This window comes from Hippopotamus amphibius, chromosome 11 (assembly GCF_030028045.1).
Source record: "Hippopotamus amphibius kiboko isolate mHipAmp2 chromosome 11, mHipAmp2.hap2, whole genome shotgun sequence".
Taxonomy (NCBI): Eukaryota; Metazoa; Chordata; class Mammalia; order Artiodactyla; family Hippopotamidae; genus Hippopotamus; species Hippopotamus amphibius.
In genome coordinates, this window is record NC_080196.1 from 5,606,119 (window position 1) to 5,678,207 (window position 72,089).

General features: G+C 41.6%; 1 protein-coding gene across 4 annotated transcripts; it reads right to left on the reverse strand.

Moving 5' to 3' along the window:
• Positions 1 to 2,284: 2,284 nt before the first annotated feature.
• On the reverse strand, positions 2,285 to 27,522 carry EEF1E1 (eukaryotic translation elongation factor 1 epsilon 1). Of its 4 annotated transcripts, none has more exons than XM_057699952.1 (4): positions 27,412 to 27,522; positions 23,722 to 23,922; positions 17,435 to 17,530; positions 2,285 to 3,969 (listed from the first exon to the last, which is right to left on the reverse strand). In XM_057699952.1, exons 1-4 carry the CDS (start codon positions 27,496 to 27,498, stop codon positions 3,919 to 3,921), a joined length of 435 nt encoding a protein of 144 aa, XP_057555935.1. In that variant the 5' UTR covers positions 27,499 to 27,522; the 3' UTR covers positions 2,285 to 3,918. The 4 variants fall into 4 exon arrangements, with proteins under 4 accessions (XP_057555935.1, XP_057555937.1, XP_057555936.1 ...); XM_057699954.1 differs by lacking the exon at positions 2,285 to 3,969 and adding an exon at positions 6,941 to 7,526; XM_057699953.1 differs by lacking the exon at positions 2,285 to 3,969 and adding an exon at positions 9,272 to 10,991.
• Positions 27,523 to 72,089: the final 44,567 nt, after the last annotated feature.

The following is a 72,089-nucleotide window of genomic DNA, read 5'->3' on the forward strand; positions in this document are numbered from 1 at the left end:
CCTGACATTATTTCTGCCTCTTTCTTTTTAGGCACCCCCTTCCTGGAATGTTTTCCTTGCCCCTCTGCCTGTCCAATGAATTGAATCAACTGATCTTTGCCCCTGGTTCCTGGAAGATAACCTCTAAGTCCTTGGAATTTCCCAAGTGATGGGAGTGTCTTTGTTATTCCTCGTGGGGCTGAGGTTATGCTAAAGAGTTCACTCACGCGGGTCCCATGGGTCCTGGGATGGTTTCAGGATGGGGGCTGGCCATACATGAAAGACCAACATGTGTTTAAAGGGTTGGGGCATTGAGCCCCGTTATATCAGCTTGGCTTCTGGAGAGGACAGGGGACTGGGCACTGAGTTCAATCTCGTGGACAGTGATTCAATCCACCGTGGCTTTACAATGAAACCCCAGTAAAAACCTCTGGATGCTGAAGCTCAGGTGACCTTCCTGGTTGGTAGTCATGCTTTAATGTGCCAAGAGGGTGAGGCGAGCTGAGGACCCAGCAGCTTCACGTTGGGACCCTCCCCGATCGTGCCCTGTGCATCTGCTCATTTGGCTGGTCTTAATTTGTATCATTTACAATAAATTTGTAACCATCAGCACAGCACTTTCCTGAGTTCTGAGTCATTCTAGTGAATTATTGAACCTGAGAGGGTAAGGGGAGAACGGCTGATGTTTGTAGACAGCTGGACAGAAGCTCGGGGGGCCTGGGAACCCCCACAGCTTGTGGAGCCTTCTGGAAACTATGAAGTCTGGGCTAACTCTGGCAGTCAGCATCAGACCTGTGTTGCAATTGGACAAACACTTATGCGGCACTAAGACAGGCCAGCTAAGCGCTCTACACGTGCTGATTCACTTGGGCCTTAGGGCAGTTCTTTGAAGCTGGTAGTGTTATTATTCTCCACATTTTATGTGGAGCCCTAAACCAAAGTCAAAGTTAACTTATGGCCTAGCAACTCAATTCCAGAGTTAGCTCGACCCCCATAGCAACCCAATTTCGGAGTTAGCTCAACCTCCCCCACCCCAGCAACACTGGTATCCTAACTTACGCTATATTTCTTGACTCAGGCTAGATGACAACAGGACCCTGTATTAGGGAAGGTATTCAACATATAGCATCCTGACCTATCACTTAATGACACCTTTTGCCTTAGGCACACTCACCAGTCGATTAATGCCATTCTCCTAGCAGGACTTTTCTTTGTCTAGGAGTTATAAAAGTTGGCTGCGAGCCCGTGAAAAGGTCGGCTCTCCTTGGTCTGCCTGGAAGTCCTCCCGCTGATTTTCCAGCATCTTTCCCACCCTCTCTGTTCATTGTTTCCAATAAACCTACTTTTTCCTACACTGCTCTGTGTCTGGAAATTCTTTTCCAACCCGCGCTCGAGCCACGACATTTTACAGATGAAGAGGCTGAGGCACAGAGAGGCTAAATGCCCAACAGGTTTGGGGTAGAAACAACCTGGTCCCTGTGCACGTGTTAAGTGTAGGTGATGGATGAAGAGCAGGTAGGGGAGGATGATCTGGAGAGGAGGAAGAGGAAAGCCATACTACCTCTAACTGGCCTTTCATTTCCTCCCTCATACACGTTTAACAAGTATGGACGGAGCACTTTCCGTGTGCCAAGGGCAGTGCTAAAAGCTGGGACATAGCACTGACCCGGCCTTTTCCTCCCCTCACGCAGGGGACATGTACCAGAGAGGACAATATTAAATCCCTATGCAATGACTTTCCTGCCTATAGATACACTTTCCAGCTGTTTGAGCGCGTTGTTCTGCCCACTGCTGAGCTGCGTTGTTCTCTGGGATGGTCAGGTAGAGTACACCTCTGTTTCTTTCTCCTCTTTTACAGAAATCTTTAAACTGCAGCTCACACAGCAAAGAGGCAGTGAAAGAAGAGCCCATTGGCAGAGCCTTCCTGACCGACACCTTCGGCTGGGGTCGGGGCTGCTCTAAGTGTGTCCTTGCTCCTTGACCCGTGGAATCCCAGAGTTTTGAGGACAACAAGGACTCTATCACTCCCTGAAGCTTTTGTGTTATCTTTTGTCTCTAGATTTATGAGATGTTTCCTGTATTATTAAATAAAACTTTTTTTTTTTGGCACATGGGCTTAGTTGCTCCATGGCATGTGGGATCTTCCTGGAGCTGGGATCGAACCCGTGACCTCTGCATTGTCAGGCGGATTCTTAACCACTGCGCCACCTAGGAAGCCCTAAATAAAACTTTTATTGAGATGATTGTAGATTCTCATACACTTGTCCCCTTAAAAAAATGCACAATGTGAGAGTTATGAGTTAAGTTTTATTTGGGGCAAAATCAGGACTGCAGCCCGGGGGACAGCATCCCAGATAGCGCTGAGAAACTGTCCTGAAGAGGTAGTGGGGGAGGTCAGGATATATGTCCTCTTGGTGAAGGAGGGGTACATGCCATCAAACGCATATTTTTATAGGGGGTTTCTCCTAGTCACGAGGAGCAGACGTCACCATGAAGGGATTTAGTGCTTTCCTAGCTATCAGGAGATGCAAGGATTGGCTCACACAATCAGCTCCTGAAAACACATAACTATCTGAAGACCTGTTCTGCTCGTTTTTCCAAAGCACAGAGTGCCTCATTCCTGGTCTCCACCCTGAATTTCCTTCAGGGGATGCTGGAGCTCAGCCGCGGCAGCAGCTCGTGTGGTTTAATCCCTGTAGAGGTGGACGGCAAGTGCCCATGGCAAGTGCCCGTTTAGAGTTGACACAGTTGTAAGACCTGATACAGAGATTTGCTGGACACTTGGCCTAGTTTCCCTCCAGTGGTAACATTTTGCGAATGTGAATATCAGAATCAAGATATAGACTTTGATACAGTTCACCAATCTTATTCAGATTTCCCTAGTTTTACCTGTACTCACTGTGTGTGTGTGTGTGTGTGTGTGTTTAGTTCTATATAATTTTATCACATGTAGGTTTATGTATCTGTCAGCACAGTCAAGATATTGCACAGCTCCAAAGCATAAAGATCCCACAGGGAACCTTTTGTAACCACACCTACCTTCCTCCCTGCCCCCACCCCAACCACTGGCCACCTGTGACGTAGCCTCCATTTCTGAAATGTTGTCATTTCAAAAACACTCCATACGTGGAATAAACTAAGCACTTCTCCTTGTTGTAAGAACGGCTGTTCTCCCCTTCACAGCACTCTATGCTAGATCGTTGTTCAGACTCTTAGTATTGGACGCTTTTAAACCACAGAATGGAAGAGGGATTTTGCCAATTATTGGGCTTCTTGAGAGTTAAGACATCTAAAACATGGAAATAACGCTGATTTAGAAGAAGTAAACTTCTGACTTCAGGGTAAATTCTTTGCTAACTCCTCATTGAACCTTATAAAAATTAGAAAATAAAAACGTGTATTTAATGACATTGCCTCTTGAGAACAAGTTTAAAACTCATTTCTTAGTATAAGCCCATCAAGGATAAGCAGAGTTGGGGGAGGGGGCCCCTACATTTATTTTGCTTTTTATCAACTCCACTTCATGAGGTTTCCTCTGGAATATTTTCTGTTGGTGTCACTCTTCACCCTTTTTTGACTGATCTATTTTTGAAGTGGGTTAAAACATTAAGAATGGAAGAAACTGATGAAAACAAAGGCGGGGAAGAGATTAGACCATCTTTTGGGGTGACATACCGTGTGCTAACCATATGACATTTTGGACATGCCTCTGCCATGCTGAGCCCAGAGGCCGTGTGGTGTGAAATAACACGCGGAGTATCGGTATCAGCTGTCTTCTAGGCAGCAGCTTTACAGTCCTGGGCTGGTCCTTCCTGGACCGAATCCTGCTTGTTCCCCCAGAGCGGCTTCCAACGTAGCTCCATCACTTGAACATGCAGTGCTGTACCGCCAGAGCTGCTACGGAGGCAAACTCCTGGGGCAGAGCCAACCAGTCAGAACTCAGGATGCTCCATCACCACACTGGTCCCACCTCCAGAAAACTGGACTCAGCTGTGCCAAAAAATAAGAGCACGAGTTTTTGGATGAGTGCAGCTGCTGTGTCTGAAGGTCACCCAAGCTTCAGACAGATGTAGTACAGCAGTTCTCGTGGTGGGGTCACCACACCAGACCTCTTGAATCAGAAATTCCAATGGGGACCCAGCAATCTGTGTTTTGAGAAATCCCAGATGATGACCACTCACGCTCAAGTCTGAGACCCACTGCTTTCACGCAGTGTCCGTCACCCACACTCCAAACTTCTGACAAGGATCATCCACTCTAGAATTCTTTCATCCAAGTCACAGGGCTCAAGTCAAATGCCGAACAGTCAGGAACTGCAAAGCTGGTGAGGTCAACCAGAGGGTTAAACATCTCTAAGGGTCTTTAAGGTAAGGGTGTGTGTGTGTATGTGAGTTGCAGGAGGTCGGGAGAACTGGGGCAGTGGAGGAAGGATAGCCTGCCTTGCATGAACAGACTAGTTCATGGACTGCACCAAAGAAACTTTGGAATTTGTAATCAGATGGCTGGAAGTTTATGGTCTTGGTCAAAGCAGGCCTGGGGCCTTGTTGTTTAGAGCGATGCCTTGTCAGGTTAGTTGTGTGGCTACTGTATTTCAAGCTTAACTCAGACAGACAGGCCTGCCAGGCACAAAATTCTCAAGCAGATGATGTTCGGGGGGACAAAAATTACCCACGGCAAGACCGCGAGGACAGATGACCCTCAGCAGAGATGGCAAGCCGAGTCCGCGGGCTCCCTGATACAGCTGGCTAGCCCTAGGGACCCAGCCTCTCTGCAGTGGAAGAGACAGCACGGATGAGACATCGAATTAACTCGCTAGGCTGGAAGAGATGCGACGCTTTTATTCTCCCTATGAGGAATCCAAAGTTTAAAAGATGAAAATATTCCTAAAGGAATCACGGTAATGGAAGAAGAAACCCTTGAGACATAATAGCAAAAAGGCCAGCATCTCAAATTCTCCTGACTTCCGGTCTCCTTTCTTTTGGTCTCTCTCATAAGTGAAAGATGAGTTTTGCTAGATAAGGTAGCAGTTAGAATTAGTTTTATTCATCAGTGGCAGGGAGAATAAAGGCAGAGCCTGCAGGAATATGGGCTCCAGCAACAAGTAATCATTATTACAAAATCAAATTCCCCATCTCATCTCTGATGTGCCTGTATGTAACCCTAGAGCTGGGCTTCGGTGTTATAAATCCAGCATACAAGACATGGAGCAGCGGGATACAGAGCCCCTTGTGTATCGAAAAACTCTGGCCAGCGAGAGAGATATATGATGGCAACTTTCTGCCCATTGCTTTTGCAATAAAATTCACCCAGAGCTCCAGGAAGAGTTGGGAATGTAATTCAGCCTCAATAAATCAAGACTAAAATTAAGATGGCCAGATATATAGCAGCCTCCTCAGGTGTATGGAGAATTTGAAATTTAGTGCCCTGGTAATGGGTAGGAGCAGGTTATCTCATTACAGAGGGAAAGAAGAAATATTGCTCTCTGGGGTTAAGAAGCTAAATGCTCGAATCCACAAAGCCACCACCTCTCTGCCAAAGCTAGATTAATATTAAAGTTTGTGAAACATCTGACTTTTTTTTTTAAAGGAATGACGTCAAATGATAGAAAAAATATGCATAAAGGAAAAAGCTGTACTTCGCAATCATTCTAATTTGACTCCTTGTCAAAGAGTTGTGTATTTTATCTCTCGGTGTGATGTACGTGTACCTGATTGTAATAGAGTTCTATCTTTCCCGACAATACCTCTGCTTAAATTTTTATCAACAAGTCTTGAAGCTGTTCTGGAAGGACTTTTAGCCGGGCTCTCACACAATGCACCAGCAGCGGGTGATCTGCCCATTCGTTCCACTCCTACCTTTCTGCCTTGGTCCCTGCGGGAAACCAAATGTGCCCACTACAGACTGCGGTGACTACAGCTTCAGGTTTAACTGGGGTGAGCCAATGGGGGACCTATATGCTTAACAGGGAGTAAAAATGAGCATGCCCCCACATCTGTTACAAACCTCGGTGCAGTAATCTTACTGCTGAATCTGGATGGGGATGGCGTAGAGCTTAAGTTAGGTCACTTTTTCTACCATCTTGTGACAGCAGTTGCCTGATGAAGACTGACCACCACGGAACTGCACAAATCACTTCATGACAGCTTTTGGGTGTAACTGGGCCAAAAGACTAATGGCCTTTTTTAAAAATATTTATTTTTTTGGCTGTGCTGGATCTTAGTTGCGGCATGCAGGATCTAGTTCCCTGACTAGGGATCAAACCCACACCCCCTGCACCTGCATTGGGAGCGTGGAGTCTTACCCACGGCACCATCAGGGGAGTCTCACAAATGGACTTTTGATATTGCTTCCAGTTCTATTATATCTATTTGGTTTATTTATTTTTGGGGGGGCAGCACTGTGTGGCTTGCGGGATTTTAGTTCCCCAACCAGGGACTGAACCCAGGCCCTTGGCAGTGAACGTGCGGAGTCCTAACCACTGAACCCCGGGCAATTCCCCTCTATTTGGTTTAAAACCAGTATTTACTGTAATTAGTGGAAAATTCGTAGATCCTTGGCTGAAGAACGATCCTTCCCTATTTGGAAGTTTTGACCTGTTCTTGAAGGTTGCACGTGGCGTAGGGAGACAGGGCCAGTATCTAGTCTGGGCGGTCAACTCAAAGCCCAGTGCACAACATGGTGGCAGGTGATGTCCTCCAATGGGGCAAGTGCACAGTCCCGTTCACTCCAGCCGTGGTCTAACTGGGGGGGTCAGCATGCGGGTTCGTTTCTGCCTGCGCCCCACCTCCTAAATTAACGTGAGATAATGTGAAGACTGTCAAGTGTCTGGTACGGGGCCCAGAACACAGCAGACACTCAGTAAATGGTATCTGAGTCTCTTTATTTACTTTCAAAGAATGCTGAGGGGCTGGCAGCTTCCACAAGAACGCTTCGCATGCTGTTTCAGACCACTGCACTGGACGCTATGAGGGCAAGTGTGTAACGTGTTATCAGCAGGGCCCAGTCGACTGTCAACACATAGCAGGTGCTACAAGAAATATTGAAGGATTGTTATTATTTTTTTTAATTGAAGTATAGTTGATTTACCATGTTGTGTTAGATTTTGGTGTACAGCAAAGTGATTCAGTTATACGTATACATACATTCTTTCTCACTACAGGTTTTTACAAGACATTGAATGTAGAGGGATTACTGAATGATGAGTGCTGCAGGCTTCTGGGAATTACAGAAAGGAAAGGGTGGAAAGGGGCATCCCCTTTTCAGAAGGAAAAGCATACACTTTAGAGGAGCTTCGTTGGTCTTTTAGGGGAAAAAAAAAAGAAAAATAGCACGCTCCCTTTTTTCAACACCTTGAAAAGATGTGAGGACCAGAGATTTTTAAACTGGTGAGTAATACAATGGATTCATGTTTTACCAAAATCACAAAATGGGGACTTCCCTGGTGGTCCAGTGGGTAAGACTCCGCGTTCCCAATGCAGGGGGCCTGGGTTCGATCCCTGGTCAGGGAACTAGATCCTCCACATATCACAACTAAGACCTGGCGCCACCTAAATAAATAAATAAATATCAAAATCACAAGATGCTCTGACAAGTTATCTCATCTCATCATCTCATCTGCTCACGTTGAACAGATGCCTCAGAGATGGCAGGTGGGAAGAGGCTTATGAATTAGTTAAGAATTTGACTTTATGAAACTGTAGGTTATGATCCTACCATCTTCCACAGCAGTTTGTCCTTCCCTGACCACTCTCTGTGTGCCAGGCACTGGGATAGGTAATTTTTATACATTCTTCTTGCAAATTAAACATCAGTCGTCTTTACCTCTATTTCATGAGAGGAATTTCATGCTCAGTGACTTATCCAAGGTCTCGTAATTAACATGGTGAGGCTAATGTATTTGACGCCACTTCTTTAAAACAAACAAACAAACAAACTGCTTTAGGACTTCCCTGGCGGTCCATGGTTAAGACTCCTTGCTTCCAATGTAGGGGGCACGGGTTTGATCCCTGGTTGGGGAACTAAGATTCCACATGCCATGTGGTGCAGCCAAAAACAAAAACAAAAAAACCCTGCTTTATTGAGCTATAATTCACAAACACCAAGATTTACCCATTTAAAGTGTATGAGTCAGGCATTTTTAGTATATCCAGAATTGTGGAAACATCTCATGTATTCTTGAAGTTACGTACACATTTGTTTTATCCAATGCCTAGGGCAGCTTTTTCTAAGATTGGTAAAAATGAATTTCACAAGTTAAGCAGAACTTGCCAGGCACACTGGTAAAGTGGCTTACAGGTTGACTTTGAGTCAGACACTCGACTGAATCCCAGCCCCTTGATACTGGCTGTGACTGAGGCCAGTTCCTTAACCAATCTGTGCCTCAGTTTCATTAACTGCCAAAAGGGAATAAGAATTAAAGGAGTGAATTCACTGAAAGCACTTTAGTGGTGCCAAACATGTACTGAATGCTCAACGTTAACTCAGTGCTGTTGTGAAAAGTGCATTAGCAGATCCTCATAATTCAGTATTGCAGGATCCTAAAATAGCTTTTGAACCGTGAAATCCGCAGTTAGGGAAAAACATTATATGGTAATCTAATTCTTTGCCAACTGAGGACCCATGGAACACCAAAAATTTACTCACGAAAATTCCTTTACAACTGGATTATTTAGCATCCGGAAAGTATTTTCCCATTTCAACACTACTTACCCTGAGAGAGACAGCTAGCTGCCTACCTAGCTATATCCCTTTTTTCCTTCTTCCTCATTGACACAGCACTGGCAGGTGATGTGTGCGCGAAAGGACTACATTTCTGGCCTCTCTCTCCCAGCTGGGATGGCCAAAGACATGTAAACAGATTTTGCTGAATAGGGCTTCCCAAAAGGTCCTTCACGTGGACTGACTCAGTTGGGAGAGGAGTCTTTTTGCACCTTCCTCTTGGCCTCCTTCTCTAGGTCTAAATCATGGACTCAAAGTCTGGAGCCAACAGCTATCTTGGACCATGAGTTGAATTTGAGAAAGAAAACTACTTGTTCAGTATGAAGAAGCAGCTAGATGCCTAATACCAACTGTGGACTGTCTTCTTTCACATAAGAAAAAAACAACCCATTTTAATGTTACTTGGTTTTTCTGCTATACACCTGCACCTAATTGCAATTCACACACTTTTCTTGGTTAGCTCAAAATGGACTTAACACAACATTCTTTCAACAAACACACACCGAGTATCTGCTGTTATGTGCCAGTTGTTGTTTGGGCAGCTGCGAAAAGAGTCTCTGCTCTCAAGACATATAGTGGAAGAACAGGTGATCAAAAACAGCACAATGACATCAGTGCCAGAATGGGAGGCCGGGAAGAATGGGTTGGTCAGCGTGGACTTGACTTTCAGGACATGACAAAGTTGAACACTGAAGAGGTCATCAAGTGAGAAAGGGTGTTTCAGGAGGAGAAGTACCTGACGGAAGTGACCCAGGATGCCCAGCAGCCTTTCTAAAGGGAAATGCATTGTTTCAATTTAGGCACTGAGAACATCATCTAACCTTTGCCTACAAGAGCCAGGGTTTTCTCCTTCTGCCACCCCTGCATCCTCCTAGATTGTCCTGGCACTCAGAAGGTGATAACCTGTTGAAGCAATGACGTGCTCTGCAATGAACTGACTAGCAGATATAAGGATGCAGAGGGTTAAGACTCATGACGGGGACTTTCCTGCTGGTCCAGCAGTTAGGAGTCGGTGCTGTCGCTGCCGTGGGCCTGGGTTCGATCCCTGGTCAGGAAACTAGATCCAGGAGCCACAGGGTGTGGCCAAAAAAACAAGGCAAAACAAAACAAAACACTCACGAGGTGGAAGTGGGAAGAGGATACACTTGGTATATGCAGTATTCTCTGCCCCTTCCCTCACAGCTGACCTATACCGAAGGAAGAGAATGAAATGGTTGGGATGGGAGGGCTGGCCAGCCCACTTCTTAACTACCCTGTCTGTTCGGCTTACCTCCCAGGTCCAGGCAGAACAGAGAAGTGTTAAAGGAATTCACAGCAGTGGAACTGAAGGTGGAAGGCTTACAGCAGGCCCAGCTGGGGCAGTGGTTTGCAGGAACAGTCAGCCTGGGCCTGCCTCTATGGTGCACATACTACTTCCAAAATGAACTTGAGCCCTCTAGTCTCTGAACATGTAAATACAAATTCACAGTTTCTAATACAAGAGCTACTTTGTAAAAATTAAAGATGCTCCCAATTGCAATGACTTGTGAAATCCAATCCTGCCTTGATCTATGACAATATACTCAATACTCTTGGCCTGTTAAATCTCAACTCAGTAACATGAACAAAAATGGGAGGGGGGGTGTCTTATAAAGAGAAACCTTTACTGATAGAAATGGGCTGTTAGGTTTTTTCACATAAATTGTCTCCACGAATCCTCAACATTTAGAGTTATCTTTCCTTTTACGTTTTATTTTTATTTTTACAGATTAAGAGAATATGGTTAACTGATTTGCTTTAGGTCATACATTCAGCTAGTATGTGATCCAAGCAACACAGCCAAAGGGATGTACATTTCCCCAGTCTCTGCTCTTCGCACTTGAACGCTGAATTGTATTCTACTGAGACTCAGCGTCAGCACCAAAATTTACATAGCATTGAACAGCAAAGTGCTCAAAGACTCTACTTTTCCTATTATTTGTAAATAGAAGCTCTTTAGCTCTCAAGAACTGATTATTTATTTTCTCAGCCACTAAGAGCTATAAATTGTACAGGTTTGTTAATAAAGTGTGAGTCTTAGTTCTTTACACAGTGTCAACAGCAGCCTTTCTATGTTGGCTTTTAGTTTAGAAGAATGTAGTAGTTACCGAGTACAAAAATGAGTGAGATAGTGGGAATGTCCCGTTGCTTCTTAGCTACTGCATGTTCCAATAAAGCCCAAAGACAACAGAAGAACCATTAACTCGAGGGAATGCATCTTATTCCACTTCCCTCTAGGGCGGTGCAGTGGTTAGTTTCACCTCAATGAACACCAACTACAGGAAAGAAAGAAACAAAGACTTTTTCAACCATGTTTACTGGCCCACATAAATATTTGAAAACAAATCCATCTGTCTTCCCTTTTTGTCTCCTTGGCACAATTTACTTGGTTCTCAATAAACAAACTACTATACATATTCAGAAGGGGAAAAGGTATTTTAAAAGATGAAAGAGGTCAATAAATAGCCAAATATGTCAACCATTGGAAGGACTGTTGTTTTTTTTTTTAAGATTAAGCCACTGATTTGCAACTTTTATTAAAATAAATTTCATCTCTAAAAACAAGATAATTGATAACGATCTCAACTCGAGTTCTGACAGCACTTGAAGCTTTACATTAAAAAAAACCCTGCAATATTTCAACTAAAGAACAAATAAAACGTTGGGACACAAATTTATACTTTAAAAACTCTACCAACTTCAATGAATAAAGAATAGTTGCATGTCAATTCACGTCAGTCCTGGTCAAGAATACACTTTCCACTGAGAATATCTTAATCACTCTTTCGTACAGTGCAGACGGCTTCTAGTGGGAGTTAGTATACAGTCTGTTCTTGATGAAGACAACACTAGACAGATGCTGCCTGATGCCTGGGTAATGCTGAATGTGACAAAACCAGCGAGACACGTTAAGATATTTCTCCTTTTCTTGAACCGTCAGGTCAACCTAAGTAGAGATTAAAAACACACATACAACACAGACATTACATAAGTGCAACTCAATACCATTTGACTAGGAGATAGAAATCGGGGGGAAAAAACCCCACAGTTCTCAAAGCCAACATATTCAGATATGAGTGAACCATTTCAGCCACGTGGACAAGCTCTCCACTTGTTTAATGCGTCCATGTTCAGTTCAAAACCGACGTGCTTTTGAGCGAAATCTGAAGTTTTCAACAAATGAAAAATTTACATTAACCCAGGATCTGGAGGACCAGAGTTTGTTTTCTTATTTTATTGGAAAGAAAAAATAGGAGAAAGGAAGAGAATAGCCTCTGAGAGACTAAGACATGGTTCTTTCTCCAATATTTTTTGCAAACCTAAAATAAGAAAGGTATGTTGGCATCTAACGTACTTAACAAGGAATATAAGGTAAACTCAAATACATACATATATATATATATGTAGATGGCTGGTGTATATATACGTGTAGACAACTGCTTCTTTCTACTAAACGCTGGGGAAAAACTTTACTGAAGAAAACAATGACCCATGTAATGTTAAGTGATTATTGTTAATATAAGAAGGAAGGGCTATTTCCGGGGTACAACAGACCTTCTGGATTCTGTCTGCAGTACAGCTGAACCTGATCTTTAGAGGAGGTAGCAGTTCACAGAATTTACTGTCAAGCTACAAGGATGCCCAGAGATTTGGTTAGAGAAAGATGCAATCAAAACAGTGGGGGCGGGACTTCCCTGGTGGTCCAGTGGTTAGGACTCTGGGCATCCACTGCAGGAGACATGGGTTCGATCCCTGGTCAGGGAACTAAGATCTCACATGCCATGTGGTGTGGCCAGAAAACCAACCAACCAACCAACCAACCAACCAACCAACCAACCAACCAGTGGGGGCCTATTATCTCCCTGGGCTCGGATTCCAAAGCCGACTTGAAGCCTTTTCTCTGAACCAAATCTTGGAGAATCATGAAGAGGCGTCAGGTAAGGAGAAGCAGGTAAGACTAGTGTAGTTCCTTCTGTTGTTAATTCACTTGTTTAACATATTGCAAGTCTTCAAAAAACTGACCAGGAATATTCACAGACACAAAATGTCTCAGTCACCCTCACGTACCTCAAAGCCACTAGCAGCCTGCTTTCTGGGAGGCGCTTTTAGCGATTGGGCCCCCTGTGGCTGTTGAGAATTTAGTGTCTACTTGTGCCCACAGGCCAACACTCTGCTAAGTTACCAGGTCAACAGCACCGAAGGACAAATCACTCTGCTATCCAATAATTATTACAGAACAGAAAATATTATTAGCAATAAAATTAAAAGGTAGACGTAGTATTTTCTCAATAACTGTTTAATTGAACTTGTGTTCTCTTTTCACATTTACAATAATGCAGTGTAAACAGAGAAAGTGATAAAAGTCATTCTGCCTTCCTTTTTGCCTTTACTACATTAGGATACGACTATATCAATATCAATATCTGATCTGTTGGACTTCCCTGGTGCTGCAGTGGTTAAGAATCTGCCTGCCAATACAGGGGACACAGGTTCGCTCCCTAGTTTGGGAAGATCCCACATGCTGCGGAGCAACTAAGCCCGTGCGCCACAACTACTGGGCCTGTGCTCTAGAGCCCGTGAGCCACAGCTGTTGAACCCGCATGCCTAGAGGCTGTGCTCTGCAACAAGAGAAGCCACCACAATGAGAAGCCCGCGCACTGCAACGAAGAGTAGCCTCCACTTGCCGCAACTAGAGAAAGCCCGCACGCAGAAACTAAGACCCAACACAGCCAATGAATAAATAAATAAATAAATAAACAAAAAGTAAATTAATAAAACACATACACACACAAATCTGATCTGTTAGCATTATCTTTGGTGTCAAATGTCTATCTCTGTTGGACTAGTTTACTAGCAGTGGGTCTCACTGCTACTGTTACATATAATTTAAGTTTCTGGTCTAAATCCTACACACAAGCTGCTACAGCAAACGACAAAAATATACTCATCTTGTTTAAGGGGGTGCAGGGTTGCATGTAGTTATCAGAAACATGTGACTATAACTATTCACCTACACTACAGTTAGGCCATGGCATGCAGATAAAAAATTAACACACTGGTCAAGAAAACTGGTCAAGAATGTCTTTTTTTTAGTGTAAAAGTTATTTCTATTAAAAAAGAATTCATGGTTTCACATGTAAAGAATTATATTGCTCCAAACTATCTTGTGTGCTGTACACAGGAGGGACGTAAACAACCACTGTGGAATAAACTGAATACCAGTCCACATTTCAAAAGTAAGACACATTTTGTAAAAGAGCTCAATTTTTGTTCTTTTTCTAAATCTTTACCATAGGTGAACTTCACCACTGACTTCAAAAGAAAATACAAGATTTTTTTAAAAAGTTCAACTACTAGTAAACATAGCTGCAAATCTAACAGGAAATGGGGGTGAGTTTTCCTTTTCTCTCCTCTCTCCCTCCCCCCCTTCTCCTTTTCCCCTTCCTTCCTTCCTACATACATACATACATACAGATGTAAATAAAATTCAAAACCAAGTTCAACAAACCTCTTTACTGACAGTTAAAGCAAACAGAAGTAGCAAATATTACTCCAACTTGACTTCATGTCAACTGTTGAAATATATGATGAATCCACTCTGACTGCTGACAATTTGACTAATTTCAGAACTCTTTCATTTTAAACAGTCTCTACCCAGCCATTCTGTGAGATGTTATTTTTCAGAATGAATTAAAATGCACCGAGAAGAAAGCATTTCCAAGCAATAAAGTACTAATGCTTGTTTGATCTATGTTTAAGTTGTTCACTCAGATTTTGACACAGGGGAAAGGGGCAGCGTCTGTTTCACAATTCACACTTCAGAACAGCATTTGCCGCCACAGGGACCAGCATAAGCTGTCACCAGGCCTATCACTGAAGATAACAAAAACAGCAAGGAACGACAATGCATGGCAAAATCTATTTTCTCTAACTTAAAAATTTCACATTTTCAGTCTCTAGCGTATGGATCACAACTGACTCACAGCACAAAATAATTTTTATTCCAAGAGCTTCTAAAGTTTCTTCTGACGTTTCCTAATTGATTCCAGTGATTTTTAACTAGATGATCTATTTAAGAGAATGTAAATATGTCCACTTTCCCTCAGAACATTTTGCTAGAAATGCAGCGCTTTTCCAGAGGATCAGGTTACACTTAACCTTTTGGTTTATATTCTGGAGCTTGTCCCTGGAGTCTGAGAAGATTATAATTGACCTCACTTTCTTACTGCCACTACTTTCTGGGTAGACATTCTATTTCTGAATGCGCTGTAAACAGAGAAACAAACGAATAAAACATTTTACCCTCACCAAACTTCCATTTTTTAGAACTTTTGGGCTGGGATCCGCATCAATTATTTTACTTAAAATTGGTTTTCCATCAACTCTTTCTAGTTTATTTTTTTTTTTTATTTTCTTTACAACAGGAAACACAACGTGCTTGCTCTAGTTACGCTTCCTGCTCCTTACTGGCTTGCAAGCCCATGTGTCTACAGGGACGCTTGGCTCCTCCTACCTCATCCTTCCTTCTTATTTATACTGGCACTCTACAACTAGTTTGAACTTTAAAGCCAAACAGATAGTATTCTTAGTCGCTAATTTTCCATGAAGACGTGAGAAACTCTTCGAGTGACCTATTCCAGATCACGGTGAAATGTCGGTGTGCTGCCTTTCCAACTGGCACCGTGCTGCCTCTGGGGCATTCTCTACTGCTGGTGTTCCTGGGCTGCTCTGCAGCTATCTCTTTTTACTTTTCCTTTCTTTCTAAGAGAATGACACCTCCCCTGGTGCTCCAAGCTTCAAAACAAATGAATTTCAATAGATAACAATCTTACAGTCAAGCAGCATGTAACCCTGTTCACAGGGCTGCCCTTTACTGGGAAACCCTTTAGGAAAGCGGTGAGTCACTGGGGTGGTAGTAACTGACAGTTTAACAAAGGAAGGGCTACGTAATATTCCTCTGAAGGAATGAAGATGGACCAGACCTTGGAGTAACTCAGCCACAGCTAAAATCAGGCTCATGCTGAAACAAGATACAGCGTGACTGTTTGACAGCTGGACGGTTCCCCAACTGCTGTTTCATACCCCATGCTGACTGTGCTGATTACATATTAACTACTTAATCACGTAAGCAAATAAATGAAGAAACTATAAGGGCAAAAATAAATGCACTGCCAAGGCAAACAAAGTGCCAGAACTGTCTGATGAATATGAGCAGGGGGCCAATCTGAACCTCCCATCTGCTCTGCCTGAACTTAACACCTGGTAATCAGCCTTTTCTCACCTGGGTATATTTACACCTCACTCAACAGGGGTGTCATTTAACACCACAGGGCACCGCTGTCACAGCGCAGGTCTCACAGCACAGGTTTCATCTGTGAGGCCTGTTCCTCGAGAAGGTGTTTATTTCTCTGACGTAATCTGCCTGCACATGGACCAGGGTGGGAGAGCTGCTGCAGTTACGGACTCTTTTATGAACCCAAGGAGACAGTGAATGTGAGTTACATATTATTCCACCCAATTTTGCTTTGAAAACAGTAAGTATGAGGTCCTTAATTATAAAATTGTAATCACTACTTATAAAGAGGATACACATTCCAAAATAGGGAATATAAATAGGCAGACATCACTGAATATTGTTAATGGAAACCCAGTTTTTGTTTTTTCCAAGTTTTATTTTGTTTGCTTGTTTGTTTATTTATGGCTGAACCGCAAAGCCTGTGGGATCTTAGTTCCCTGACCAGGGATTGAACCCAGGCCACGGCAGTGAAAAACACAGAGTCCTAACCACTAGCCAACCAGGGAACTCCCTGGAATCCTAGCTGTAACACACGGCATTGACTGAAACACTTCTAACCTGCCTGGAAACCACTCGCCCTCAGGAGCACCTAGACTCACAGTGAAACAGCTTGGCAGCTGGTGCTACAAGTACTGTGCATTACAGAATCAGGACCCTGTTCACTCTGCTGGCAAAGAAATTCCACACAAGCTCCCTCCTTCTCAGAGTATTTCCTTTCCTTACGGCAGGACCTGTGTAAGCTAGAGAGAGAAGACTGTAAGTACACACGCTGGTTTGCAAGAGTTATACTTCCTTACTGTCTTTTTTACTTAGAGGTGAGAAATGCTCATCTTCTTAATGACAGCCTGCGTGTGACTCCTCCAACACAGTTCAGCCTGGAGATAGGACTGAAGGCACGTACTTGGACTGACCAAGAGTTGGGGATTTGAGTTACACAAGAGAGGACCCAAGCTGGATGGGGGAGAAAGTGAACAGGTTTGGAAAAAGGGAAGGAGCTGAGTTACTTCAGATAATGATGAGACCAGGGAGGAAGATTACGAGCTAGGACAAGAGGCTGCATAGAGGATGCGGTACTGAAAGCAAGATATTGAGCTGGAGCGGAAAGGTGATGGTAGGGTCCAGGTGAGGGTGACAGTGGGGCCCAGGTGAGGGTGATGATCAAGTCCAAAGGTTTGCAAGAGAAGGAGCCACAAAGAAAAGCAGGAACAAGAGCAGGAATCAAGCCGGTCAAGGAATAGGAAGTTCCTATGGGTGATGGGTCCATGGGAGAAATATTTGCATAAGGTACCTTATGTAAAAAGAATTCCTTTCACTATCATTTGCTAAGTTGAAAATTCAAATTTGATTTAAATTCAAGACAAATAAAAAAAAATCATTCTGAACATCACAGATAAAAAAGCCAATAACTATTCAAATACTCACAATAAAGCGATGAAGTCCGTAGTATAAGAGGATATCTGCTAATGTGAAGTTATATCCTGTAAGGTAGACTTTATCTTCAAGATATGAATTAAGATCCTAGAAAATGGAATTTAAAAAATTAATTTAAAAAGCAGTAATAATAAAGTTAACTATACATTTGACTTGAAACACTTAGAAGGCTATTAGAAAACAAAATACTGACATTTAGTAAATTTAATCTGTGACAATAATAGATTCAAATTCATTCAATATCACAAATCATATAACAATCAACTCATTTTTATCAATAGGGTAGATATTATTAGTCTTAAAGACATAAGAAAACATTAGAAAATACAGATGGCGCTGATAATCACAGTGCCATCTACAATCATTTCAAATGACTAATTTTTTTTGGGGGGGGGGTATATTTTGTAAATCATGCTCATGTTAAATTTGTTTTTTTTTTTGCCTTAAAATATAAAAAACTCCTCAACGGGAAATTCCCTGGCAGTCCAGCAGTTAGGACCCAGTGCTTTCACTGCTGAGGGCCAGGTAACTAATATCCCACAAGCCGTGCAGTGTGGTAAAAAAAAGAAAAAAAAAAGCTCTTCAACAATTCCTACGTGTTTTTTTTAAATTTGGTTGCACTGGGTGTTACTTGTGGCAGGCAGGCTCCTTAGCTGCAGCAGGAGGGCTCCTTACTTGCGGCTTGCCAGCTCCTTGGTTGAGGCATGTGCATTTTTAGTTGCAGTATGCATGTGGGATGTAGATCCCTGACCAGTGATCAAACCTGGGTCCCCTGCATTGGGAGAGCGGAGCCTTCATTAGGGAGTCTTAACTTCCCGCCACCAGGGAAGTCCCGGCTTTCTCCTATTTTTTTTTATAAATAAATTTATTTTATTTTTATTTTATTTATTTATTTTTATTGGCTGTGTTGGGTCTTCATTGCTGCATGCAGGCTTTCTCTAGTTGCGGTGAGCAGGGGCTACTCTTTGTTGAGGTGTGCAAGCTCCTCATTGCCGTGGCTTCTCTTGTTGTGGAGCACGGGCTCTAGATGCGTGGGCTTCAGTAGTTGCAGCACATGGGGTCAATAGTTGTGCCTCACGGGCTCTAAAGCGCAGGCTCAATAGTTGTGGCACACAGGCTTAGTTGCTCTGAGGCATGTGGGATCTTCCTGGAGCAGGGATCGAACTCATGTCCCCTGCAATGGCAGGCGGATTCTTAACCACTGCACCACCTAGGAAGCCCTCTCCTATGTTTTAAGAGAATTATAATTTACTGGCTTGTTGCATTTTTTATACATGTATATTTTTAACTTTTTAATTGAGGTAAATACATGTAAGACATAAAATTAATCAAATTTTAATCTCCACCATAACCATTTTTAGGTGCGTAATTCAGTAGGTGTTAAGGGTATTCACACTGTGGTGCAACCAATTTTCAGAATTTTTTCATCTCAGAAAACTAAAGCTCTGTACTTATTAACCGCCTCCCCCCAGGCCCTGGCAATCACGGTTCTGCTTTCCGTTCCTATGAATTTGACTATTTTATATGCTGTATATAAGTATATACTACTTGTCTTTTTGTGACTGGCTTATTTCACTGAGCCTAATATCTCAAGGTTCATCCATGTCATCACATGTATAAGAATTTCCTTCCTTATTAAGGCTGAATAACATTCCAAGGCATGTACAGACCACATCTTATTCATCCATTCATCTGTCAACAGACACTTGACTGCTACCGTGATTAACACTGGCATGAACACGGGTGTACAAATATCTCTTTGAGACCTAGTTTGAATTCTTTTGGGTATATTTCCATAAATGGAATTATTGGATCACATGGTACGTATAATTTTATTTTTACTCTTGAGGAATCACCACACTGTTTTTCATAGCAGCTGCACCATTTTACATTCCCACCAAAGCCAATTTATCTATTTTTATGTTTGATGCCTGTGCTTTTGGTGTTACATCCGAGAAATCAGTGCCAAATCAAATGACATGACACTTTCCCCTTATGTTTTCTTCCAAGAGTTCTATCGTTTTAGGTCTTATGTTTAGGACATTGAGTTAACTTCTGAGTTAATGTTTAAATATTGTGTAAGGTAAGGGTCCAGCTTCGTTCTTTGCAGCTGGATATCTAGTTTTTCTAACACCTTAAAGACTCCAGTTCTAAACACCATTTAAAGCTACAGAAAGTTCTCTGTCATTTGTTCCTCAGACAATGATCATCAATTTTTAAAAGGCTATATTAATCTAAGTATATACAAAAAAGGATTCATTTAAAATCATCACTAAAAAATTTTAAAAATGCTAGTAAACACTCAGCTCCCTAAACAGCTAAGAGGCACTTCTGAAGGAAAAAAAAATTTTAAGTACATGTTAAAAAATTAAATACAAAATTTAAAGGATCCTAATCTGAATTAGAAGTACAGTCTGACAGACCAGCATGAATAATATCAATTAGTTTTCTAGAAAAGAAAAAATCTAGATAAAAAAATATTATATAAATATTTTTGGTACCTCTCAAAATTAACATGTAGCTTAACGGCACAGGAATTTACATTAAATTACATTCAAATTAAATGAGACAAAAGATTTCTAAATAGGTGACATAAATCAGATACTCTCACAGTCTCCTCTAAAGACTAGTTATGAAACACTGCCCCAGTGGTCAACAGCATTCATTCTAGAAGAATTCCTTAAGCTATAGAGAGAGCAGTTTGTTTTGATTCTCAAATCATATGCCAAATGCTTGGCACACAGCAGTTCAGTGATCAGTGAACATTCGCGGAACTGAATCTGATCTCTTTGAATCTGCCACGCCGTCACTCAGACAGTAATCTTCAGAATGGCGTGTGAATACGGGACTGTTAGGAGTGGTACAGATGATGACATAAAGGAACATGGACACAAACAAGGAAGCAAATGCATAAGAATCAAAATAAAATTGGGTAGAGAGGGTAACACACACTGGTATATCACACGCTCCCACTTAAATTCTATAGTAATCTGCTGAATGGAGCTAGTTTTTCTCCAAATGTCTTCAAATGAAACAAGTTTGATAAAGCATAAGAATAAAATAAATAGGTCTACAATTAATTTTAAGAAGCATTTTTTAATAAAGTCTGCAAAAGTAATTTAACACTGCTTTGTATAGTGTATATATGCTTAACATAAAATCCATACCTATGTTTTAGTTATAAAGACTCCTTTAAGGTTATACTCTTTAGAGTTTAAAAAACTACTGCGCTTCCTAGGTGGCGCAGTTGTTGAGAATCCACCTGCCAATGCAGGGGACATGAGTTCGATCCCTGCTCCAGGAAGATCCCACATGCCCCTAAGCGTGCCTCTAAGCAACTAAGCCTGTGTGCCACAACTATTGAGCCTGTGTGCCGCAACTACTGCAGCCCACGTGCCTAAAGCCCGTGCTCCACAAGAGAAGCCACGGCAATGAGGAGCCCGCGTACCACGATGAAGAGTAGCTCCGCTCACTGCAACTGAAAGAAAGCCCATGCAGCAACAAAGACCCAACACAGCCAATAAATAAATAATTTAAAAAACTATGAATAGGCAATACTTTTCTGATTAGTGATATAAATCAAAATTTTCGGAAATTTAATTCTGAAATTCAAAACACAGAATTTCACACATTCAAAATACTCACGGAACAGAACTAATGTCCGATGTTCATTATTTTTTTTAAACAAGTCTTTCTGATGCCGTTGATGAATTTTAAAAAATATATTCCTCTATAGGGTTCCATCTGATTTTTCTTTTCCCTCTTAAGTATCTATTAAACTTTCTAATAATATTGAAAAGACAGTATAATACACAACTATATATCCTCCATGTAGATCCAGATGTTAGTGTATCATGCCTGTTTTTTGAAATTACATATTACCTTAATTATGAGCCATTGTGGTTTTAGCGCTGAAATGGAACCTTAGCAAGCAAATTAAATTCTTTCACAATATCCTTAAAGCAAGATTTAAAATAACAAGTAATAAAAACAGAAATAGCCCAGTATAAAAATAGGCAAAGGATACATGTAAGCAAATTTTTAAAAACAATGAAAATGTTCACAAAAATTATGAAAAAAATGCCACTGCATTAATAATGTCAAGAGAGAAAAACACAAAGTAAACAGATCACTTTTTGGTTTGTTTTGGTCATGAAATCGGGGTGGTGAAGGAGGAAGAGGGGTAACATCTGTGTCAGCAAGGGTTCTGTGGAAGAGGCCACTGTCTAATACTGCCGAACTATAGTAATACACTTTCTTGGAAGGCAGGCGAGCAACACATCCTTAAAAATGTATATAGCTGTGGCCCAACAATTTCCCCGTAGGAAGTCAGCTTAAGGAAACAAATGGGAATGTGTTAAAATATTTAGCAACAGTCTAGTAACTACGTGGGGGCAGACTAAATGCTGGCACAAGTATATGACGACGGAGTACTAACAGGTTATCAGAGACAATATAAGTGAGTATCCACGGACTTGAAAAGCTGTTCACAACATACTGTTAGTGAACAACAACAAAAAGTTACAGTGTCCAATAGCTGTCCATTTTATAAAATACAACACACACATATATGAGAAAAGAAAAAGCACATGAAGAACACAAAAGGGATTCAATAATTCAATATTTGGTGACCGAATAAGTGTTACTAACAGTTCTCTCTTGATGGTGGGACTACAAATGGTTGAAATTTCTTTTGCTTATTTATATTTCTTAAAGTTCTATAATGAATACTACCTTTAAAAGAAAAATACTATCATGAAATAGCAAAAAGCAAAGTAAAACAGAAAACAATCCTTTTTCATCTGTGCTCATCTGGCCAAAAACCACACTGCAGTCGGTTACACCTATATCTGCCTCCTGCACTGGTCTGAGCTCTGTAAGGGCAGGGGCTGTGCCTAGTGGGACCTGCATCATCAGCCCCGAGGACCGTATCCTACTCATCACTGTAGGTACAGATGAGCACACAGTGGCAGAGCAAGGGCGACAACCCAAATCCCCCAGGGCTTCGTACATGTCAAAGACGGTCATATCTCCAGTTAGATTCTCCCAGCTGACACTTCAGGGAATAATATTTATATATCCCGGACACAATGTTTTATACGTCTATGCTCCTAATACCAAACCTGTGAATACAACTTTTGAACTTATATACCCAACTCAATGAAATCCTGTTCATATATTTTAGAATTAAATACTTTACTACTAATGCCTTCTCCTGGGAAACTGTAACACAGAGTTACATTTACTTTTTATTTGCCTGAAAGCTCACATTCACTTAGAGGGAAGACGTGCTTGCTTCCCTTTGGGAATGCTGCTGCGCGTGGATACTGAGAATGAACAGTTGATCATGACAGTCCTATAAAGGAAAAAGACCTGAAATTTATTTTCTACCAGTTCTATTGATGGTATCTGTCAGGAATACTGTTTAAACCATTTCCCCCAGAATGATAAAGAAAAACTTCCAGTACCATAAGAACTTCTTGTACAACCTATGTTACCAATTTACATTATAATTGGAACAAAATGAGGAAACAGGGATTCCTACAATGACATGTGGTTCTCTAGGTGATCTCTAAGCTTCCTTCAATTTTAAGCTTAAAAAAAAAAAACTGACAAAAACTGCTTTATTTTTACATAAGTGATTATTAACAAAAGTAATTTTATTTAAAAAGTTTTTCCCTCTGGAGCATGTTTGGTTTATATTTTATACCAATAGTCTTTAATTCTAATTTGACTTCTTTAGAAAGAAAATACAAATCCCAAAGCAATAAGTCTCAAGGGAAGGAAACGTGGGCTTTCTCAGATCAATTGGACAGTTTTTTCCAAACCACAACCCCCAAAGACTTGGAATCCCCCTGCCTTTAAGAAAGTACTTTACTGCTTAGGGAATCAGGGCCGCTGAGTGGGGGAAATAAATATCAAGCCATCATATAAAAAAAAAAATCACACAAAGCTATTATTATTGACTGTGATGAGTGCTACAAAGGAAAAACACGGGGTACTGTGTTAGGAAAGAAAAGCATTTAGAACAAGGAACTGCATCTGCTTGAGAGATAGGGAGCCAAGGATGTGGCTGAGGAAGGGGTATTTGAGCTGAGGTCTGAGTGGAGGGGCCAGCAGAGTCTGTTCCAGGCAAAGGTAATAACAGGTCCCACTATCACGTGGCAGAAGGAAACAAGTAAAGAAAGCCGACAACTTCAGTGACTGAATCTCAGGGAAGAGAGATCCCTGCTATTAACAGTTCCTGCATTCCAGCCTATAAAGAGACGCTGCGATACCTTCAGAACAGTGCGGATGTTGTCTTTATCGGAGTGTCCATCTACTCGAGTTACCCTGTATTCTAACCACTGCTGAACCACTGCTTTCTCCTCTGCGGTGCTCCCCAGCAAATAGTCCTTGTTGGCCTGCTTGACTAGGTGAGCTGCTATGGTAGTCAGTCCCATTAGACTCGGACCATTATTCATCTGAAGAACTGGAATCTTAAAAAGAAAAAAAGAGCTCTTCAGATAAATCTTAAAAACAAATACCATCATGACTGTAAGTTCTAAGCAATCGCTAAATCCCAAACTGTTTTTTCAAATGCTCTAAGATATTAAATTACCTACAAATGAGATTCAGGAAAATAACAGTTTATAATTTACATTTGATAACAGATGCTTGATGCTATGAACTGGTAATAATATTGCAAAAATCAGTAATGATCCTTCTACATAATTTATAACTACATATATACAAAAAGAGAAAATGGAAATCCTAATAATACCACGTAATTTTGATCAAGATTACCCATATCCTACTTAGCAAGGTGAACGAACATGCTTAAATAAACCCAACTTCTGTAATAACAAAAGTAAGAAACAATTATAGTGACCACTGAATTCATGTTGATACAGCTAGAACCACCATGTGAGCTCTAGCCTGGTTTGAGTGATACGTAATCTAACATAACTACTTATCTCACCAGCTAGGTATGGACTGCGACGGTGATTTCGTTGCCATGGACTGCATATTCATCAATTTTAGAGTCATTTAGAGTGAGGTCACTGATTATAAATGTCTAATAATAAAGTCTGGGCTTCAGGTAATCATCTGAAAAAGAATCCTACTTTTCAAGTTTATTATAACAGCAATACAAAGGGTCAGATTATAAGAAATTGCTAATTCATTCAAATGTTCTTGATGCACAACTAAGCGAAGCATTTTGAGAAATTTAAAAGAAAATGGAAAGTATCATCAATGGGGAGACCAACCAATCATAAATAATAAATAGACAATTGAAACAACCTCATGAAAGCAAAAGAGATTATTTCCTCAGGAAGATAGCTGCTCTTTTCAGCCATGAAATAGTATCCTGAACTTGGGATAGTGATTTATACTGTGCAGGGCCCTTTCACACTCACATCTTGGTCAATAGAACCACGTGAAGCATGTGGGGAGATTAACACTTTATGGATTCAGATTCAAAGGTTACCTCCTAAACGTTTAAGGAAATAACCAGAGGTAGTCTCAGCTTTCCAATTCCTCACCAGCTACCCTCCATTCACTACTTAGCTCCTTCAACTCTGACTTTTGCCTTTACCTCAAATGAAACCATTCCATCTAAGATCACCAATAACCTCCTTTAAAAAATGTATTAAGGGCTTCCCTGGTGGCGCAGTGGTTAAGAATCCGCCTGGCAATGCACAGGTTGGAGCCCTGGTCTGGGAAGATCCCACACGCCGAGGAGCAACTAAGTCTGTGGGCCACAACTACTGAAGCCCATGCGCACAGAGCCCGAGCTCCACAACAAGAGCAGCCCTCGCACCACAACGAAGAGTAGTCCTGGCTCTCTGCAACTAGAGAAAGCCCACGCAGCAAGGCAGACCCAACACAACCAATATAAATAAATAAATAAATAAATAAAGTGATTAATTAAAAATAAAAAAATTAACAAATGCATTAAAAGAAAACAATATGCAACTCGCTGGGGATGCTGCCAACGTTCCATTCCTTGACTGTGTTTGTGTGCACCTTATGGTAGATAACTCACTGAGATGTGTGTGCTTTTAGGAAGGGGAAGGGAGGGAGGAAAGAAACAAAGGAAGGAATGAAGGAAGGAAGGAAGAGAAAGAGAAAAGAGAGAGGGAGGAAGAGAGAAAGAGAGAAAGAAAGAGGAAAGAAAAGAACTCACAATTGCTGAGTGGGGGGGGAGGTGGAACGACAATTCTAAAAAGAATTATTTGTAAAAATAAATTATCCACAACCTCATCATAAGAACTCAAAAAATTCCTGGTTACTTTCTCATCTAATCATTACATCTTCTAAGACAGGTAAATAATTTCATTCTCAGTTTACAGATAAAGAACCAAGGTCACCAGGTTTGTGACGACAGAGTCAGGGTCTGGGTGGGCAGTTCGTCCTCTTTCCTTTACATGGCCTAGGCAGACACACCTCATGCAGCTGCAAACATGTGACACACACCATTCACATTCTTCTTAAGGTTCCATGGTCTTCCGAGTAATCACTTTCAGTAGCTACATAAATAATATCCCAATGTGCTGATGTACTTAATTTAATAACCATTCTTGGACTGTTTTCAAATTCTAATTATTATTGAAAATACTGAAGAGAATGCCTTATTGCTGGCTATTGCTGTCAGCTGTTTTCCCAAAAAATGAATAAATCTTATCATATATCCTCATCCCTTTCCCCAAACACATCAACAAAAACCTTCAATAGCTGTCCTCTGCTAAAAAAAAAAAAAAAAAAAAAGAACAACAACAAAAAGTTTTAATTAAAATAAAATAAGAAACCACACTCTGACCGCCACAGCCCTCACAACTGGGCCTCCAATTATAACTCCGGGTTTACTGTGCATTGCATCATTGATCACATTGCTCTACTTCCTGTGCCCAACTACCCAATCTTTCCTAATTTACTGGTCTTACACACTTTAACCACCAGCTTTCCATGAAGTTTACAAACCCACTTTTATAGTCAGAGTTAATTTTCTCTTCCACACTCTTCAACAATGCTTTCCTCCATTTAGCAATTCTTCTGTTCTGCTTAAAAATGAGCGGTCGATGACTGTTTCTCATATCACACTAGACCATAAGCTCCCTGAAGACAAGACTCATGTCTGGCAACGTTCTCGAAACACTAGAAACCAAACGAGGAAGGAGTGGCAGCCGGGGAAGCATCAGCCGGAGGCAAACCCCAAAGCTGGCCACTCTGGCTCCGGTGCCTCCTCTGTGCGAATCGGTGGGCCGGTCTTAGGCAAGTCACCGCATCCTTTCTAGACGTCAAACTTAACGTGTAGAAACTACAATACGACTGCTTTGGAGACAAGATTTTAAGACGGAGCCAAGGAAGAACAGAAAAAGCCATAACAAAAAAAACCTAGTATCATCTAGAAACAACATCTCAAAGAGGCACGAGACGTACACGACCCAAAGCTGTCTCCCTACACGCTCCTAGTGCGCTCATCCCTCCACCGCAGCCGCCCCCTCATAACACACAAGCATCCTTCAGAGCCCTGAGAAGCCCGAGGCCTTACACCCCTCCAGGCGATCTCAGGCCGCCGAACCCCCTCCGCCCCCGGACCTCTCCGCACGTGGCACGCTGACCTTGACCGGCCCGCGGAGAAGCTGCATCTCCCAGACCGCGCCGGGGCCCGCCAGGCGACCCCCGGGCCGGCGACGCCGCAGCGCAGCGCAGCTCCCGTCAGCACCGGACCCGAACAGCGGCGGCGCCGGCACCCCCGCTGCCCCCGGAACGGCAGGGCGGCGCCTTCCCGGAGGAGCAGCTCAGGCCGAGCCCGAGCCGAGCAGGTTCCTCCGCCTCCTCCCTCGCGCCGGGAGCCGGGGCCGCAGGAGGAGCCCCGGGGGCGCAGACACGTGCGGAGAAGCCCGGGCGGCCTCCCCGCCCCGCCGCCGCCGCCGGCAGCGCGCCCGCCCCCCTCGCGCCCTCCGCGCCGCCCCGCCGCTCACCTGGCGCTCGCCCTGAGCGCTGTACTTGTTCCCTTTGCTCAGCCCCAGGGACTTCTCCAGCAGCGCCAGCTCCGCGGCCGCCGCCATCTTCCGGCCGAGCTCTCGGCAGGGGCGGGACCCAGTCAGCAAGGATCTCCCGCATTGGCTGAGCGGCACGTCCAGCGCCCACAAATGTCGCCGGCTATTGGCTGGCCGGGAAGGGGGCGTGGAAGGCGCGCCTGGGTGTGGGAGGCGGGGCTAAGTGAGGGGCGGGGCCGAAGGCGGCGTGTGTGACAGGTGGAAAGGGGATGAGCTGACCTCAGCGCTCCAGCTCGGGGGAGGCGGTAGAATTCTGAATTTAAAGATTACCAGAAACACTGGGTATGTTAGATAGTGTCTTGTCTAGGCCAAGAAAATCAGCCATTGCTAGTTTTAATGATCTTTATTTGCGATGCCATAAAGATAGAATAGCGATATAATTTATGTATATATATTTATGTGTATTATGTCTTTTTATGTTTAATTTGTGTGATAGTGATACAATTTATGTAGCTTTTGACATATAAATAAACAATGCACATAACTTTCTCTCCCTAAGATATTCTTACATCTTCAAAGAGGAAATGGGTAGTATATGCTGAATCTCAAATATTTCCAAAAGATTTCGGAACAATAATTTCCACATTGAAGAATGAGTAAGCAACGTGTGTATTAGTCTGAGAGAAATGGGAAGGAAATACAAGGCAGTTCATCACTAAGTCAGAAACATAGTTTAGTGAAGAATGCTGTCACTCTGTGACACCTTCCCTACCCTAAAATACTTGAGTTAATTCTGGCAGCAGAAATAAATGTAAGGAAAAGAATATTTGGCCAAATTGACATAGGAAAAAGACAAATGAAATTCCAGTATAAGTGGATTATTGTGCACCAATTATCTGTTTATTTTTCTTATACGGAGAACTGAATAACTATTTCACTGCTTCCAAAAAGGCCAGTCCTCCGATACAATTCACTCATCTATTTTCAGTGTTTAGGTACATGTTTTGCTCTCTGCAATAAAATATTTAAAAACATCTGTACAATTATCTAATTGTAATAGGCATTATATTTAAAATAAGGCTTGGGACTTCCCTGGTGGTGCAGTGGTTAAGAATCTGCCTGCCAATGCAGAGGACAGGGATTCAATCCTTGGCCTGGGAAGATCCTGCATGCCAGCGAGCAACTAAGCCCATGCCCCACAACTACTGAAGCCCATATGCCTAGAGCCGGTGCTCCGCAACAACAGAAGCCACCGCACTGAGAAGCCTGCACACCGCAACAAAGAGTAGTCCCCACTTGCCGCAGCTAGCGAAAGCCATTGTACAGTAATGAAGACCCAACACAGCCATAAATAAATAAATAAATAATAAAATTAAAAATAAATAAAATAAAATAAGTCTTGACCTAAGTTACCTGACCTAAGATTTGATTTGAGTTCCAGTATAAAGTATCAAAAAGGACACCCACCCAACTGGTAAAAGAGATAACTCTGGGCAGTAAGATTGGACCCATGGGTGGAATATCACCTTTTAATTTATGCACATTGATATGAAACCTTATAGATAGATTTTGTAATTTAAAAGAAAGTTGTTTGTTTTAAAGTCGTAAGTTTCTTTCTTCCTTCAAGTCCTGAGGGTTTTTTAACCTTGAATTTCCTTTTCTTCCCTGGTATTCCTCTTTTTGTTGTGGATTTGCATGACTGGGGAATAGAATTGGTTGACCACTGTGGTGCTTCTGAGCTGAAAAGGAAAGCAGGTGGTGCCGCATGAAAAGGGGGCACATTTAAATCTCCGATTCCGGGAGTCAGAGATTCTGGTTTCTAATTAGCATGAACTAGTTGTGCCCCTTGGGGAAGGCAGTAACCCCACGGGGACTCAGTTTCCTCAAGTATAATACAATGGTCTTGGATTACATATCCTCTCGGGTTCCTTTGGTGTTGACATCCAATTTTTCAGTATCTTGAGACTTTTGCCTTAAAGTGAACGTGTATTTTTGTACCACTAATGTAATTTTGTCATTGTAATTTTGTAATGTAACTGCGCTACTAATGCAGTTTTGTACTGTTGGCTGGAAAGGCCTCTTGTTGTGGCCGACTGTGGTGTATACATAAAATGCCTGCTTGTTTGAACAGACTTTGGGGGTGCCCATAGAGACGGGGGTCTAGATGTTCCTGCCATACTCTCTAGTCTTACTAACAACAGATGAGAAAGAGGATGAGACAGGGCTGCCTTCATGGGCACGCTTAGAAGGACCCTGTGCTTGGTTTAATACTCTGCATCTATATCTTGAAATTCTTGATAGTTTCTAAAAAGGGGCCCTGCCTTTTCTTTTTGCACTGTTCCCAGTGACTTATATAGCCAGTCCTGTATGTAAAGCTTGCTCTCTGATCTTACAGGCTAAAACGTTTCCAAGAAACATTTGAGGCTTTGACATTCAGTGTCCAGACAAAGGCAACTGAATATATCTTTCATGAATGCAAATCTGTTTCAGAAACTTGGACAAGATCTAGCTTGGCTGCCTCTGTATACATTATTCACCTCTACAGGGAATCCAGAAGGAAACTAATGCTTGCAAAGCACAATTTGTTAGGTGCTTTAAGTGTAAGTGATTTCACTCAGTCCTTCACAGTGATGGGAGATGTGTGGCCTCCAGTTATCTGTCAGGGCTTTTGGATGCAAAGTTCAGTATCTACTCTGGTTAATATAACCTTTCATTGAAAGGATGTTAGGAAGTTCACAATAATGATAGGAAGCCTGGAGGAACAATCTCAAAGCTAGTGTTCGGAAACCAAGCTGGAGAATTGGCCTGATGAAGAAACTTCTGCCGCTAATGTCATGGCTACAAAGTATTAACATCAGAAATTAGATTTTACTGCAGCCACTGCTACCAGCAACAATGCCACTTCTGCATCAGGAACATGACCTTAAAATCATTGGGAAAGTGGGTCTGTCTCACCCTTGCCTTTGGAAGCTGGTTGCCCTGGCTACCGGCTATTCCTGCAAAGATGGCAGTTCTATGTAGTGTCTTTCTGAACATTGCTCTCTTCTTCTTCCTCTTCCTCCTCTTCCTCTTCTTCTTCTTTTTTATAGAACTATAGTTGATTTACAATGTTGTGTAAAGAGCACATGGAAAAGAGAACAGCTTGTGATTGCCTTATTGGTACTAATTAGAAGAAAAAAAGCTGTTGTTTCCATTTAGATACTGAAAGAGCAGGGGGCGAAGTTGAAATAAAAGGTTACTAGTGAATTCTAATATTGTTCATAAATGGTAACTGATAGGCAGTATCCAAAAGAAAAGGGGATTAGAGTTATACTATATAAAGGTAACCTTAGGACAAAAATATGAACTTTCCCTAACACCAAGGGAAAGAGAAAACTCAAGCAAATAAAACAGACCACATAAGTGGATGACTGTAATCTGTATGAGTGTATATAATTTACATAATGTAAATCAATATGACAGAATTGAGGCCAAGTATATCAATTATATTAATAAATATATATATAGATTTAACTGATCTATAGAAAGAAAAGGGTTTTCGAATTGGCTAACAAAACAAAATTCACATTACGTAGTTTATACGAGCACATCCAAAACAATACAAACGGTACTTTATAATGCTAAAGGCAACAGTACAGAATAAAGATAAAATATTAATGAACATTAATTATGCACTAACCTGACAAAATTTTCATTAAAACAGGTACAACGGGAGATGCTAGGAGAAATAGAAACCCAGTAATAGTAGGAATCCTTAATACATCTCTCTCAATCTGAGACAGAGCAAGTAGAGAAAAAAAATCTAGAAGAATATAGACAATCTAGATAAGACAATCAAGAGAGTAGAACATGTACATATATACAAATCTCTGAAACCTGAGAAATGGAGAAAACACCTTCTGTATTAGTTTCCTGTGGGTGCTGTGACAAATTCCCACAATTTCGGTGGCTTAAACAACAGAAATTTATTTTCTCACATGCTGGAGGCTGGAAGTCCAAAATCAGTTTGATTGGCACAAAATTGTGGTGTCAGCAGAGCTGCATCAGTCCAGTCTCCGAGGCCAGCATCTTCAAATCTCTTTGTTTTATCTTTGTGTAGCGTTCTCCTCTGTGTGTTTCACATCTCCCTCTGCCTCTCTTACAGACACTTGTGATTGCATGTAGGACCTGATTGGATATTTCAGAATAATCTCCCCTTGTAAGAACCCTTAATTTAATCATATTCTTAAAGACCCCCTTCTCCTTGTAAAATAATACCTCCAGATTCTAGGGATTAAGACCTCATCTATTTGGGGGCCATTGTCAGCCTACGTCCTGTCTGGCTCTGCTCACTTAAAAGGCTTAGAAATAAGGACACTCCATAGCACTGAGCACACCTAGTAGCCAGATTCTAGCTGTTCCCCAGAAAAATGAATGAGGGTTCTTTGGAGAATTGGCTGATTCCAGATCTGGGACAGGACATGTAGAAGATGAATCTAGATCACCTTTTCATAGCAGAAAGCAAAGAAGTTATCAAAGAGTAATGAGGAATGTCAACGGACAGGATACGGCCATACAGGTGTTGATAAGAATAATTGCAATGAATTGAAACACTTTAAATGTGTTTAAATCTATGAGGTCATAATAACACTAAAAAACAAAAACAAGAACAAAATCAAAACAACCCTCATTGGTCATCTCTGGAGGATTCTAGGGAACCAATTCATTATTTTGAAAAGTGTTAAATAATGGAAACAAAGTTACATTTTTTCTTAATTATCCTATAGATACTGTATCTCAGGGAAACCAAATACTGATGAGGGGAAAGTTTCTCTTTACAGAAGTGTTCCAGGTAATAATGAAGATGAAACAGTAGCACATCATTGTTTTGCATCCCCCAATGAAATAATCGATCCAGGCAACAATTACCAATAACTTCACATCACACGAATCCAGGCAAAGAGATAGAATGAGCTTCTGAGAGAGGTACAATCAACACGCGGGAGGTAGTCTTGCCAGCTGAGTCTGAATCTGATTAAGCCTTTTGATCTAACAACAAATTCAGAGGAAACAATAGCAGGAAAGAGGAGCACGTTAAGTGACACCATGGAGATACAATCAGCAAACTCTAGGCCACAGAAAGCTCTATAGGACAAATGATCTGATGGTTTCAAGAAGTAACCAGCAAAGAATAAAGAAAAGAAGAAAGGTGGAACTGATGAATCTTAAGAGTTATAATGACATATCAACCAATTACAATGTATGAATCTTTTTTCAAGCCTAATTCTAACAAAAACAACAAACTGTTAAATGAGAAAAATATTGATGGTCAGTCATGATAGTGACAGATGTCTTTGACACTCTGTTTCATATGCCAGGGATATTAAGTTAACTTGCCCAAATCCACATAGCTAATAGATCTATGCATGAATCACCTGTGGGGAGGGGGGTAAAAAAGGCAGATGTCACTCCATACTCCTTGGAGACCCTGATTTATTTCGTCTTGGGGTGGGAACAGGCATTGGTATTAAAAACATACCCCCTGGTGATTTTAAAGGTATCGAAAAGATCTATGCACCCCAGTGTTTATTGCAGCACTATTCACAATAGCCAAGACATGGAAGCAACCTAAATGTCCATCGACAGGAATGGATAAAGACGACGTGGTGCATATAGACAGTGGAACATTACTCAGCCATAAAAAATGAAATAATGCCATTTGCAGCAACATGGATGGATCTAGAGGTTATCATACTAAGTAAAGTAAGTCAGACAAAGACAAATATATAATATCACTTATATGTGGAATCTGAAAAAAAAAAGATGCAAATAAACTCTTTTTTTTTTTGGCTATGCATTGTTGCTTGTGGGATCTTAGTTCCCTGATCAGAGATTGAACCCGGAAAGAACAGAGCCCTAACCACTGAACTGCCAGGGAATTCCTGATACAAACGAACTTATTTACAAAACAGAAATAGACTCACAGATATAGAAAACAAATTTATGGTTATCAAAGGGGAAAGGTGGGGGAGGGATAAATTAGGAGGTTGGGATTAACAGATACACACTACTATATATAAAATAGATAAACAACAAGGACCTACTGTATAGCAAAGGGAAAAATACTCAATGTCTTTTTTTTTGCTTCAGGTCTTTACTGGAGTGTAATTGTTTTACAATGTTGTGTTAGTTTCTGCTGTACAACAAAGTGAATCAGCTGTATTTATACGTATATTCCCATATCCCCTCCCTCTTGAGGCTCCCTCCCACACTCCCTATCCCACCCCTCTAGGGCATCACCAAGCATCAATATCTTGTAATAATTCTATAAGGGAAAAGAATCTAAAAAAGAGTGTGTGTGTCTGCATCACTTTTCTGCACATTTGAAAGTAACACAACATTGTACATCCACTGCACTTCAATTAAAAAAAAGAGAAAACATTCCCCAGTGATTTTAACGTGCGGCCAGCAGCCAGGGTTGAGAGCCCCTGTCATAGATGGAGGATCTGGAATTTTGAGTCAACTTTCTGGTTGTGAAGCCCACACAGTTGTAACTTCCTACTGTCTCCTTTCCCTGTTTTCATGGTGAGCTGACGCATGCTGTACTTCACTCAACATTAGGCATAAGAGTGAGGAGAAAGGTTGTATTTTACTTACAATAGTCAATAAGTGTACTTTTAGATGATCTCATGTTTGACTTGGAAATATCCATGCAAAGACCGCCTCGCTCATAATAAAAATAACTTGATGATTTGATTTTGTCAAATGGAACACTTCTCTAATCCGCTGTTGTGCTAGGCAAGTTTTAAATCCACAGTACCTGAGGATACAAATTAAATGTCAGAGGAAATTAATTTGTCCAGTGGAACATGAACCGGCTGATTTTCTTCTCTGGAGCAGGGCTGACAGCTTTCTGTGTGTCATATCGGCATCTGTTAAAATAAGCTGCATATGCCAGAAACTGTTACTGTATCAGATTGCTCTCAGCAGTGCCTCTCTGAAAATGTTCTGTTCTAGGGGAATTTAACTTTCTATTTCAGAAGATGTTGTGATTTTAAACCCATGTTTCATTACCATCAACCTTGTGGTGAATAAGGTGATACAGGTGCAATATTTGCTTTGCTTTCTTTGTCGCAGGTGCCTCTCACATCTACATCTGTCCTGCATCTATCCCAAGGGTTCATGAAGCCTTTACTACGCACCAGGCACTGAATTAAACACTAGGGTCACATGGACAAACAATCTCTCAGGTGTAGGATGTCTGGAGGGAAGAGGCTTGAAAACAGACCATTGAGGTTAACAGATACACACTACTAGATATAAAATAGATAAACAACAAGGTCCTACTGTATAGCACAGGGAACTGTATTAAATAATCTTATAATAACCAATAATGGAAAAGAATATGAAAAAGAATGTATATATGTATAACTGAATCACTTTGCTGCACACCAGAAACTAATACAACATTGTAAATCAGTTATATTTCACTTAAAAAAAAAAAAAGTCATTACTCCAAAATCTCTGAGTTGCCTCAAACTCAAGGTATCTGCACTGAACTCCCTATGTTATCTCTCATGCCCTTCCCCCAGACCCACCCCGCCTCCCACCCCAGCCCTCTCTTCCGGCTGAGCCTGAGCTCGCCTGGCAGCCTTGGGAGTGCTCCCCGCACGAGAAGTGCTCCACTGTACTGAAACTGCCTTCTTGTTGCTCCGTCCCCACTGCACGCTCGCTGAGAACTGGACGGTGGCCTGCGTATTACTGAATCGTACTGAGGGGCAGAACAGAGTGCGTCCTCGACCACTTCGTTTGTTCAGTGAATAAATGAACGTGTTGCTGAAAGCTGGTCAGTGGGTCACAGTGACCAACATGCACACTGCGAGGACATGGTAAGTGTTCTGGCTTGAAGCAAACATGAAACCCCCCAAAGCAGAAAATCCATGTCCGGTGGGTAGGTATGTGTGAGTGAAAAGGATTCAGAAAACTATCAGAAGGAAAAATTTACTAAAGGAAATATCACTTCCTTCCCCTGTCCCCCAATCTCTCATTCACTGATCTCCTGAACCGCCTGCTTTGGGCTCAGAAAGTGGCCATTTATCATCTCTTCACATCCGCCTCCTCATCGTCCTCGTTATTGGAGGATTTATCAATCATTGCTGTGCACCTTATGGGATCTTAGTCCCCTGGCCAGACCAGGGAATGAACCCGTGCTGCTGGCAGTGGGAGCGTAGAGTCCTAACCATTGCACCGCCAGGGAATTCCTGAGTCTGGAGTTTTTATACCTTGTTCCCTTCCTGCATTTGGCTGTGCAATAGTCTGACCCCATTTTTGATGTTTAAAAAAAAATTTTTTTTTAAATTGAAGTATAGTTGATTTATAATGTTAATGTCTGCTGTACAGCAAAGTGACTCAGTTATACATATATATAATTCTTTTTTTTAATATTCTTTTACATCATGGTTTATCCCAGGATATTGAATATAGTTCCCTGTGCTCTACAGTAGGACCTTGTTGTTTATCTGTTCTGTATGTAATAGTTTGCATCTACTAACCCCAAACTCCCAGCCCATCCCTCCCCCACTCTCCACCCCCTTGGCAACCACAAGCCTGTTCTCTAAAATTGATGTTTGACAGTTGATAGCATTTAGGCTTCCATTGCCCCTCCACCCCCTGAAATCTGGTACTTTACTAAAGGAAACCCCATACACCTCCTGAGCTCTTAAAACCTAAAGGAAGTTTGAACCTTGCAGTTCCAGCCTGGGAATGGGAACACTTTTCTAGCCCTCAGCCACAAGGAAGACCAAACTCACACTCTGCTCTTTGCTGTTGCCACTCCAGATGCGCTTGAACCTATTCTTCTTTTCCCAAAGTCCCTTGTATGTGAGTAACAGACTTCCTTTCAAATTCTTTTGGTGCATGAAGAAGTGGCATCTGTGGAGACATCCAACCTGTTAATTGACAGCGAGTCTATCTCGTTGTATGTGGGACGATCAGAAGACAGGCTGTGTTATCTGAGAGTCATTGGTACCCTAGGGGTTGTTATGGTTTTCTCTTCTCACTAGTTCCTGGGTGCCTCAGCATCCCTTTTGGGTTTCCTCAGTCCTTTCCACGACTCTGGAAATAGTATTTTCATTAGTCTCCTGAATCATCAGAGTTGGATTCTGTTTCCTGCAAGCATCCTAGTTGCTACCAGAAGAGGAAACAAATTTGGTGAGCATCTTCAGTTGCTGTCACATTACAGTCAGTGCCAATCTTTGGATTTTATCTTTGGCTTTCAACAGATATGGGTATATACGCATACTGACCTAAGTAGATGGGGATTGATTAGGAAATTTAGTAGAGGAACATCTTTTTCATGCACTTGAACTAAAGTGTCATTTTTCTTTAACATTTTTTTGATGGCATTTGGATACATATTGGAATGAAGGTTACTAACCTGAGACTGCACTTCGATGAATACGAAACGAGCATGTTTTATACACAAAGCTTCAGTGGAAAGCCAGGTGAGGTTCTTAGTAGGAAGCACTGCTGTAAAAATCAGTCTGCAAACCAGATGCATGTTTTCCTCCAACACATCCTGTGGAGGTGCCCGTAGATGTCCCTGTCTTAGAATCAGAGGATGCTGGGAATAGGTCCATGCAATGAACATGCTAAAGAAAATCAGGAAGAGAGGAATTGCTCTCCCAGCACTGCTTGGAATTCCACAGATGACCTGGCTGCCCATATCTTATTCTCAGTTTCTGGTTTAAATTAGGCAACGGAAACTTATGTTTCTGTACTTTGATTTCATATCAAGCATCCTCCAAATTGAGGGGCATTTTTCAAACTCTCTTAAAGTTTGTGAACAGGAACCTCCAAGGAGGTTTGCTGTCTTTGCTCCTGATTTGTGTGCTCTCACTAGCTGGAAGCTCTTTGCAGGCTCTCTGGTGTTAAATTAATAACAAATGATGTGGAGCTGACAGGTAGGTGAAGATATGCAGCGCCATGATTTAAAAAAAAATCTCAATCTATTATGTAGCACAGTGTGCAACACTTTGTCAGGTTTTGCCTGTAGGTATCTTAATTTTACTTAAATATTTTGCTCACATCTTTTTGAACCCAGAGGATGGAAACACAGCCTTTAGCAGCTCTCTAGCAGACTCTAGCATATATGAGTGTGATACTGAATACCAAACTGTGCCCGTTTGGGGGGGATTTTTTGAAACTGCACTGAATAAAACAAAAAGGATTAATATATTTTCTTGGTGGAGGAATTGTCTGATTCTCATTTGAAGTTATAAGGGGTCTTATTTTGGGCCGGTTTCAACATTATTTTCTCACAAGCAGAGCCATCCAACTCTGTCCAAAATGAGTGCACTCCCTGTCACCATAAGTATTTAAGCAATGACAGATCATCCGCCAAGAATTCCTTGGAAACGATTCCTAGCAAGTATGCAGAATATGGACAGAATAATTTCGTTGTGTTTAAACTGCATGCATTCAATTTGTTTCGTATATTAAATTTCAAGGCACTTGTTCTTTAAATAGAGTTAATAAGGAAAATTTCAAACATACACACCAGTAGAGAGAATAATATCATAAATCCCTATTAATGATCACCCAGTTTCAACAATTATAAAATGTCTTTTGAAGAGAAGTGCTACTGCGAAAAATGGAGGTTGAAACTGATGGGTTGGGTAATGTCTGAGGTCCCCACGATTCCGTTTTATAGGTAACATAAGCATCCCTTGCCATTCTCTCCATATAAACTGAAAGAGAAGATTTTTCTGTGTGTCCCTCCTGAGCTGTCCTCCTGGCAACTGGCCCTCATCATCTCTTCTTGCAGCTTCAGTGTGGACAACTACTCATTTATTTCTCTTCTGCTTACAATTCCTTTTTAAGCATCACTTGCTCTCCATGTACCTGTGGAAGGGTAAGGATTTTTGTTTTTGAGCTGGGTTGGTGGCATTGTGGCCGACCAGCTGCTGGGGACCTTGTAGGTGACCACTGTGCACAGACAGGAGCCCCCATGGATACACCACTCCTGCCCAGGGAGCTGCAAAAGGACACTGCACACTCTCCGAAGACAGCAGCTGCTCCCTGGCACTGAGAGGCTCCACATCGTCCTTCGTTTTCTTATCCATCACCTGAAGGGTTAAGGCGACTACAGGGAATTACAAGAGAAAGAAGCCTAAAATTATGTTCCAAATTCAACTGTTTCATTTAGTTCAAGAGCTGGTCCCTATTGCAGAAGGATGCCTGGGATACTGTCATAGATGTTCCCAGATCCTCATCTCATTTCTTCCACCCACACATTTACACAATTTTGCAAAAGTGCCCCCCTTTTTCAAACTTCCATGATGTGGCTGTCCATTGACCTTCCAGAAAACCCCATTCGATATTCACTGAGATTGGTCCCTCTCTTCCGGCCAGTATATTTCCCTGATTCTGAGTTCTTCAGTCTAGAATACCCTTCTAGGGGGAAGGGTCCCAGGAGGACAGTACATTTGGGCTTTGCATCACTAATTCTATGGAGTAGTTCAACGGAGACATGAAGGCTTCCAGTTCAATACTCACCAGGGTGTTCACTACACGTCTTTATTCTCCATTTTGTCCAGTGAGTCTTTGTTAAAGCAAATACAATTATCCATCTCCTAAGGCCAAGCTTTCATCCTGGTGTAAGCTGTATGGTTGAAACAAAAGGGCCACAAATTTGCGGCCAGTGAATCCGCCTCTGTCTATAGATGTGTTTGTTTACCCAGCACGATGATGAACTATGCAGTTTCAAAAACTTGAATTAGTTGCCGACATTTAAAATCAAGAAATTTTATATTGAAACCCAGATTTCTGGCTTTGCTTTAAGAATAAGAAAATCTGGCAACAATCAGCATGCTTTCTTGCTGGGGACACGTCTCTGGAGTTGAGTAGCTGCTGCTCCCTTTGGAGGGAGGGCATTCTCTCTGGTTCAATATAGAGTCACCTTCTCTCAAGTATCCCCTAAAACTAAGGCAGCGAAGTAGTAATTATTTATCATCTTGCAACCAGCCCATTTTTCTTCAGGGCTTCAGTCTCTCATATAAGAAGTCTGTCTGTGGGCAGTTGATGGAAGTACACAGCCACCCTACCATGCCTCCAAAAGCCCAGGCTCTTTCTGTTTTCCTGTTCTGTTATTGCAACACGTTGTCCTTGTCTTCATGGTTGCAAGGTGGCTGCCATATCTCCATTGCATCTGCATTCCAGGTGGGAAGAAGGGCAAAAAGAAAAAAATCACTTGCCAACTGAGTCTGTCCCTTTTATCAGGAAACTATTATATTGGTCAGGATTATTTGTCAAAGGCAGAATTCACTTTAAATTCCACTCCATGCCATTTGGCATCTATGATACTCAGGACCAGATGCTGAAAGTCCATCACCTCTGCTCCTAGAAGATCCAGACCCTCTCCTGCTGCACTTGCCAGAGACTGAGTGCCCAGCATGGCTGCCTGCTCATGTTGCTTGCTCTGAACCCAAGGACTAGGTAGCTGAGAAGTGGAATCCAGATCATAGATCTCCCAGGGGGCCTGGGTTGAGAGTTGCCAGCTGCCACCTTGAGAAGGTAGGACACAAAACTAGGGAAATTACCAAAATACAAGGAGGGTGTTCAGAGATGCCTGATGGCCACATGTGATGGACATCTACTCCAGCTGGATTACCTGTATTCACTGTATTTCAGGTTGAGAGCCAGCACCTACCTCACTGCTGCCAGAATCATCCTCACAAAAAATGCGCTACCTATGCCATTTATCTGCTTAACCATCTCCATGTGACTCCTTAATGAGTAGAGAATATACTAAAATTCCCTAACTTGGCCAGGGGCTCGGGATTGAATGGTCCTCACCCATCTGCCTGTGTCCTTTTTCGCTTTCTTACGATCTACACTCTCTATGCTCTTAAGATGCTAAACTTCTCCCAGCCCCTTCCGTGGGTCACACATTTTAATGCCTCCACAACTGTGGCAGGGATTCCTAGTATCTTCCAATATTTGTTCCTCTCTTCTTCTGAAGTAACAGAACCTTTGATTGTTACACAGACTCATGATTGTCCAGAATAAAGACTACATTTCTCAGTCTCTCATGCATCTAGGTGAGGCCAAGTTCTAGTTAGCAGGATTTAAGTTAAGGTGTCAGTGAAGGAACTTGCCCTTCTCAGACCTTCCTCTTTCTGCTGGCTGGAATGCAGATGTGATGACTTGGACTGTAACAACCATCTTGGGCCATGAGGAGGAGGCCACACATCGAGGATGGCAGATAAACAAGATAGAAGAAGACTGACTCACTTATGATTACAGAGTTGCTGTACCAGTTCTGGATGCCTCTGTATGAGAGAGAAATAAAAAGCTATTTTGTTAAGCCAGTTATTTTTGTTTGTGTGTTTTTTGGTCACACACATAGTGAAACCTAGACCTAATTATTTTAATGCCTTTATTTGAATGACTTTTTCCTACCTGGGAAATTCCTACCCATCCTTCGACCCTTAATTCAAATATAGTTTCTCTGGAACTACTTTTTGTCTTCTCCACAAATGAATTATTTGCATTCTGTTTTCATATCTAAAGCATTTCATGCAGCCGTCTTTTATATCTTCTTCCACTGTGTTCTATTAAAGGCTGACACTCTGTACCCTGCCCCCACCATCAGGCAAACTGCATGAGGACAGAGATTGCTCCCCATTTATCTATGCACACCCTGTCTTATCACAGTACCAGATCAATGGTGGATATCCAGTTCTGAATTGGACTTTTAGCTCTTTATTTTTGTCTTTTTCCCATTTCAAGGGATGGTCATAGATTATTGTGGCTGTTTTAATTTTTTCACTTCTCTGGTGGGGATGAGTGGGGAAATCTTAAAGTTTTATGAATCAGAAGAGAGTTGCAGCTTTCATACAGATCAATGGTATTTCGAAAAATTTACTTCTAAAATTACCAAGCCTTGGAGGTCTCATAGTATCACTTTCATCACATTCTGTTGATCACAGCTGCCCCAATTCAAGGGCAGAGGAGATAGACTCTACCTCTTGAAGAGTAGTTGCAAGGTTCTGGAAGAGCACACGGGACTAAAATGATTGCTGCAGTTATTTTTGGAAAATGCAATCTGCTGGAGTCTGCAGTAGTACAAGTCCTTCCTACATGGAAACTATACTCGCCCCAAAGCATCATCCCATTATGACACCAGGCTCCAAGTCAATGTCCAGGATCCTGTCATTTAAATCTGGTCCAGGGGGAGGATGAGGATTTTTGCACATTATTCCTCTGGGACAACTCTTTGAGAACTGTTCCTTTTGACCAAAACACCTGTGAACAAAAATAAGTTATCTGGACCCCCTTACTCAACATCCAACGATGGGATAGACGTGGGATAATCATTATAGATGTTCCTGTTCAAAAAACCTGAAGGCACACAGTAGTTACAGGTTTGTAACAATCCTGAAGTGCAGCTGGGCACATGCTGGCTGTTCCATGATTAGGGCTCTATTCTAACGCCTGGGAATGATTCATTGCAGCTCTTGGCTCTACCCTCTGAAATAGCCTTCCTTTTCCAGAAAATGTGGGCCGTGTTTGAAGCTGAATAATTTCTCAATCTATTTTCTAACTAGATTTGAATTTTTAGCATTCAAAAGCATCGTTTCCTGTTGTACCATCTATGCCCTCAATTCAAGCTAATGTAATTTCTTTAAAAAGTCGTAGGTTTTTTGGTGAATTGACTTGAAAACCATTCCATTATCTAAAAGAAACACTTGAAATTCTTGAACAAATCCTTCTGCAGCTTAGATTCCCTGCAAGACAGCTGAGGAACAGTGGGTTAAGACCCTTAGACTTTCTTTTTTCTATTTGAAATGGGGGCTGCCTTCTGAGATCTTTTTTTTTTTTTAATTTATTGTTTTGGGGGGTACACCAGGTTCAATCATCTGTTTTTATACACATATCCCCGTATTCCCTCCCTTCCTTGACTCCTCCCCCCTCGAGTCCCCCCAACCCTCCCTGCCCCAGTCCTCTAAGGCATATTCCATCCTCGAGTTGGACTCCCTTTGTTATACAACAACTTCCCACTGACTATTTTACAGTTGGTAGTATATATATGTCTGTGCTACTCTCTCGCTTCGTCTCAGTTTCCCCTTCACCCCCCGCCCCTTCCCATACCTCGAGTTCTCCAGTCCATTCTCTGTATCTGCATCCTTGTTCTTGTCACTGAGTTCATCAGTACCATTTTTAGATTCCGTATATGTGAGTTAGCATACAATATTTGTCCTTCTCTTTCTGACTTACTTCACTATGTATGACAGATTGTAGTTCTATCCACCTCATTACATATAGCTCCATCTCATCCCTTTTTATAGCTGAGTAATATTCCATTGTATATATATGCCACATCTTCTTTATCCATTCATTTGTTGATGGGCATTTCAGTTGCTTCCATGTCCTGGCTATTGTAAAGAGTGCTGCAATAAACATTATGGTACCAGTTTCTTTTGGGATTATGGTTTTCTTTGGGTATATGCCCAGTAGTGGGATTACTGGATCATATGGTAGTTCTATTTGTAGTTTTTTAAGGAACCTCTATATTGTTTTCCATAGTGGCTGTACCAACTTACAGTCCCACCAACAGTGCAGGAGAGTTCCCTTTTCTCCACACCCTCTCCAACATTTGTTGTTTCCAGACTTTGTGATGATGGCCATTCTGATTGGTGTGAGGTGATACCTCATTGTGGCTTTGACTTGCATTTCTCTGATGATTAGTGATGTTGAGCATCTTTTCATGTGTTTGTTGGCCATCTGTATGTCTTCTTTGGAGAAATGTCTATTGAGGTCTTCTGCCCATTTTTGGATTGGGTTATTTGCTTTTTTGGTATTAAGCTTCATGAGCTGCTTGTATATTTTGGAGGTTAATCCTTTGTCCGTTGTTTCATAGGCAATTATTTTTTCCCATTCTGAGGGTTGCCTTTTAGTCTTGTTTATGGTTTCTTTTGCTGTGCAAAAGCTTTTAAGTTTCATGAGGTCCCATTCGTTTATTCTTGATTTTATTTCCATGATTCTAGGAGGTGGGTCAAAAAGGATGTTGCTTTGATGGATGTCAAAGAGTGTTTTGCCTATGTTTTCCTCTAGGAGTTTTATAGTGTCTGGCCTTACATGTAGGTCTTTAATCCATTTGGAGTTTATTTTTGTGTATGGTGTTAGGAAGTGTTCTAATTTCATTCTTTTACATGTTGCTGTCCAATTTTCCCAGCACCACTTATTGAAGAGGCTGTCTTTTTTCCATTGTATACTCGTGCCTCCTTTGTCAAAGATAAGGTGCCCATATGTGTTTGGGCTTACTTCTGAGTTCTCTATTCTATTCCATTGATCTTCCTTTCTATTTTTGTGCCAGTACCATACTGTCTTGATCACTATGGCCTTGTAGTATAGTTTGAAGTCAGGAAGCCTGATTCCACCCACTCCATTTTTCCTTCTCAAGATTGCTTTGGCTATTCGGGGTCTTTTGCGTTTCCATACAAATCGTAAGATTTCTTGCTCTAGTTCTGTGAAAAATGCCATTGGTAATTTGATCGGGATTGCATTGAATCTGTAAATTGCTTTGGGTAGTACAGACATTTTCACGATGTTGATTCTTCCAATCCAGGAACATTGTATGTCCCTCCATCTGTTTGTGTCGTCTTTGATTTCTTTCATCAATGTCTTAAAGTTTTCTGCATACAGATCTTTTGCCTCCTTAGGCAGGTTTATTCCTAGGTATTTTATTCTTTTTGTTGCAATGGTGAATGGGAGAGTTTCCTTAATTTCTCTTTCTGCTCTTCCATTGTTAGTGTATAGGAATGCAAGAGATTTCTGTGCATTAATTTTGTATCCTGCTACTTTACTAAACTCATCAATGAGTGCTAGCAGTTTTCTGGTAGAGTCTTTAGGGTTTTCTATATATAATATCATGTCATCTGCAAAGAGTGACAATTTTACTTCTTCTTTTCCAATTTGGATTCCTTTGATTTCTTTTTCTTCTCTGATTGCTGTGGCTAAAACTTCCAAAACTATGTTGAATAATAGTGGTGAGAGTGGACACCCTTGTCTTGTTCCTGTTCTTAGAGGGAATTCTTGCTGTTTTTCCCCATTGAGAACAATGTTGGCTTTTGGTTTGTCATATATGGCTTTTATTATGTTGAGGTAATTTCCTTCTATGCCCATTTTCTGGAGAGCTTTTATCATAAATGGATGTTGAACTTTGTCAAAAGCTTTTTCTGCATCTATTGAAATGATCATATGGTTTTTATCCTTCAATTTGTTGATATGATGTATCACATTGATTGATTTGCGTTTATTGAAGAATCCTTGCATCCCAGGGATAAACCCCACTTGGTCATGGTGTATGATTTTTTTAATGTGCTGTTGCAGTCTGTTAGCTAGTATTTTGTTGAGGACTTTTGCATCTATATTCATCAGTGATATTGGTCTGTAGTTTTCTTTTTTTGTGACATCTTTGCCTGGTTTTGGTATCAGGGTGATGGTAGCCTCGTAGAATGAGTTTGGGAGTGCTCCGCCTTCTGCAATATTTTGGAAGAGTTTGAGAAGGATAGGTGTTAACTCTTCTCGAAATGTTTGATAGAATTCGCCTGTGAATCCATCTGGTCCTGGGCTTTTGTGTGTTGGGAGATTTTTAATCACTGCCTCAATTTCCGTACTTGTGATTGGTCTGTTCATGGTTTCTACTTCTTCCTGGTTCAGTCTTGGAAGATTGTATTTTTCTAAGAATGTATCCATTTCTTCCAGGTTATCCAACTGATTGGCATATAGTTGCTTGTAGTAGTCTCTCATGATCTTTTGTATTTCTGAGGTGTCCGTTGTGACTTCTCCTTTTTCATTTCTAATTCTGTTGATTTGCATCTTCTCCCTTTTTTTCTTGATGAGTCTGGCTAATGGTTTATCAATTTTGTTAATCTTCTCAAAGAACCAGCTTTTAGTTTCATTTATTTTTCTTATGGTTTCTTTCCTTTCTTTTTCATTTATTTCTGCTCTGATCTTTATGATTTCTTTCCTTCTGCTCCCTTTGGGGTTTCTTTGTTCTTCTTTCTCTAGTTGTTTGAGGTGTAAGGTTAGGTTGTTTATTCGATCATTTTCTTGTTTCTTAAGGTAGGACTGTATTGCTATAAACTTCCCTCTTAGAACTGCTTTTGCTGCATCCCATAGGTTTTGGGTTGTTGTGTTTTCGTTGTCATTTGTTTCTAGATATTTTTTGATTTCCTCTTTGATTTCTTTAGTGATTCCTTGGTTGTTTAAGAGTGAATTGTTTAGCCTCCATGTGTTTGTATTTTTTGCAGTTTTTTTCCTGTAATTGATATCTAGTCTCATGGCGTTGCGGTCTGAGAAGATGCTTGATATGATTTCAATTTTCTTGAATTTGCTGAGGTTTGATTTGTGACCCAAGATGTGATCTATCCTGGAAAATGTTCCATGTGCACTTGAGAAGAAAGTGTAGTCTGTCGTTTTTGGGTGGAATGTCCTATAAATATTAATGAAGTCGAGATGGTCTAATGTGTCATTTAAAGCTTGTGTGTCTTTATTTATTTTCTGTTTGGATAATCTGTCCATTGAAGTAAGTGGGGTGTTCAAGTCTCCCACTATTATTGTGGTCCTGTCGATGTCCCCTTTTATAGCTGTTAGCATTTGCCTTATGTATTGGGGTGCTCCTATATTGGGGGCATAGATATTTACCATTGTGATATGTTCTTCTTGGATGGATCCCTTGATCATTATGTAGTGCCCTTCCTTGTCTCTTTTAATAGTCTTTACTTTCAAGTCTAATTTGTCTGATATGAGTATTGCTACTCCAGCTTTCTTTTGACTTCCATTTGCATGGAATATCTTTTTCCATCCCTTTCCTTTCAGTCTATATGTATCCCTTGGTCTGAAGTGGGTTTCTTGTAGGCAGCATATAGAAGGGTCTTGTTTTTGTATCCATTCAGCCAGTCTGTGTCTTTTGGTTGGAGCATTTAATCCATTTACATTTAAAGTGATTATTGACATGTGTGTTCCAATTACCATTTTCTTAATTGTTTTGGGTTTGTATTTGTAGGTGTTTTCCTTTTCTTGTGTTTCCTGCTTAGAGAAGTTCCTTTAGCACTTGTTGTAAGGCTGGTTTGGTGGTGCTGAATTCTCTTAACTTTTGCTTGTCTGGAAAGCTTTTGATTTCTCCCTCAAATCTGAATGAGATTCTTGCTGGGTAGAGTATTCTTGGCTGTAGGTTTCTCTCTTTCAGGACTTTCAGTATATCCTGCCATTCCCTTCTGGCCTGCAGAGTTTCTGTAGAAAGGTCAGCTGTTATCCTGATGGGTTTTCCCTTATATGTTGTTTGTTGCTTTTCTCTTGCTGCTTTTCATATTTTTTCTTTGTGTTTAATTGTCGTTAGTTTGATTAATATGTGTCTTGGTGTATTTCTCCTTGGGTTTATTCTGTATGGGACTCTCTGTGCTTCTTGGACTTGGTGAATTATTTCCTTTCCCACGTTGGGGAAGTTTTCCATTATAACCTCTTCAAATATTTTCTCAGACCCTTTCTTGTTTTCTTCTTCTTCTGGGATGCCTATAATTCGAATGTTGGTACGTTTAAGGTTATCACTGAGGTCTCTGAGACTGTCTTCTAATCTTTTTATTCTTTTTTCTTTTTCCTGCTCTGTGGCAGTTATTTCTCCCATTCTATCTTCCAACTCACTTATTCGTTCTTCTGCCTCAGTCATTCTGCTGGTTATAGCATCTAGAGTATTTTTAATTTCAGTTATTTTGTTATCCATTGCTGTTTGTTTTTCTGAGTTCTTATGAACTGTTTCTTGTACTTTCTCTATTTTGTTATCGAGATTTTGTATCATTTTTACTATCATTACTCTAAATTCTTTTTCAGGCATTTTTCCTATTTCCTCCTCTTTTATTTGGTCTTGTGGGTTTTTTTCCTGCTCCTTTGCCTGCATGGTGTTTCTTTGTTTCCTCATGGTTGTCCAAACTTTTGGGGTTGCTTGTCCTGGAGATAGAGGTGTTTATAGAAGACTGTCCAAGCCTCAGACTAATGTCCAAGTATTGGATTAAATGAATATTCAGTCTAGGAAACACATACATGTATAAGACACACAATTACTGAATCCGTTAGGACATAAGGCTCTAGAAAGACCTGACAGAACCCCAGTGTGCTATCAGATATTCAAAGAGAAACCCAGCAGAAATTGACAACTGAAACAGAATAAATCAGAGACAAAAGCAAAAGCAAACAAACAACAAATAACACCCTACACATACAAACATCAATCCAGGTAGATTTTGTAAGCTAGGATCAAATATAGAAAAGAGCTGGAGTACCACCAGAGAGAATGGAGATTCTCAGAATGTAATTAGACAACTGTACTAAGAACTAAGATAAAGACAAAAGCTTAATATTAAATACCAAGGCAGTGCGTCATCTGGAGAATAGAGCAAGGAGTCTGAGCAGACCGATAGTGTTGCTTATAAGTATGTTAAGATAAAATACACTTAAAATGGCTGGAAGAAAGGGGAACAGAAGAGCGTAATGTGGTTGGAAATATGCAAATAAAAAGAAAGTAATAGAAATGTATAAAAGATAGGGATGAAAGGAAAGTATGAGAGATATTTTGTCCGTACTACCAAAAACTTAGCTTGATATAGAAGTATATAAAAAGGCAAAAAAAAAAAAAAAAAAAAAAAAAACCCCGAATAAAAAATATCATTAAAAAATTATGTTGTAAAACTTGTAGATCCCTTAGGGCTAAGATCGTATTTAATAAATCAAAAAAAAAAAAAAAAAAAAAAAAAGAGAGAGAGAGAGAGAAAGAAAAAAAAAAAATCCAGAACTGATCCCAGAACGGACCAGTTCAATAGGTATTGATACTACTATTTCTGGTTCCTTAGCGTCTCAGCTGTAGGTGTCCTTCTCCTTGCCTTGGGTTTTTTTTTGCGTTATTCTGTGACCAGCAGAGGTTCCTTTATTGTTCGTCTGTAAGCCTCGGTGTGTGGGGAGGGAGAGGGTACAATAGTGGCTCCTTCTCCTGGGAGTGAGTGAGCAGTGGCACACTGTTGCTTCAGTCAGGCTTGGAGGTGCCTGTTGCAGAGGGACGCCCGCGGCTCAGGCGTACACAGAAAGTCTTAGAGTTGGGCCTCTCTCGGGGGTTTTTTCTTTTTGATGCTGTTTTTTTTTTTCTCTCAGCAGCCTCCCTGCTGCTGGCCATTGCAAGGGGTTTTAATCGAGCCCCGCCCGAGTGCCTGAGGGTGCTTGTTATCCCTGAGCGCCTTAGGTGGCCCGCAGGGCGTCTCTCCACTGCCTGTTGCAGAGGCGCCGAAAGAGAGGGAGAGGCTATGTGCCCGGCTCCCCCCCCCCCGCCCGGGAGCCTGCAGCCTCCAGCTGCCATCACGGCCGGGCAGTTCTCAGGGACCGGCACTCCTCTCCGCAGACCTCCTCCCTCCTGTCCTCTCGGTCCATCACCCTACCGGCAACAATGCTTCTCACCCTGAACCAGCTCTCCGGTTCCCACGCTCCCGCTCCTGGACCCTCCGTTCAGCCGCGGATCGATGTCTCGGTCCGGGAACGCTGAGCTGCGCTGTGGACCCTCCGTATGTTTCTCACTCCCTCCCGTCTGCCACAGCTCCGCAGCTTCACCCTCTTCGAGCCCTCGTAGATGCCTCCCTACCGGCTATGTCGGGCTCCCCGCAGCCCTTTCTGGTGTCCGAGGCCGTCTGCTGGTGTTCAGCTGGTTCTCTGTGGGAATGACTGCGTCCTTCCGTGCATTCCCAATGCATCTGTGGAGAGGGATGCACTCCACGTCTCTCTACTTCGCCGCCATCTTTTCTCCTCTGCCTTCTGAGATCTTAACAAAAGGTTTTACCATCACACTTTTGGTTCATCTTTAGCCCGTGTTTTCCTGACATGCCTTGGATTTGATCTTTGTCCAGAAGGTGTTTCTTAATCTTCATACCTTTTGCTACCTGGAAAGGCTGGGAAAGAGAAAGAGTTTTATTTTTGAGCCTAGCAAGTCCTGGTTCCTTTATATCTAGCAGTTTGTTTTTTGAGTTCATTTCTCTACTCGCCTTTTCTGTAGCAGCAGGTAGAGGCAGGCAGCACCTTCCATACTCTGCTTGGCAATCTCCGTAGTTAGATTTTTCCTTTCAGAAGTACATTTTCTATTTCCGTGTTCCCACAACGACAGTGTTACTACATTTGTGGCTACAACATCACGAGGATCCTCTTCCCTCTAGTTTCCTGTAACATTTTTCTTTTTCTTTAAGTGCTCACCAGCAGCCCTGGGGCCATCAAGATTCTGTCTCTCAAAGGCCCCTGGGGTTTCAACCAACCACTCTGTCCTGAAAACTGGCACAGGTTCTAGGATTTAGTTAGGGCAGCACCCCACTTCTGGGTATCCAAATCAGGTCTTTATTTATCTATGTAGTTTGTAGCACAGCACCTGGTCAAGAGTGGATATTTGATGCAGAATTGAATGTTCAGGTCTTCCTTTCTGTCTCTTTTCACATTTTAAATGGTGATCATAAGTGGTCATCGTTATTTTCTTTTATTAGATGGAGCCTGGTGGGGAATCTTAAAGTTTTATGCATGAGAAGAGAGTGGTAGTTTTTACCATAGATCAGTGGCATTTTGCAAATTCGTCTTTTAAAATTACTTAAGCACACAGTTTGTGACAGTGGGATTCATTTTTTGTCCATAGTGGCCTTCACGGGGACCAGGTAGTAGTTTATAAAATAAACACAAAGATCAAAGTCATTTGAAACTTGGACTGATTTTCTCTCTTTTTTTGGGGGGAGCAGGGGGTTGTTGAAAAGGATCGAACTTCATTTTTATTTCAGGCCATCCTTGCCAGCAGGGAAACAATCCACTTCAATCAGCCAACCATTGACTGCACATTGTGTTTATTCATTAAAGTAATCAATCAGTGGAAATAAGGGTTGCTTTTGTTAAAAAAAAAATTACATTAAATGGTGAAAACGATGGGTTCATAAAAATGTCCAGGAATTTTCCTTTCTTGTCTTCGCTCAGCTGTCTGCAGCAGTGTTATCCCATCGGTGGGGGTTGGCATAGCTGGCTTGCTCTTTGGATTGTCCTGGGTGCATGTGAAGCACTTGTGGGTATATGTGGCACCTCTCTGTGTCCCTGCCCGAAAAGAGAGCGAAGGGAAGAGTGACTAGAATTAGAGGCACAAAAGAGAGCAGGAGCATCAGCATTGGCACGTTTTGGGGGACGGACGCCAGCCCCGTGGTCACTGTGTTGACTCCTGTTGTCCCTGTGACTGCTCCCCTCTGGGATCCACAGCCTACCAGTCTCTGTGGTCTGTCCTCGGTCACGGAGGTTTGCAGGACAAACACCCACTCACAGTCCTGGAGCTTCAAAAGCAGGTAATAAATAAGGCAATCGCATAACTATTATTTTTCTGTCACAAATTATTTATGAGAATGGCTTTCTTTAATATTAAGATGGTCCATATTTGGTTTTAAAAAATAGCACATTTAAAAACTTTTTACTGCAGTGTAGCTTGCCTACAGAAAAGCTCACCTAGCATAAACATACAGCGCAGTGAAATTTCACCAATAGACACACCTGTGTAACTCTGCTGAGCGTCCAGCTCCAGGGCAGCAATCACCTGCATCCTTTGTAATCCAGTCAGGACCTAGCCCCAGAGTAACCAGCAGAGATTAGTTTTGCCTGTGGTTGAACCTCATCTACATAGAATCATGTGGTAAGCACTCTTTAAAAAGTACTTTCGTGTTTTATTGAGGCATAATTGGCATACAATACATTGCATATAATTGGAGTGTACAGTTTGATGGGTTTTGACAGATGAATAAGCCCATGAAACCATCACCGCAATCAAGATAATTAACATGTTCATCGCCCCCAAAGTTCCCTTATCAACCCTCTCCCCCATCCCTACCTCTCCTCTCCCCAGGCCACCACTTTCTGTCACCACAGATTAGCTTGCATTTTCTAGAATTTTATATAAATGGAATCATACAGAATGTACTCTTTTTTTGGTCTTTCATTCCCCATAATTACTTTAAGACTCCCCCATGCTGTTGTGTGTATTGATAGGTCATTCCTTTCTCCTGCTGGTGGTGGTCCACCGGATGGATGGGCTACAATTTCTTCATCCATTCACCTGTAAGTATTTTTTGGGCATCTGGCTTTTTTGGCGAAACATGATGTTGGTGAGATTCATTCCTAGTAGGATATTTGTGGTAGCAAAGAGGAAGTTACTGTGTAACCCTCCAAGGGCAAAAATCTCTGCTCCAGCGAAGATGAATTGATCTGCCTTCTGTGTGAATTCATGGTCAACATGAAGTCATTTCACAAACGATTTCGAAGCATTTATTGAGAATCTACGGGAATGAGTCAAAAATTATCCGTACTATGGCTGTAGAATTTATTTTAATTTTTAGAAAAGACATCCTTTTTCGACATAATCTGCTTTTCAACACTTTGTCCATCTGTCAACAAGCTTTCGTATGCCTTCATTAAACAATGTTTTAGGCTGAGTGGCGAGCCACGCATGCACCGCTGTCTTCACGTCTTCACGTGGACTGGCATCCGGCTCCTTCTTGATGGCTAACACTTGTGCCACCTTCCTTGAACTTCTCTATCCATCCTACACACTTCTTTGAGACAAAACACTTTCTCCATACTGCACACAAAGTCTTCGATAAATAACGGCAACAGGTACACCCTCAGACCACAAAAAACCAATCACCGCATGCTGCTCTTCTTTCGTGCAAATCACAGGTGGGGCATCCATTTTTGCTCGCACCACAGTTACAAATGAACTGATGTAACACGTTCACACCTGCACGGCAGTGACTGGGGAGACAGTAGCCTTGAATGGGAAGCACTCATAAGACAGTGTGGCCAACAGAGGTTTTAATATAACCAGTATGGATAACTTTTGATTCACCCTCTTACTTAGTACAAGACGTTGTGCTGGTCGTTGGGAGTTTAGTGGACTGGTCGATTGTATTATTGTCCCTGGCTGTTTCTGCCCTCTCTATAAGAGCATCATTCACCCTGTCTGTACCGTGTGGCTTGCGGCATCTCCCTTCGTAAGAATTGTGCTTCTCTGTCCCAGTGATGTCAGGGGTGGATGTTTGACTTATTTTGGTCAATGAAATGTGAGCGGAAGCTTCAAGAACCATTGAACAGTTTGGTCTTGGCTTTTTCTTTTGGCCACAGGGTTACTGTGCCCCAGACACGGGGCATTTCTTCGGCCAGGATCGGAATGCACAAGGCTCATAGAACAACAGCTGACCTGTAGCTGACACAGATAAGGAGCAAGAAGTATAACTGTGTCACTGGGCTTGTACAGCAGAGATTGGCACAACATTGTAAATCAACTGTACTTCAATTAAAAAAAAGAGAGAAATCTTTGTTATTGTGGGCAGTTGTTACACATATGAGCTTCTCCACACATGAGAAAATCAACTTGAAATACTGAGTAATTGTGTTTTTATGATAATACATCCCAACAGCTGTTATCTAATTCTAATATCCAAATTTTTAAGGCTTCTTCAGTTTTAACCAATCTTCTTATTCATTCTTTACCAATATTTCCTTAACCTTTAGAATGGGTTTAGCTTGAATTAAGAAAGAAATCATTTCCCAGGTGCCTAGGTGATCTTGTTTAATGCTTGTTCTTCTGATTTCTCCCTTTCAGAACACTATTAGGTTAGAGACAGTTGCTTTCAAACTGTGCTCTGTGGATCCCAAGACTATTTCTTCATCTCCACTCTGCTCCCCACCCTGAATCAGAGGCATGAGGCTCAGAGCCTTCTTCCACCCCCCTCTCAGCCCTCTGCACCTGCGCTCTTGTTCAGCTTCAACCACAGAATCTCTGCTATTGTTTTTCTTTTCTTTTTCTTTCTTTCTTTTTCTTTCTTTCCTTCTTTCTTTCTTTCTTTCTTTCTTTCTTTCTTTCTTTCTTTCTTTCTTTCTTTCTTTCTTTCTTTCTTTCTTTCTTTCTTTCTTCCCTCCCTCCCTCCCTCCCTCCCTCCCTCCCTCCTTCCTTCCTTCCTTCCTTCCTTCCTTTCCTTCTTTCTTTCTTCTTTTTAAAGTGCAAACCACAGGGTTAAGGAACCATTAGCACCATACCAAAATTCCTACCCAAAGCCCCCCTTCTGGTAACCCAATAAAAGAGGTCTAAGTAAGATAGACTTGACTATATTCTCTTATGACCATTCCCCTGAATTGTTAATTTTCTTGTACTTCACGCTGGGCCCGGGCTAATTGGCATAGCTATAATTCTCCAAAAAAAGTCACTTATGACTTTTTTTTTTTAACTTATGTCAATGTTGTCTGAGAATCCATCTCAAACTGTGCTTGGTTAAACTACGTTAAAGTTAAAATCCATTCATGACATACAAATCCATGTACTTTATTTGGGCTTATTGTCATACTTGTTGCCACTGGAAGGTTTTAAATTCCCATTTCTGAAGGCTTACTTCTAAATTTATTTACTAAATTTATTTATTACTCCTAAAAAATTGTACTACATTTATTTAGCTTACTTCTAAGTTTATTTATTTAAATAGCTGTATTTACCACCAACTATTGATATTACATATTTGGAAGAATCATTGTAAAAGACACTTTGAAAATCTAGCTGTTGTGCAGGTGCTGAAAAATACATTTACCCGGTGATTCTTGGCCGTAGTTGACTTTTAAATGTTCTCAAGCCTGTACCTCCCTGGCTAGGCTGTTGTTTGGAAACTGACCAGCTGATGTCACTATGGGACCGAGAATGCAGGCATATTTCCCAATCCTTGGTTCAGAGGAACTTCGCATCGGTGTCCTGGCAGCCTTGGGAAAGATAACCTCCCTCCCACCCTGCGCCAGCCTCTGCCCGACCTCCTCCCTCCCCCTGCCTGCGCAGTTTATAAAATTGAGAACTAGCTGGCAGATTTAATTTTGATGGAGAATTACCTGTAGGCAAGAGGGCAGTCAAACCCACACTGTTAAGGTTGGGTGGGGGGGGAGGTAATGAACCTATTATCTCTGTTTCACAAATGGTGAGTGTCAGGCAAGGAATCCGTCAGTTTCTTTTCCCAGCGCTGTAAGATTTCACTTCCATTTTCTTACGTACAAATAGCTTAGAACCACAGTATCTATAAATGGGATTAACTGGGTGGTGTATTTTCTAGACTTCTTATTCTCTGTGTCTTTTTCTGTGCCTGCACCTGATCCGTTTGGGCTGTCACAGAATCCCAGCCGGACTTGAGATTTCAAATCAGTCTCTTGGTCACAGTTTTAGCAAATCCTGGAGGTGTGGGTGGCACAGAGGGAAGGTTAAGAGTAAGACCTAATAAGAATCTTGGAACCATTTGTAGGTAGAAGGCATTTATGCCGCCACTTGCTATCACGCACAGGCTCTCAGAGGCCACAGATAGAACTCTCTGAGTTTAAAGTTGTGTTAACCTGAAACATTGCAAATCAACTATATTTCAATATATCAACTATACTTCAACACACACACACATACAAAGCAGTTTATTTGGAGTCATAAAAGCGAATTAAGTTGCTTAAAACAAACAAAATACTGACGTGTTCAGAGTCTTGCTGACTTGGGTACTGTGTACCCTCTGCACTGGTCTGCTCCAGCTGCCGTAACAAGGTATCAGACTGGGTGGCTTAAGCAACGGAAATTTATTTTCTCACAGTTCTGGAGGCTGGAAGTTCAAGATCAAGGTGTTGGAAGGTGTCAGCAGGATTGCTTCCTTCTGAGGTTTCTCTTCTCCTTAGTTTGTAGACAGCCTTCTTCAGCCATCTTCTCCCTATGTCCTCACACAGCCATCCCTCCGTGCATGTGTGCATCCCTGGTGTCTGCTTTTATGTCTAAATTTCCTTTTCGTATAAGGACACGAGCCAGATTGGATTAGGACCCACCCTAAGGGCTTCATTTTAATGTAATCACCTTTAAATATCCTATCTCCAAATGCAGTCCCATTCGGAGGCCCTGGGGCTTAGGACGTTGACATATGATTTGGAGGGGACAGGATTCAGCCCACAACACCCCTTGTACCTCCTCCCTGGTCTGGAATGAAGTTGACCAGTCTGGGATGCTGGTTTATTTGACTTAACTATATCCCCCAATTTCCTTAGCTTCCTTATGCCTTTTTGAATAGCATGGGATAGACGTCCTGGTAGCCTGTAGTTCTCCTCTTCAGAACCATGAGATCATAGAGAATTGTGGGATATCCAGGGAGCCCCCCTGAACACCACAGAGCCTCGGAGAGCAGGGTCTGCCCAAGCCCACAGGAGTCAGGGCCCAGGCCTCAGCAGCAGGGAGAGATTTTGGTAGATCCCAAAGTGCTTTAACTCAGTCTCCTTCCATGAATCATCAGGCTGTAGATATGCATTTTTAAGAAATCTTATATCAAGATGCTTTAAAAGTTAGATTATTGAAAATAGAGTTAATGCAAACATAATTGAATGGAGATTGGACTTTTCTTCTGTACTATGGATGGATTTAGCCTTTGACTACATCAAAATAGAAAAACATGAATTAAAATAACGTGCAGACATACTTTTATTATAAAATTAATGACATAATGTCATGCTAAAATTTAGAAAGTATAGATAAATAAAAGGTAGAAAAATCAGTTCACTATAACTCTTAACATAGGGTTATTTATCTTTTCTTTATTTCTCTCTGAAAAGATCCTACTATAAACACTGCTTTTTAATAAAAAAAACACAGTTTAACTGAAAAAGAAGAAAACCTCTCTTAATTTGGCAACTTAAAGGAATTTATGAATAAATTAATTGAATCATGTTGTCAATAAATGTTTATTGAGCACCAAGCCTGCCAGGACTGTTCTAAGGCTGGAAACATAGCTGTTAACAAATAGGTAAAAATCCCTGATCTCACATTCTTGGAGAGAGATGCAAAGAGCGAATCCACAACCTTGCATTTCATCGATTCTAAATACATATAATATTTTAAACATCTCTGGTGTTAAGGTGCATCTTACCGCCACTGTTGATCTGTAGTGGTCACTGCCTGAAATGTGACATCAAAGACTTCACAATGGGTGTCAAGAGCTTGGAAGAAAATTCTAGAGACAACGTGTATTACTCTTTTAACCTCTATGAATGAATGGTCTTGAGGTGGGAGTTGGGGCAGTGATGAATTGGAGGAAAGTAGCTGCCTCCTGGAAGATGAAATCCACACAAGTCGACACCATGCAATGCAAAGCTGGGCAAGGGCCCAACTCTGGTGGGTTTCAGGTCTCTTATGGATTTATGTTAAGAAATGCTGCGTGACCAAGGATCTTAAGCAACCAAAAGTGAGATTGTATGGCAAAACATAAACATAAGATGACTCTGGGTCAAAAAAAAAAAAAAATGGTTCAAAAGAGTTGGACTTGGTAAAAAATTTTAGGAAAATCTTAACTGATTTATTTTACTTCTTAAAAATATTTGGGCAAAGGGGATCCATGATGAAATCTATGCCTAATTCTGTCTGAAAAAGCTCTCCTAATGAGCAAAAAATGATTTTCTATGTGTTAAGGAAGCATCATGTCCTAGTGGAATGGGAGGTCGTTTCCCCCTTAGTGATACACAGAAAACACAGGTGCATGTCACTAATAGATAGTGTTTTAGATTCTATGAAATATGGTACTATATCACTTGGTAATAAACAACTCAAGTAAATTCAAGGGAAACTTGAAGGCCTTATTAGTTAGCTCAGACTGCTATAACAAAATACCATAGTCAGGGTGGCTTGAACAACAGACATTTATTTGTCACAGTTCTGGAGGCTGGGAAGTCTAAATGCTGCAGGTTTGGTTGCTTTCTGGGAAGGAGAGTCCTTTGCCTGGCTTGCAAAAGCTGCCTACTTACCACATTCTCACATGGCAGGAGACAGACAGACAGACAGACAGAGTTAGTTCTGGTCATTAATTCCGTCATGGGAATACCACTCTCATGATCTCATCTAAACCTAATTATCTTTCAAGGTCCCCACCTCTAAATACTGTCCATTCGGGGTTAGAGCTTCAATATAGAATTTTGGGGAGGATATAAACATTCATTGCCTCCAACCCTGTTTGATAGAATTGGTTCGCAGAAGTAACCAGGAGCACCTGTATCTTTGCCCTGTGTGACTCTGGGGAAATCTCTTAACTTCTCTCAGGCTCAGTTTTCTCACTGGCCAAATGATACCTGCCCTGCATATTTCACAGGGGTTTAACGATGGTCACACCACGGTTGTTCATAGGGTCAGTCATTTAACAATAGTCACTAAGGACCACGCCCAGGTCTGTTCTTGGTGCTGGGGGTGTATATGAAGAAGGCAGAGATGGTGATATTTGGTGGACTTTCTCTCCTCCCACTCACTCTGCTCAGGATAGCATCTGAATGAAGAGAAAAGCTCAGGGATGCTCTTAGGAGCTGAGATGTCCACTTCTTCTTGGTCACTTGGCACCTTGACGGGGATCTTCTGAAGTATGGTAGGTCCTGCATGAATCTCCGGCATCCTCCTAGCGCCCGCTGGGGTATGCTGTGGTCCCTGAATTCCGAGATCCTTTTGAACTGACCCCAGACCTACATGGGCCATGGGTTCTCTCAGTACTTTCATCTAAGTGTCTGTTGAAGGAGCTGAACAATTAAACAAGCAATTAGCCTAAGATCCTTTTGAACTGACCTCAGACCTGCATGGGCCATGGGTTCTCTCAGTACTTTCATCTAAGTGTCTGTTGAAGGGGCTGAAAAATTAAACAAGCAATTTGCTGTGGTAGAGGAAGTACAGAGTGCTGGGGGTATGTAAACCAGAGGTGCTGGTTCCTGGGAAATGCTTCCTGTGAAAAGTTTCTCTCAAATTGCAACCTGAAGGACGTGTAGGAAGGAGCTGGCCAGGCCAAGGCAGTGTTTTGAGAGTTGCAGATGGAAAGGAGGACTGTGTGTTCCAGGCAGAGAACAGCATGTGAGGGCCCCAACGGCAGGCTTATTTGAGAAACTGAAAGGTAGAGGTAAGGTGTGTCTAGGTGGAGCTGGGAGCATCAAACGATGAGGCTGAGGAGGAAGATGGACCACATCAAAAGGGCTATAGCAACCACAGTAACCATGGTAACCATAGCCTGTCAATGGGAAACCACTGAAAGTTTGTAAGCAGAGGAATGATCCGGTCAGGCTGTCTTTTGGGCAGATGACTGGGATGTGCTGTAGACAATGGATCAGAGGGGTCTATTATAGTCATCTAGGTATTTGTTAGAAGAAAGATATGACTAGCACAGCAAAATTCCTTTTTTATGCCATGGGTGGGCATCCAAGATCATTATGCAGACTTGCTTTTTTCTCTTAAAAAATATAAATCACTAATATACACTAAAATTTTTATTTCAAAAGTGTTATATTTTAACTTAATAGGAAATTCTACATATTCTATGGATTCTTTCCTACCCACACTCCATTAAAAAATAAACTATGATACAAAAAAACTCAACGGGTTAGTGTCTTAAAGATTAAAACACATACATTTTTTTTGTCAAGTAGTCCATCACTGTTGTAGATCTTATTATTGTATACAAACATGCATAGCCCTTCTGGGGGTGGAATCATAATCTCCCCACGTTCACGTGGAAAGTTTTGGACAATAAAAGAGATCAGAAGGGACACGTGATACTGTAAGACACTGAGGTTTGAGGAATGGTTTGTTACCCAGCATAACCTGATCTGGTGAATATAAGTCTATTATGTCATAAAATAATATTATACCAAACATGGGACTTGAAAGTATCTTGATTTCCCATGGAGATAGAAAATCTGAAAACAGGAATTAATTTGGCTTTGTTGGCATCCAAGTGATTTCTGGGTGGACATGGATGCTTCCCAGGCTTTTAGGTAAGATAAGAAAACTGAGGATGAGGAGGCAGCCAGGAGAAGAAGGAGAGATGGCTTCCCCCAGACGGAGACCTGGCCCCGGGAACGTCCCTCTCTGATCTCTGCTTGTATCTGGCCTCATCCAGCTCCCGCTTCCAACCTTCCATCTCATCCTCAGTAAGCTCAGTGGGAGACATGTTAAGAACCCCCATAAAGATGCACTAACTCACGACTTTCCAAAAAAGAGATTGAGATGAATTTAGCACCTGGACAGTTTGCTTTAAGCTGCGTATCAACTTGAGCTCATCTGATTACAAGTTCTGTGCAATATGCAGGGGGGAGTCTCTGAATCCAGTTTACAGGAGCTTGGATGACGCGATTATGACATTTCGTGACACTGAACAGAAAGTTCAGAAACAGTCTGTGAAACTCAAGCAAACAAAATCTTTTTTTTTTTTTTTAAAGTAGCAATGTATGAATATATTTGTCCTATTTAGGGAGTTGTCGTATCTAGATTCTGGTTATCTATTTGTATCAGTATGCTCTGGATGTCTGTTTGTTAAAATTCCCTGCATGTTATTCATTGCTATCTTATACGAGTTGGTTCCTGGTAGTGATTATAAAATGCTTCCTTCTCATTGATTTTTGTGCTCTTTTGTTCCTTTGCATGCATCCTCCTGGTATGTTGTTGTTTTTAAAATTTTTTTTAATTTATTTTATTTTTTAAAATTAATTTTTATTGGAGTATAGTTGTTTTACAACGTCATGTTAGTTTCTACTGTACAGCAAAGTGAATCAGCTATATGTATACATATATCCCCTCTTTTTTTGGATTTCCTTCCCATTTAGGTCACCACAGAGCATTGAATAGAGTTCCCTGTTCTATATGGTAGGTTCTCACTAGTTATCTATTTTATACATAGTATCGTGCTATGTTGTTTTATCTCTAGAATGCTGATAGAATACTTATTGAAGGAAGTAGCAGCTAAAGAAATGGGTCTTGATCTTGTGATATGGGTCTAGGTCCTGTGATAGCAGTAACTGTACGTTTATAAAGCAAGTTCTGCACAACTGGCACTTTGATCAGAAAAGCAGGGAAGGCAGCCACAAAAAAGGCCCAAACATTTATTGCTAAAAGAATCAGAAAAGAGGATTTGGGATCATGATTCTTTATGCCAAGGCTTAGTTGTCTTTCCTGCAAACATCACTAGTCCTGGTAAGTAAACTAGTAAATTAGAAGAATGACATTTACTGCTACATGTTACTTATGATTACCTAGATTTATAAGGGAGATTGAATGGTTTCTTTAAGTTGTTTACAGCTAAGTATGAAATGGAAACACGGCCCCTAAAGAATGATTTTTCCCATATCACAGAGATGCATGTTTTCTCCTAGAGAACTTGATTTCCACTTTCCAAATTTTTAGATATTTAATTCATATGTTTATTTATTTATCATTGCCAGTCTATTTGAAGCGGTTTATGAACACTGGGTCTATAGATTTAAAAAAAAAACTCTGAATGGTCATGGCGTAAGAATTATAACTTTCCAGATTCTTGCTGAACTCACTCAGCTTTAGCCACTCAAAGTATGGATGGAAGGTACATTAACATCATTTCAAATGCTAATGGAATTTGCCTAGGGTTCTCATCCATAGATGAATACAGACAACCGCTACCTTCAAAAGGCAAGATATTTTGTAATCAAGTCAACGGAATCCCTACTGGAGTGGCTTAGGACATTGTATGTGTGATCTCGTTACACTAAAAGATTACTTAGATTGACCCCTATGAGCTCCCATAGTCTCTAACACGTTACAGAGATGTTTATGCAATGCCTTCCCCCCGTGAAAATTGCTTGCCATTAGATGGACAGTTAGGGTAATTCATTGCTCAGACTCAGAATAGATTATTTTGTCTTCTGTAGAAATCATCAGAGTAGTGAGGCAAACATGCTCGAGTATTAGGGAAAGCCATAGACACTCAATTTCCTCAAGGGCTGAGAGGTTTTATCATTTATGTTTCATTTTGTAGCAAAACACACAAATGCTCAAGAGACCAAGACTCAAGTGAAGCATCTCACCCCTTAGCCCTCTAAAGTAAGTTGGCATCTCTGATGAGAAGGTATAGACTGGAAAGGGGTCCCTGCTGCTCATAGCTTTAAGCGAATCTGACAGTTTCCTATTTAGAGAGAGTGTGTTCTACAGTTGACATAAAAAGTTTTGATGACACACTGCCCTAATTATCTCTACTCTCTGGGAGAGTGGAATCCACAACCCAATTCCGGGTGACATATTTTTGCCCTTCTTGGGATTATCCGTCTCCACTAACTGGTCATCACATCAAGTCAACCTGCAAATACAAGCTCCCAAGCCATTTAATGAGGCCCTTATCTATGGCCAACTTTGAGGTCTCTATTGAACTCGCCCATCTCTTCTTCCCATGAGCAACATCAAATAATGCTTCCATGGAAGTCAATGCATCTTTGTTAGAGATGTCAGGTTAGGAGTGTCTGGTCTCTGAAGCTGGCTGAGGCATGACTCCTTTCTTCGGACAAGGTAGAGGGCTCACTGGAGCGATGAAAGCAATTATTCAGAGCTGCCTGTCATGGCTAATCAGCTCTGGCCGCTTGATGGGTAGAGGAAGCCCAGCCCTGCCTTCACAGACCAAGTACTGTTATCGGACGGCATCTTTGCCTCCAGCGTCTCTTTAGACACACTCAAGTTACAGACATTTATTGGCAAAACCTAACTTTCTTCCATTTATTTTTCTGTTCTATTTTAATAGTCCTTCTACTCAGAGGAGGTCATCTGAGGTTTGTTACAATTATCCCACCTGACATTGGATTACTGAACTTCCTTGTGATAAAGCAAGAGTTCTTCTAAGTTAAGGAAAACTTCTCATTTTCTTTCGTCCCATCAAATCATCCTGAAAAGCCAGTAAAACCTTTTAGTGAAACTTGGTGTCACTGAAAAAGAAAGCCATTTGAAAGCCATAGAAAAATGGCTTGTGGAAGACGTTGAAGAGGAAGAATTGATCATTAATCCCCGTGAAACTTATCATCCTCACCATCCTCACCATCATCCTTACCGTCATCCTCACCATCGTCAACACCAATATCATCTTCACCAGCATTCTCCCTGTTTTCACTGCCATTAGGTATTTGTGTGTATGTGAAGTAGCACAAGAATGCCATAAAAATGGAATTAAATGCACACGGTCTTGCCCTTCTAAGTCATTCAATTTAAGGCAACTAAGAGTCAAACATACGTTAAAAGAAAATATAAATTTTGAGTGAAGAACAAATAAGAGCTTGGATTGCAAAAATAATTGAAACATTGCTATTACATATAACACTTAAAAAAATGTAAGACGTGAAGGAAAGCTACAAATGCCGTGTACTTCATCCAGCACAGGGTCAGGAGAATGTTTTTATCCACTCCTCTAATTTATCAGAGAGAGAATTAGGGAAGGGGGGATATTATTTTATGAATGACTTTAGAAAAGGAAAACAGATGCCTTGCTTGCTAAGGTATTTCAGCCGTACTAATACCTTTATTAAAATTATCTTAGTAAGATTTATGAAAGCAGGATTATTTTGTTTGGCTGATTCCTGGACAACAGTAATGAGAAGACTGGGATAGTCATTTCCTTGATGATCAAAAGTAGCCCTGGATACATGACAAGTTATTTGACTTGATCTGGGTAAGTGAAAATTTTCTCTTCTCCTGATGATTTCTGTTTATCAAAAGTACCAACTCACTCTAGAACCCAGTGGCCACATCTGTTATCTATGGTCCAGCAACAGCATTTAATAATTACCTAAACAACAAGGTCCTACTGTATAGCACAGGGAACTGGATTCAAAACCTTTAATAACCTTTAATGGAAAAGAATTGCAAAAAGAATCTGAAAACTGAATTACTTTGCTGTACACCAGCAACTAACACAACATTGTAAATCGACTATACTTCAATTAAAAAAAAATTTGAGAAAAACCGAGATGCAAATTAGAATTGAATTCTTTATTATTATTATTGTCAGTGTTATTTGTTTTTCTTTCCTGAAAAAAAAAATAGTTGCCTCTTACCTTTCTGAAATCAACTTGTTCCCCAGTAGAACTGAAAGCAAGGTCTCATGCCAAGTAGAGATCTAGGAAAATGATAGTCTCTTGCGAGACCTTTGCTCATGCTGTTTTCCTTGCTACACGTGGCTTTAGGGATCACATCATTTACTAAAACCTGCATTTTCATTCTGGTCTGACCCATGTTGCCCCTCCACGGGGAGGAATTTTTTTCCAACTAAAGTTGTCCCAGGTTGCTATTTGGGAGGGTGGGATGGTTCTTCTGAATTCCCATAGTACTCCCATACAAAACACATTATTTTTAATCATTTTTTCCCCTTTTTTGCATGAATTCTAACCACCTATTAAGTCCCTTCAGGGACAGAGGACCTGGTGGAAACAATTTAATCTCACTGAGCCTTAGGGTTCCTGTCTAAAATATGGGAGTTAGGAAGAGTATCTTCCTGACCTACCCTGCAGGCTGTTTTGAAGCTAAAGATGAAATAATATATGTAGAATGAGTGAATGAAAGTATATCGAAAAGTATAAAATACTGTCTGAATGTAAGCCCACGGGCACGTAGAAGTGGCAGCTCTCTTAGATGCCACCCAATCCAGAGTGATGTTTTAGAGGAAACTGACCTCCTTAAAGGAAAGTTGCAGAGCTGGTTTGCGTGGCTGAAACTGTGCGCAGGTTTCTGGACTCAGCCTGGTGTGCTCTGTTCTCCCAGCTGCTTTTCTGATTAGGGGTGGCTGTGCACTCACTGGGCATTCAATAACTGTTGGGTCATTAGAGACAACACAACTTGGTGTCACACTGGGGTGTGAAGAATTGATACTGCATCCTTTCTTGAAAGTGGAAGTGGATAGAAAGTTGAAGGATCAGCAGAAAGGCAATGAGAGTTTGGTGTCTGCCAGAGGGATGGGGAGAGGCAGGGGAGCACGGAAGGGGGAGGCTGGACCCGTGGAGATGAGCTTTGCTGACTCTGTACACTTCCAGGTTGGTCTGGCTGCTTTAATGGGTGGGGAAATCTCGTGTGGATGTATGCTTGGATGGGAAGGTCACTTTCCTCCTTCAGAGGGTCCACTGCCTTCCCCTGTGTGACCACTTAAGTTTGCTGTCCAAAGGGTGACTCACTTCTAAAAGGAGCCACCTGTAAGCATAGTACGCAGGTGGGGGAGTTGATTCTAAGTGGTGACATCATTATCCGTCTTAGTTCATGGATGGGGGAGAGAGGAGATCAGAAGTCAAAGGGCCAGGGTGGTGGCCATATTGAACGTCACGCTTGGGGCAGAGGGATGGGCCCCAGAGGGGCAATTGACAAATGAGTGGAGATCTGGAATGGTCAAGGTAAGGAAAGGGATGTAGCTGGGTGAATGTGGCAGTTCTGGACCAAACTACATAAAGGCTGAAAAACTGCAGGCATTCATTTTACATGAGGCTTGTTCACTGCTGAGCAGGGTTGGCACTGAAACTTCCTAGGAGGAGAAGATGGGGTTGCAGTCAGGATAAGCCTACCGGGACTTCTCCTTGAGTCATTGCTGGAAGAGGCCAAAGATATGTCTCATTTCAGGTGAGCAAATCATCTCCATCATTCCCACCTCCCTCAGAGGACAGCTGGTCCTTCCTTACCACTCATGATAAAAAGGAAAATATTTGTTGGAACTAGCAGAGGGTTCAAGTTTCCTCTGTACCCTGGAAGTAACCAAGATAATGCTATTGTCCTCTGTAGAAGATGAAACAGCCTGCCTCCAGACTTCTTAAATTAAATGTGTGATGCAAAACCTTACCACGATGGGTTTGAATGCTGTCCTCAGGGGCAGGCTTGCACATTACAAAACTGGAAAGCGAACACTGATGGTAGGAGAGATGTCCACATCTATCCTGGGTCCGGCTGTTTGCTAAGAGACAGAATTATTCTCTTAATGTTTTGACACATTGCATTCAAAATCTCTTTGAATTAGTAGATCATGGTTCAGCTTTTGACGAATGGCATGTTTCCTCCTGTGGCTAAAAAAAAAACCAAAACTTTGTCAATGGTAATCTCACTTACCACTTGGGAATGCTCAGACAGCCCTCGTTCCCCCTCATTGAGGGTGAGTAGAGTCCTCACAGGCATGCAGCCTCACTCAATGCCATCACTTGTGACAGAAACAGAATAATAGCGCTGGTAAATAGTGGGATTTTGCAAGCCTGGAGCACAGGCACTGGAGCTCTTACTGGCTGGCCTAATAGCTTCATCACGCAGCAAGGTGATACCGCCACCACTCAAAAGGAAGAGAACTTGGGGGCCAGAGCCCGTGCTCCACAATAAGAGAAGCCACTGCAATGAGAAGCTGGCGCACTACAACGAAGAGTAGTCTCCATTTGCTGCAACTAGAGAAAGCCCGCACGCGCGCAGCAACGAAGACCCAGTGCAGCCAAAAGTTAGTAATAAATAAATAAACCATAAAGTTATTTTTAAAAAATGTTAATCTCTTCTGAAACACACTCACCAACACACCCAGAATAATGTTTGACCAAATACTTGGGCACCCCGTGGCATAGTTCACGCCCCAATGTCACATTGACACAAAATTCACCATCAGAGACGCGAGCTAATGAAGTACTTGAACAGGGAGTGTGGAGGCCTGTGAGGTTAGATTTTTTTTTCACATGGCTGATGGGGTAAATTTCTCTAACACATTGTGATCACTGAACCATTCACATCCCTGCCCATACTCAGCTGATGGCTAGTTGCTCAGCTGGCCCTTTGGTTGGAGAGATTAACATCCTTACAGCAAGGGGAGGCCTAACTGGCTGGCCTTTAGGAATTCCTTGAGGATCACATGGTGACCAGAAATTGGGTGCCCTGGCTTTTAGTTTGGGTTTGGCCACCAATTTCTCATGTGTCCACGTGGATTATTTGAGCCTCATTTTTCTTATTTGAATAACAACCGAATTCGGCACAATCCACTTGATCTCCAAGGTCCTTCCAGACCTCAAATCTTATCACTAGTAGGTGACGTGGAAAGTGATTAGTAGATGTCTTGGACACTACTATTTTTATTATATTGGTGTCTTTTTAAAAGAATTTATTTATTCATTTATTGGCTGTGTTGGGTCTTCATTGCTCGCTTGGGCTTTCTCTAGTTGCGATGAATGGGAGCTATTCTTTGTTGCAGTGCACAGGCTTCTCATTGCAGTGGCTTCTCTTGTTGTGGAGTGCGGGCTCTAGGTGCTCGGGCTTCAGTAGTTGTGGCATGCAGGCTCAGTTGTGGCACATGAGCTTAGTTGCTCCCCGGCATGTGGTATCTTCCTGGACCAGGGATCGAACCCAGTGTCCCCTGCATTGGCAGGCGGATTCTCAACCACTGCACCACCAGGGAAGTCCCTATATTGGTGTCTTAAATGTGAAGGCTATTCAAATTCTTATAGTTTCTTGATATCTGGAAATAACGAGCTTCTAACTTCCACTTTTGTGATAAATTTTCTTCTGGGTAATTGCTTCAAACTTCTAATATTTTGCTTTTGTCCTCTGTCTAAAATATACCAGAAAGATTTTTGAAAAGAAGTTTATTTCATTCCACAGGAATAAAAGTACATTCGGTGGAAACACTTGACACCCTATGAGATAGTAATTGCTAGCTCATGACGCATAAGTTCTAGATTTCATAGCTCAAGGCCCCAAACCAAGCTTGTTCTTTCCCGGTCAGCTCTGAATTCAATGACAATAGATCCCAAGAAGATATTCAAGGATGTCAGTTCCCATTTGAGCACTTTCCTATTAAATAAAACTTTTGCATTTATTATGATGGGATTTACAGCACGCAGCAGAGAAGACACACTCTCTACTGCTGTTTTGTTTTTGTAGAGAAGGCAAATTACCTACTGCTTTAGTGATAAGACTGCTAACCTCCTACCTTCACACTTGAAACCGTCTCCATCTCTTTTCCCACCACAGTGTGTCAATGACAGGGACAAGGCTATGGATCGAGAGCCTTATGGAATCACTGCCACATTCTTCATGGAATCGTGGCTGCCAAAGTGACATGCTATATGTTTTCACAGTGACATGGAGGTTGAAAATGGAAAAGTTAAATATAAATCTTCGTGGAAGTTTCAGTAATTTTTAATAATTTGTTCTTTTGTCGCATGCATATGTGAATGATATATTTGTCCTAGAGCAATGGGAATTCATTTCCCCACATCTGTAATATCTGCAGTAAGCTAAATTAAAAATGCATTTGTACTTGTACAGTTAAATGATCATATTTAATGAAATGTCAGAGATGAATCTTAGCAAATAGTCAGGAAATTATTTTAGAGAGTGCAGCATTTCATTACTAGCAGGCAGGGAAAAGCAAAGTGAATAACAAATGGTTTACTGCTCAAAGGTGGTGGCTGTTCGGGAGGAATGGAAAGCCAGGGTGTGGGGGTGATGGACCGATGCTGAATTTCTAAGTCTTACCCCTCTCTCTTTTCCTGTTCCCCCCAACCTTCATGGAATCTTGAGTCTGATGGTAGCTCGCATTAGGAGTTTTGGAAATTTTCCCCATGGAGGAGGGAAAGAAGCCATCGGGAGATGAATATAAAGCATGAGAATCTCACATGAGGTCTCCACGACCCAACTTTAGCAAGGTGTAGGCGGATGGGTTGAGTAGGAGGCTCAGGTGCACTGATTGAGAACGGGATGGAGCTGGTCAAAGAATGGCGGGCCAGTTGGAGGCGGCGTGGAACTGGGAAGCAGCAGGAGGTTAGGAAGCTGTGCTGGGGGTGAGAACAGAGTGGGAGAGGACAGGTGTTAACATGCAGCCGGTAGGAGCAGAGGAGGAGTAGGTAAGTGGGAGGGGGCCTGAAGGGAGGGTATTGAGTGATTGAGAGAGCAGGGTGGGGCCATCAGGCGCCCAGGGAGACCTGCCTTTGTCACCCACACATTTCCATGCCCCACACAGATCCCACACAAGCAGCTTGATACGCTGGCAGGCCAACGCTTCACGTAAGAGTGATCACCTGTTTTGTTGGTATCAGGGGTTGAATTACGTCCTCCAAAAAGATGTGTTGAAACCTTCCCTCCCATGACCTCTGTAAGATAAGGTCATACTTGAGCAGGGCAGGTCCTTCTAAGAAGCTGTTGGGAAGACACAGAGAGAGAAGCCACGTGATGATGGAGGCAGAAAGTCAAGTGATGCAGCCACAAGCCCAGGGGCACCCAAGATTGCCGGCCCCCCCAGTAGCCAGGAAGAGAAAGGAACAACCCTTTGTGTAATGCCTTCAGAGAGCGCGTGGCCGTGCTCACAGACTTCCAGCCTCCAGAACCGGGAGACGGTAAGTTTCTGTTGTTTTTAAGCCACAGTTTGTAGTACTTCGTAATGGCGGCCTTAGGAAACGAATGCAGTCGGTGAAACACAGTTCCGAAAGGCAGAATCAATGTTATATTTTTCAGTCTTCTGAATTTTTTCTTAGGAACGTTGCATTACTTTTCATTTAAACTTTTTTGTACCGGGACCAGGTTGAGGTGAGCGAGGCGTTTTCCTCAGCTGCAAAATGTAAGGAGCTGCTGAAACACTCAGTGATTAAGATAAATAATGTTGTAGGGCAATATTTTAAGAAATTTATATGAATGCAAAAAGTTCACCATGAACAAAATATCAAAATTTTAAACAGGATCAATGTTATTAATTTTTCCTTTTGCCTCATGGGGTCTGGCATGACCCTGCTGCCAACATCTGAGTAACACAAGGAAGTTTAAAAATACATGTAATAAAGGACAGATGTAAACGGATTCACATAAAAAACCCCCACTGTATTTCAATTTATCTCAGACAGACACCAAAAGAGAAGACAAAGTAACAGCAAGATATCTTGGCTTGAATTCACTGTTTTTCATGTGAGAACTCAGACAGTGGGAGACCAGATCCGTGACACCAGGTAACAAGGAGAGCCCGGTTAAGCATCTTTCAAGTATGAAATCTGCATAAAAAGACACACTGTTATCATCCCAGTGGCAAAGGGAATTAGATTCCTTGGCCTTTACCACATGACAGTAAATGACAGCATAATAAATAAAGCTGAAATGATTTCTGACTCATACTTTTCACATCATAACCTGGAGGTGCTTTGCTATTGTTACAAGTATATTAAATGTAGGTCTGATTATATCTTAGGAGAGCTGACAAGAGGCTTACTCGGGAACAGAGAGATGCTGGTCTGTGTCTGGTGGTTCATATTCATTGGGTGCCCACTTCTCTGAAAGCTCGGAAGAGATCTATAGTGGAACCAGGAGAGACCAAGAGTGGAATGTCATATCATGTGCTGAATTTAGAGGAACGTTCTTTCAGTTGCTTAAAGATATTGTTCAGTGTTTGTTTAACACTTAAAGATGGATATTAGCTATCTTTCTCATCCTCTAAAAGTACAGGTATCACTCTAGCGGCCAATGGAGTGGCCTAGGACGTGAATTCTGAAACAGAGAAAATGAACAAAGACAGAAATAATTAAATGAAACGTGAGCTCTGTACTTCTGAAAAAAATTTTTTACTGACTCCTTTCTGATGTATAGTTCCATGAATTTTAACATATCAATAAATTCATGTAGCCACCACCACAATCACATGAAAAACATTTCCATAGTCCTCCAAGCTCCCATGTCACATTCTCTTCATTTTTTTTATTTTTGGCTGCGTTGGGTCTTCGTTGCTGTGCACGGGTTTTCTCTAGTTGCGGTGAGCAGGGGCTACTCTTCCTTGCAGTGCTTGAACTTCTCATTGAGGTGGCTTCTCTTGTTGAGGAGCACGGGTTCTAGGCACTACGGCTCAGTAGTTGTGGCTCGCAGGCTTCAGTAGTTGTGGTGCACAGGCTTAGTTGTTCCACGGCACGTGGGATCTTCCTGGACCAGGGCTCGAACCCATGTCTCCTGCATTGGCAGGTGGCTTCTTAATCATTGTGCCACCAGGGAAGTTCCTGCCATGTCCCATTCTTTAAAACTTGATTCTGGCTTTTCTTTGCGGAATGGTTTGTTTATTTTGATTCTTACAGTGCTTACTTTCCTTAATTCCCATGATCCACTTGCTAAAAATTCTGCAAATTCTTTTTTTTCTTTTTTGGCCCTACTGTATGGCTTGTGGGGATCTTAGTTCCCTGACCAGGGGTTGAACCCCGTGGCCCCTGCAGTGGAAGCGGGGAATCCTAACCACTGAACCACTAGGGAAGTCCCAGAAAAAGTACTATTTTTGATTCACAACTTTGAAATAGTCACATTTATTCGTTTTTTAAATGCTGAAGATTTTTTAAAGATTAAAAAACTCCACAAAATTTAAAGAAATCATAGAGAGAAGTTTTCAGAAAACTGGATATTTTAATTGTGTTTGAAGGGTTGTTTACATGACCTCTGAATGAATTAGAAGAGAAAAATTCAGTCAATTCACTCGTGTATGCAAAGACAGGTGATATTTTGACATTTCCCACTGTTGAATTAATGAAATAACTGATTGCTTTGATTTCTTTTACACAAAGCCCCAAAGCTGTCACACGCTGGAAAGTTGCACAGTTAAATTTACTTGCTTTTTTACAGGAAATGAGAGGCTGTAAAATATTGGGAAACACATGCAGTTCTTTTAATTACACACACAAAGTAAAATGGAAGGCAGCATCTTTGCTTCTGAAGTTTCTGAAGTGAAGATGGTTCATCCCAATTTCTTATTTATTAATTGAGCATAGATATTTCATACACATTTTTCTTCCAATGCACATAATTTTTTATTGATTCATTCATTCAACAAATATTTTTTGAGCACTTGAGGTGTGCCTGGGAAGAAGATGCAGATGGATACTTTGCCCTTAGAGACTGGGATGATTGAACTGAGAGCAATGATTTTTAATACAATGTGAAAGTTTTCAAGAAGGCCAAAGGCCACTGACCAGGAAACTCGGAGGGGAGGTGATTATTTCTTCTGGGCAGAAGCAAGCCTTTGTGGGAAAGATGATGTTTAACTTGAGTTTTGAAGAATGGGCAAGATTTGGATATCTAGGAATGGAAAAAGCTACTCCAGGCAGGATGCATCAAACAAGCACAGCCAAGGAGAGGTGATGAGAGCGTTGAAGGGGAGCCCTCAGTCTGAGTGGAAAGTGGGATGGAAGGAGTGGGGATGCACAGTGAAGCTGAAACAGATCGAAAACAATGAAATTCATCTAGTGCCTGCTTTGTACCTGGCATCGATGGTTCCTCTTGAGGATGCCCTAGGTTTTAATTCCTAAAACGGCTGTCCCCAAATAAGTGTTATTTTCCCTTTTTGTGAAGTGTTGTTTCTTTTCTGCAGATGGGGAAACTGAGGCTGAGAGAAGTTAAGGAACTTGTTAGAGATCACCTCTTACTAAGTGGCAGGACTCATATGTAAGCCCAGGTCTGAGGGATACTTTCTCCAGGCTGCCATGTTGTCTTGAACGAAATTCCAATGCAATGAGGAGGGGGTGGGCGAGGGAGGGTGGCACAGGGTCAGGGGTTTCTGGGGCTGTTTTGGGCCAAAGAGAGGCAGTGTTGGAGCTGTTTGCTCAGGAAGCTGGTGGCGGTGTGTCAGCTGGGCTGGGGAAAATATGGTTTAGCTATTTTATCCTTACTGAAGAAATGTGCTAATTTCTGTCCGAAGAAAACAATAATACAACTTTTCTTAGATGCCTCTAGCATGCAGTGAACCCAGGGTAGCTAAGAACAGGGTTGCATTTCAAAAACACTTTATCAAGTGCAGTGTCAATTACTGTGCAAGCATATTACAGAC

Excerpts from the sequence above, each read along its gene's own strand:
- EEF1E1 (XM_057699950.1), bottom strand. The coding sequence starts at position 27,498 with ATGGCGGCGGCCGCGGAGCTGGCGCTGCTGGAGAAGTCCCTGGGGCTG. Across the intron at positions 17,531-23,721 it reads ACATCCGCACTGTTCTGAAG|GATCTTAATTCATATCTTGA; the intron begins GTATCGCAGCGT and ends TCCATTTTCTAG. Across the intron at positions 11,663-17,434 it reads ACGGACTTCATCGCTTTATT|GTTGACCTGACGGTTCAAGA; the intron begins GTGAGTATTTGA and ends ATCTCTACTTAG.